At 40.3% G+C, this 69,965-nt stretch overlaps 4 protein-coding genes and 1 pseudogene across 4 annotated transcripts; 4 read left to right on the top strand and 1 right to left on the bottom strand.

The window, feature by feature from the left end:
• The first annotated feature begins 30,265 nt into the window (after window positions 1–30,265).
• On the top strand, window positions 30,266–34,723 carry LOC143635494 (tRNA wybutosine-synthesizing protein 2/3/4-like). The gene is made up of 9 exons (XM_077103317.1): window positions 30,266–31,062; window positions 31,130–31,523; window positions 31,604–32,659; window positions 32,750–32,879; window positions 32,960–33,195; window positions 33,404–33,539; window positions 33,814–33,890; window positions 34,027–34,133; window positions 34,197–34,723. Exons 1-9 carry the CDS (start codon window positions 30,327–30,329, stop codon window positions 34,301–34,303), a joined length of 2,979 nt encoding a protein of 992 aa, XP_076959432.1. The 5' UTR covers window positions 30,266–30,326; the 3' UTR covers window positions 34,304–34,723.
• Window positions 34,724–36,684: 1,961 nt separating this feature from the next.
• LOC143635495 (peroxidase 42-like) lies at window positions 36,685–39,020 on the top strand. Its single transcript, XM_077103318.1, has 4 exons — window positions 36,685–36,964; window positions 37,084–37,272; window positions 38,222–38,387; window positions 38,457–39,020. Exons 1-4 carry the CDS (start codon window positions 36,695–36,697, stop codon window positions 38,864–38,866), a joined length of 1,035 nt encoding a protein of 344 aa, XP_076959433.1. The 5' UTR covers window positions 36,685–36,694; the 3' UTR covers window positions 38,867–39,020.
• Window positions 39,021–42,279: 3,259 nt separating this feature from the next.
• Window positions 42,280–45,023, bottom strand: LOC143635436 (calcium-dependent protein kinase 33-like). The gene is made up of 8 exons (XM_077103273.1): window positions 44,347–45,023; window positions 43,607–43,750; window positions 43,360–43,512; window positions 43,149–43,264; window positions 42,898–43,065; window positions 42,672–42,799; window positions 42,504–42,603; window positions 42,280–42,354 (listed from the first exon to the last, which is right to left on the bottom strand). Exons 1-8 carry the CDS (start codon window positions 45,020–45,022, stop codon window positions 42,280–42,282), a joined length of 1,560 nt encoding a protein of 519 aa, XP_076959388.1. The 5' UTR covers window position 45,023.
• Window positions 45,024–49,603: 4,580 nt separating this feature from the next.
• On the top strand, window positions 49,604–51,817 carry LOC143635437 (uncharacterized; annotated as a pseudogene).
• A 977-nt stretch (window positions 51,818–52,794) lies between these two features.
• On the top strand, window positions 52,795–54,273 carry LOC143635496 (ATP synthase gamma chain, chloroplastic-like). The gene has a single exon (XM_077103319.1). The coding sequence runs from the start codon at window positions 52,953–52,955 to the stop codon at window positions 54,075–54,077; it is 1,125 nt and encodes a 374-aa protein (XP_076959434.1). The 5' UTR covers window positions 52,795–52,952; the 3' UTR covers window positions 54,078–54,273.
• Window positions 54,274–69,965: the final 15,692 nt, after the last annotated feature.

Below are 69,965 nucleotides of genomic sequence, written 5' to 3' on the forward strand. Positions count from 1 at the left end.
AACAATGGGGTATCAAGGAAATGTTCATGAGGGACAGTTTCAGAATGGTTTATTTCCGATGCTGTACAGATTTCTGATTCACCACATTATTCATGGAATTGCTCCAAGCAAGGGATCATGGACTCTGATGAGTCTTGATCTAGCAAATGCCACCGTTGGTACAATTTTTGATCTGCCATTTAATTTTTCCAAGATGATTTTTGATGGGCTAGTGGGGAATCTGAAGAAACCAGAAAGCAAAAGATTTTTACAGTACCCGAGATTCCTGCAAATCATATTTAATAGCACACTACATGATTTACCAACAATTGGAACCACCCACAAACTGCAAGATCCCGATGCATACAAGAGAATAAAGAATCCTGGTGTTTCTAACAATTTTGATGCAAGTATTCCATTGGAAATTCTGCCATGGTTTTTAAACCATGATTTGGCTGTTATGCCTGTACCTGAGCTGAGCTCAGAGGAGGAAGAAGGGAGTGATAATGAGAGTGCTGGAGGAGACTCTGATGATGATGAAGATGGAAATGATGGGGGAGATGGTCTGGATATGGAGATTATGGCACAAGTACAGGGGGAGCAACATGAAGAACTTGAACAACCTATCCCTACACTACCACAATCACCACCACATACTTCACCACATCAAACACCACCTCAATCTTTCAACTTAGAACAACCAGAAACCTCCACACAACACACACAATCCCCATCCATCACTGAACAACCCACTTATGAACCATTACCTACAACCCCACCTTCAAGCCAACAAGAAAACACACTTCAAAGAAATATTGAACTAATGTTGGAGAATGATGAGCTAAAGAGGAGAGTTGAGGAGGTTAGGGATGAAAATGCTGAGTTGAGTAGAAAGAATGAAGAGCTGACAAATGAAAATGAAATATTGTTGAAAAAGCTAGCTGAGGCTGAACTGATGATTCAAACCCTGGTGCAGGAGGTTGAGAAGACATCAGCTGCCCCAAAACAGGGGGAGAATATGGATCAAGAGACTGATGCTGAAAGTGCTAAAAATATTGATGGTTTGATGAGGATCATGAATGAATATGATGAAAGTGATGAATCTGTAATGAATGTGAATGATGATGTTGAGAATGTGCTGACAGAAGAGTTGACTGAGATTATTTATGAAGAACTGACTGTTGAGAATGTGAAAGTGAATGCTGCTACTGAGGAACTAGAATACACTGAGCCAATTGATGATCAAGAAGCTAGTTCCAAGAGGGTAGAGCATGACTCTGAATTGGAAGACTTATTCAAAGAGATTGATGAGTTTGAAAGTGATGAACAAGAGGATGAAGAACAGGTGATGAGAAGAAAAGAAAAGGGTAAAATGATAGCAACAGAGGATGAGCCTGCTGTATATGTTGAGAAAGATGTATCCTTTGTTGATACTGCTGCTGCTGCTGCTCTTGCTGAGAGAGAAATACTGATTAAAGAGTCAATGGAAAGGGAAGCAATTGCCCATTCCTTGACTGAAGAAGAGTTGGCACAACAGGACCTATTGATCAATGAAGCCAATGTAGAAAAAGAAATATTTCAAGATGTGGTAGATCAAGAGGTTATTGAAATACTGGTGAATATGAACAAAACTCAAGAGGTTGATGACTCTTTGAGAAAGGTGGCTAACAAGTTTCAAGAGCAATAAGAGCAGATTTCTGAACCATCAACCAATCTTCACACTGACATGATTATACCTGAAGAGATTGGGGAGTCAATTGCATCTGAAGCTGCTAAGAAATGGGTTGATCAAGTAAAAGAAGACATGAAAAAGAACCCTGCTAGTAACTGGGAAGAAAGAAGATATGAAAAGACCTATCAAAGAAGAAAGAAATATGCTGAACAGACTGTTGATGAACCAATCAGGGCAATCCCCTTGAAAACACTGAAACCAGGAGAAAAATTACCAGGGGTTCCTGATGTTGATGTCCCTGAGGTTGAGGTTCATGATATTGATATTGCTGAACCAGAGCATCCTGCCTCTAATGAACCAAAGATAGATGCCATGAATGATCTATCAGATGATGGGGAGGATGACTCTGAGGAGTCTGATGGAAAGGGTGATGATCACCCTGATCAAGGAGGTGAGAAAGTTGACACAAGCTCTAATGCTGAGACCCCTCAAGCTGAAATGACTTATATTCAAAGGGGCATAATTGAAATAAATGCAGAGGAAGTCCTAAAGAAAGTTGAGAAAAGAAAGAAAAACACTGAGCACTATAAAATCTTTTTGAAGGTTAGAGGATATCCTGAAGCTGCTTTAGAAAGATACACTGTTGATCAAATTGAAGATCTGTACAAAAGTGAGAAAGAGATAGTGTCAGAAAAATTTGTTAAAAAGGATGACAGGGTTGAGCTGGAAGAATTAAAGAAAAAGTATGATGGAATGTGTGGTTATCTAATTGAGAAAGGGATAAAGCCTGAAGTTGTGAGAAACTTAAGCAAAGAGGCAGTATTTGACCAATATTCCAAATTGAAACAGAAAGAGATGAAAAGGGTCAATACTAAGAAAATCATAAGAGACTCAAAAAATTGAAAAGACTAAAACCAATACAAACAAAATGAAATGGGTTATAACTTATAACCAAAAATAGCATAGTGACATTGCAAGAAAGAGTTTTATGCATATCAATTATTCTTTTAACATTACAATATGCTGTTGGAAATAAAAGTCAAAATTGTGAGATGGTCAACTCTAGTCAATAAAGTTCAAGTCAGCAACTCTCGTTTAAAGACCATTATTAACTTTTGGGCTGAAAGTGTTAAGTGAAGAAGAGATGAGGGACCATTACAGTAAATCTGAAAGTTTAATCTGTTAATAATAGTTAACATGATTTGGGGATTAGGGTTTCAGTATAAAAGGTCATGTATAATCAGTTAGAGTCAGTTTTTCAGTTTTCCTTTCAATCACACTTGTAAATCTTTTTATGTTAGTCAATAGAATCGTTTTTGGTTGTTGTTTCATCGGTGTTCATCATAACAATTGGTATCAGAGCCACGTTGGCTCGATTCCGGTGAAATTGTTTGTTGATTCAGTGTTCGCTGAATCAAGATGGTTACAACGAAATTCGAGTTGGAAAAGTTCGATGGACGGAATGACTTCTCGCTCTGGAGGGTGAAGATGAGGGCTCTTCTTGTTCATCAGGGCGTCTCGGATGCCCTGTTGGGTGAGCCTAACATGCCGGAGGGTTTGACGGATAAGGAGAAGAAAGACATTCTCGAGAAGGCTCATTCGGCGATCATTCTAAGCCTTGGTGACAGAGTTCTTCGAGAAGTGTCCAAAGAACTCACGGCTGCAGGAGTGTGGTCCAAGTTGGAATCCTTGTATATGACTAAGTCATTGGCTAATCGTTTGTACTTAAATAAGAGGTTGTATACCTTCAATATGAGTTCTGGAAAGTCATTGGAAGATCACACAGATGAGTTTAATAAATCATATTGGATCTTGAAAACATAGAGGTAGAACTGGAAGATGAAGATCAAGCAATAATTTTCCTTACTTCGTTGCCTTCTTCCTATGAACACTTTGTAGACACCTTGATGTTTGGTAGAGAGACACTCACCATGGAAGAAGTTCTGGTTGCACTAAATTCAAAGGAGTTGAAAAAGAGATCGGACCCTAAAGAAGAGGGTGGAGAAGGTTTGTATGTAAGAGGAAGATCTGAACACAGAGATCATAGGGGAATGAAGGGAAAATCTCGGTCAAGATCGAAATCCAAAGTTAAAAAGAGATGTTACTTTTGTAATTCTGAGAATCATTTCAAGAGGGATTGTCCAGAATTCAAGAAAAAGAAAGGCGATTCTAGTGTGTATAAAGGGCAGAATTTGTAACACCCCGACCAAAGGCGGATTATACATCGGGGCGCTACATATTGTTTCATTACTCGTGACACTATTGGGTGTCAATATTTAATAAATACATTCATTCGCGCACGCGCAGAGTAAACACAGATAACATAAATCATCATAAATCAATATATTATAAATCATAATATTCGAACAGCAAAAACTTGTCTTGATACATTTTAATCTAGGTTCAAAAAAAGAAAACTTCCTACGTGTCCACAAGCTCCAAAACAGCTACTGCAAACCTGAACATGTGTTAAAATAAACGTCAAACACTTGCGTGTTGGTGAGAAATCAAGTTTAATACAATACATAGATAACAATAATTCTGCGCGCAACACGTGTATGTCTGGTGTTTAACAAGGGTGCAATCAGATTGTGATCAAGCCTAAATAGATCATAGCTCATAGTTCATAGTTCAATCCGTGCTCCCAATTGAGCACAAAAACGAGAAAACATCTGTGCAAGTGTAAACAAAGAAAACCGTAAACGATAGGTCTCCCGTGTTCATCTAATGGATCCATGAAAACTGCGGAATAGGCCGAACAAAGCGGTTAATGATACACACATACAAATAACAGCCAAGTAAACGTCCTCAACACATGGGATACTGCGCGACTAAAGTTCATAAACAAGTTTAAGACTCTAAGTTTGTACGAACACATGAACATCCCAAAACATTAAAAATAAAAAAAGGGATTAGGTACGAGATTACTCACATGATAAACGATGCGGTGTAAGATAAAGCAAGAACCAACTTTTAAACAAGCACAAGTTAACCTATAAACAAGATTATTGTTTTAATGATTTGTTTTAAGTCTTGATTATAAGTTAGCATAATTAATAAGTAAAGTATTATATATAATATGTTACCGGAAAAGCAGGACAGAACAGGGAGGAAGACGGAGGCAGAGAGGAGGCGGCAGAGAGAGCAAGGAGCAAGAGAGAACATGAGAGATTTAGTGTTTTGTGTGTGTTAGTGTTAAAAATAACATTATTATTTATAGAGAAACCCTAGGGAACACAATCCCTAGAAAAGGGGAAAAGATCTCCAAAAGCAAAAGATTCCAAAAGCAAAAGATATCAAAAGATATGGTAGCAGGGAAAAAGAGAAAAAGGCTGACAGGGAACAGTAAAAAGGCATGGGCGGATCAGATAAAGGTACTGGTCAAAGCATGGAAAAAGCAGATTTCCAAAGATAATGTCAGTCACTTTTTCTGCCAACCAATGGGGTTGGTGCGCATGCTGCGCCAAAAGTGGCTTTTCAGACATAAAGCAGATTAGGTCAACAGCACAAAAGATAAGACAACACAAAAGCAAACGGCTAGATTAAACAGAAGAAAACTCAAAGGGTTTAGCGCGAGAAGGCTCGAGCGCGAAGGCAGACACAGAAGGTCAAGAGAGCGCGAGCGCGAAGGCAGACAGAACCAACCTTAACTCGTATTGGAAAGAACTACATTTCTAAGCGCGCCGCGGGAAGAATCACATTTCTTAGCGCGCCGCGGGAGGAACTAAAATTCCTAGCGCGCCGCGGGAAGAACTATAATTCTTCGCGCGTCGAGGGATGAACTACGATTCTTAGCGCGCTGCGAGAAGAACTACAAATCCTTAGCGCGTCGCGGGAAGAACTACCGTTCTTAGCGCGCTGCGAGAAGAATTACAATTCTTAGCGCGCTGCGAGAAGAGTTCGTCTCGCGTATCGCTGTAACAGGTGGTCTTCACGCAGGATTCCTTGTAAGGGGTCTGGCGCGTGGAGCTGCGCAGACAACCTTAGGCGGGAAGGAACAAAGGACAAGCAAAGAGTTAGAAGAAAAAGAGGGAAACAAGGCGTAAGGGCGGGACGGCGACAAGAGGGAAAAGAAGGCGGAAAGAGAGAAGGAAGAGGGACGGGACGGCGGAAAGAAAGAGAGAGAAAGAGGCGGGAAGGAAAATATATATTATTATTAAAAATAAAGTATAAGTATAAATAAATATTAAATCATAAAAGAAAGAGATCGGGTCAGAGAAACAGGTACCTGGGTCGGGTCGGATCGGGGCAGATGTCACAGTCTCCCCTACTTTAAGAAATTTCGTCCCGAAATTTATCTCGAAGTAGGTTGCGCAGAGAACAGGTGCGGGTACTTGATCTTCATTTGATCTTCCCTTTCCCATGTAAACTCGACTCCGCGCTTGGACTCCCAGCGAACTTTCACGATAGGGATACGACTGCGCTTGGTTTGCTTAACCTCGCGATCCATAATCTCAACAGGCTTCTCAACGAAATGCATAGATTCATCAACTTGAACTTCATCAAGTGGAATGTGAAGGTTCTCGTCAGCTAAACACTTCTTGAGATTGGATACATGGAACGTTGGATGCACATTACTGAGCGCGGGCGGCAGGTCAAGTCTGTAGGCAACTTTTCCTACACGCGCGAGAATCTTGAATGGACCAACATAACGAGGAGCAAGCTTACCTTTCTTCCCAAAGCGGACAACACCCTTCCAGGGCGACACTTTGAGGAGAACAAGATCACCAACTTGAAATTCGAGAGGCTTCCGCCTACGATCTGCGTAACTCTTCTGTCGGCTCCTGGCAGTCAGCAGATGATCACGGATCTTGGCGATTTTATCGGTTGTCTCTTGAACAAGTTCGGGTCCTGTGATTTGAGTTTCACCCACTTCGCTCCAACAAATCGGGGAGCGGCACTTACGACCGTAAAGTGCTTCAAATGGGGCCATACCGATACTGGAATGATAGCTGTTATTATAAGAGAACTCGATCAAAGGCAGGTGTGAATCCCAATTACCTCCAAAATCAAGAACACAAGATCGGAGCATATCCTCAAGAGTTTGAATAGTTCGCTCAGACTGTCCGTCAGTCTGAGGATGATATGCCGTACTCATGTCCAAGCGAGTTCCTAGCGCAGATTGGAGAGATTTCCAAAAGCGAGATATAAAACGGCCATCGCGATCGGATATGATGCTCAAAGGAGTACCATGGCGGCAGACAATTTCCTTGACATAAAGCTGCGCGAGTTGCTCAACACGGTAGTTTTCACGAATGGGCAGAAAGTGAGCAGACTTAGTCAAACGATCCACTATTACCCAAATGCTATCATGTTTGCTTGCTGTCAAAGGTAACTTGGTAATAAAGTCCATCGCTACACATTCCCATTTCCACGTAGGAATCTCTGGTTGTTCGAGCAAACCAGATGGGCGTTGGTGTTCAGCTTTTACCTTAGAACAAGTCAGGCATTTAGCTACGAACACAGCAATATCCTTCTTCATACCGGGCCACCAATAAGTAATGCGCAAATCCTTGTACATCTTATCGGCGCCGGGATGAATAGAATACCGAGATTTGTGCGCTTCACTCAGGATATCAGCGCGAAGATTCTCATCCAAGGGAATCCAGATGCGATTGAGATAGCAGAGAATTCCACTCAGATTAGGCACAAAATGCGCTTCCGCGCCACACGCTAACTCGGCACGAAGGTTACCATTACTGATGGATGCGCGCTGCGCGTCACAAATACGCGATTCAAGGTTGCTTTGGATCGGCGCGAAGTGAAGCTGCGTGCGCGGCAAAATACAGTTAAGCTGGCAGGGTTTTCGGCTGAGCGCATCGGCTACCACATTAGCCTTACCAGGATGATACCGGATCTCACAATCGTAATCGCTGATGAGTTCGTTCCATCGGCGTTGCCTCATGTTAAGTTCCTTCTGATCAAAGATATGCTGAAGGCTTTTATGGTCAGTGTAGAGGATACACTTAGTACCATAAAGGTAGTGTCTCCAGATCTTCAAGGCAAAAACAACCGCACCAAGTTCGAGATCGTGAGTTGTATAATTCTTTTCGTGAACCTTAAGTTGCCTTGACGCGTAAGCGATAACCTTGCCTCGTTGCATAAGAACACAACCGAGACCTTGGTTGGAGGCATCGCAGTACACGACAAAATCATCATTACCCTCAGGTAGCGCAAGAACAGGAGCTTCACACAACAAACGCTTGAGCGTTAGAAAGGCTTCTTCTTGCTTCGAGCCCCAAATATACGGTTTACCTTTGTGCGTTAGAGCTGTTAAAGGCAAAGCGATCTTCGAGAAGTTCGAAATGAAGCGCCAGTAATAACCAGCTAAGCCCAGAAAGGAACGGATCTCAGAAGGAGTGGTCGGCGTAATCCAGTTCTTGATTGCCTCAATTTTGGATGGGTCGACATGGATACCCATCTTGTTGACAACATGGCCAAGAAACTGTATTTCATCAGACCAGAATTCACACTTGGAGAGCTTGGCAAAGAGCTGCTCGGTTCGAAGCTTTTGCAACACCAACCGAAGATGTTGCTCATGCTCGGTCTTGGTCTTAGAATAAATCAGAACGTCATCGATAAACACAATCACGAATTTATCCAAGAAAGGCCTACACACCCGATTCATTAGATCCATGAAAACGGCGGGTGCGTTGGTTAAACCGAAGGACATGACCAAGAATTCAAAATGGCCATAACGAGTTCGAAAAGCAGTTTTTGGAACATCTTCATCGCGGATGCGCAACTGGTGATAGCCAGAGCGGAGATCAATCTTCGAGAAACAAGAGGCACCTTGGAGTTGATCAAAGAGGTCGTCAATACGCGGTAAGGGATACCGGTTTTTAATGGTGAGTTTGTTCAACTCGCGGTAATCAATACACATGCGAAACGATCCATCTTTCTTTTTAACGAACAACACCGGAGCACCCCAGGGCGAAGAGCTAGGGCGAATGAATCCTTTAGCAGTCAACTCTTGAAGTTGGCTTGCCAATTCTTGCATCTCAGCGGGCGCAAGACGGTAAGGAGATTTAGCTACGGGGGAAGCACCAGGGACAAGATCAATACGGAACTCGACTTCACGAGCGGGAGGGATACCAGGAAGATCATCAGGAAAAACTTCAGGAAAATCACGCACAACAGGGATATCGCGAAGCTTCTTTTCTTCAGCAGGTTTAACCACATGGGCTAAGAATGCAATACACTTCTTTCGCATGAGTCTTTGGGCTTCGGCGCAAGACATAAGTTTAAGACCGCGGGAGGGTTTTTCGCCGTAGATATGAAGATCACCATTTTCTCGAGGTATGCGAATCATCTTCTTGGCGCAAATAACTTCGGCGCGATTATGCGTAAGCCAGTCCATACCAATAATAACATCAAAGCTTCCAAGAGGCATGGGGATGAGGTCGATCAGAAAATCATTTTCGTTAAGGTTAAGCGTGCAATCTTTAATCACTGAGTTAATTAAAACAGTTTCGCCATTAGCCAATTCAACTGAAAAATTTTCTTTTAAGTCGTTGCGCGGTCGCGCAAGCTTCTGCTCAAAGGCGCGAGAGATAAAACTTCGATCGGCGCCAGTATCAAAAAGTACAGAAGCATAAAATCCGTCAAGCAAAATGTACCATTAACTACGTCATTATTCGCTTGCGCTTGGTGCGCGGTTATGTTAAAAGCTCGTCCGCGCGTCACTTGGTTTGAAATCTGGTTCACCGGATTCGCTTGCGTAATCTGAACTTGTAGCCTTGGGCACGCGTTCCGGAAATGACTGGGATCACCGCAGTTAAAGCACGATCTGGGTCGTGGGTTTTGGTAGGTTGGTTGTGGGTTCTGCGGGTAGACTGGTGGTGTTTGCGCAGTTGGGTTGGCGAGAGGGACTCTACAGTATTCGGCAGAGTGACCAACACGGCCACATCGGTTACATTGTCGACACGGGGTTCGGGTTGGGTGGTGAAGTCTACAGGTTGGGCAAAAGGGTTGATTTCCTGTGTAAGGTTTCTTAAGTGGCGGGGCAGGGAGTGCGGGATTGGTTAAGGCATAGTTATGGACTACAGTAGGTGTTGGGTAGGCTGTCAGTGGGGTAGGCGTGTAAACTGGAGGTTGGTAGATGGGTTGCTGGACAATGGGCGGGTTGGTAAGCGCATAGGCCTTGCGCCTGCGCTTGAGGTTGTTACGGTTTGAGGGTTCTGATTTGGTTTCTGTTGGTTCAGGAACAGTCTTGGTGAGTTTGGTCTTTTCTGTTCCCCGCAGGAACAGGGTTCCTGCTCTGACATGGTTGTCGCTGAGCACAGCGGCCAACTCGATGGCGTCAGAGAGGGTTACTGGGTTTCTGGCCCATACAGAATCTTGAATTTCCATGGGGAGACCCCCAAGGAATTTCTCTATGGCTCGGCGGGAAGGGGTAACAAGGTGAGGGACAAGCAAGCTTAGTTCATGGAAGCGCGTCGCGTACTCGCGCGCTTCACCACTGTATTGCTTAAGATTCCAAAATTCTTCCTCCAGGCGCTTAACTTCGTTGGGAGGGCAGAATTCTCGCGTCAGAATTTCCTTGAATTCCTCCCATGTCATGCTAGAAGCAGCTTCTGCGCCACGCGCATGAGCTACTCCATTCCACCATGTAAGCGCTCTAGATTCCAGGACACTGGAAGCATACAGGGTTCGTCTGTCTGAGGGGCATTGGGTGTGGAGGAAAGTGTTTTCTATTTTCTCAAGCCACTGGAGCATCACGGTGGCTCCTTCAAGACCTGTGAACTTTGGAGGGTTGCCCGCGTTAAAGGACTTAATGTTGTAACCAGAGGTGTTGGTATTGTTTTGGCTCAAAGCTTGGGCTATTGCGGCGGCCATTTCCTGGGAACGTTGCAGCGAACGTCTGCGCGAGGCTTCTTTCTTCTTGAGATGGCGAGCTGATAGCGGAGGCATTCTATAAAAGTTTTAATTTTAGTTAATATCTTGGTTTTAGCGCAAAGTATTACTTCGAAAAGCTTGGTTTCACGGAGTCAGTTACTGTCAAAAGTTAAAGTAAAATAAATGACCCTAAATGCAGACTTAATAAAGGTGACAAATTCGAATCAAGAATCGACAATTCATGTATCACCATGACTTTCCGAATTCCCAATTTAAAATATACGAGCAAACGAGTATTGGAGATTGACGATTCATGTATCACCATGACTTTTCAATCTTCAATATAAAATATACAAGAAAATGAGTATTCGAGGTTGACAATTCATGTATCACCATGACTTTTCAAGTCTCCAACCTCAGAACATAATCGTAAATGGAAATTGAAAATCAACTATTCATGTATCACCATGACTTTTCGGATTTTCAAATCCAACAAACGAATATGTAAGAAAAATCAATAAAATCGAAATTCAACAAAAATCGAAATATCGCGAAATAAAACATAAAATCATATACTGCGCAAGCGCGAGCATATTCATAAATAACGAGTAATTAACAATAAGCGTGCAAACATGAGATTTCTCTCATGCGCGAGAAGGGACTCTTAGGTATTCTAGGCCGTTACGTCTAACCACCTAGCCTAAAGTCAACCTGGCTCTGATACCAATCTGTAACACCCCGACCAAAGGCGGATTATACATCGGGGCGCCACATATTGTTTCATTACTCGTGACACTATTGGGTGTCAATATTTAATAAATACATTCATTCGCGCACGCGCAGAGTAAACACAGATAACATAAATCATCATAAATCAATATATTATAAATCATAATATTCGAACAGCAAAAACTTGTCTTGATACATTTTAATCTAGGTCCAAAATAAAGAAAACTTCCTACGTGTCCACAAGCTCCAAAACAGCTACTGCAAACCTGAACATGTGTTAAAATAAACGTCAAACACTTGCGTGTTGGTGAGAAATCAAGTTTAATACAATACATAGATAACAATAATTCTGCGCGCAACACGTGTATGTCTGGTGTTTAACAAGGGTGCAATCAGATTGTGATCAAGCCTAAATAGATCATAGCTCATAGTTCATAGTTCAATCCGTGCTCCCAATTGAGCACAAAAACGAGAAAACATCTGTGCAAGTGTAAACAAAGAAAACCGTAAACGATAGGTCTCCCGTGTTCATCTAATGGATCCATGAAAACTGCGGAATAGGCCGAACAAAGCGGTTAATGATACACACATACAAATAACAGCCAAGTAAACGTCCTCAACACATGGGATACTGCGCGACTAAAGTTCATAAACAAGTTTAAGACTCTAAGTTTGTACGAACACATGAACATCCCAAAACATTAAAAATAAAAAAAGGGATTAGGTACGAGATTACTCACATGATAAACGATGCGGTGTAAGATAAAGCAAGAACCAACTTTTAAACAAGCACAAGTTAACCTATAAACAAGATTATTGTTTTAATGATTTGTTTTAAGTCTTGATTATAAGTTAGCATAATTAATAAGTAAAGTATTATATATAATATGTTACCGGAAAAGCAGGACAGAACAGGGAGGAAGACGGAGGCAGAGAGGAGGCGGCAGAGAGAGCAAGGAGCAAGAGAGAACATGAGAGATTTAGTGTTTTGTGTGTGTTAGTGTTAAAAATAACATTATTATTTATAGAGAAACCCTAGGGAACACAATCCCTAGAAAAGGGGAAAAGATCTCCAAAAGCAAAAGATTCCAAAAGCAAAAGATATCAAAAGATATGGTAGCAGGGAAAAAGAGAAAAAGGCTGACAGGGAACAGTAAAAAGGCATGGGCGGATCAGATAAAGGTACTGGTCAAAGCATGGAAAAAGCAGATTTCCAAAGATAATGTCAGTCACTTTTTCTGCCAACCAATGGGGTTGGTGCGCATGCTGCGCCAAAAGTGGCTTTTCAGACATAAAGCAGATTAGGTCAATAGCACAAAAGATAAGACAACACAAAAGCAAACGGCTAGATTAAACAGAAGAAAACTCAAAGGGTTTAGCGCGAGAAGGCTCGAGCGCGAAGGCAGACACAGAAGGTCAAGAGAGCGCGAGCGCGAAGGCAGACAGAACCAACCTTAACTCGTCGCGGAAAGAACTACATTTCTAAGCGCGCCGCGGGAAGAATCACATTTCTTAGCGCGCCGCGGGAGGAACTAAAATTCCTAGCGCGCCGCGGGAAGAACTATAATTCTTCGCGCGTCGAGGGATGAACTACGATTCTTAGCGCGCTGCGAGAAGAACTACAAATCCTTAGCGCGTCGCGGGAAGAACTACCGTTCTTAGCGCGCTGCGAGAAGAATTACAATTCTTAGCGCGCTGCGAGAAGAGTTCGTCTCGCGTATCGCTGTAACAGGTGGTCTTCACGCAGGATTCCTTGTAAGGGGTCTGGCGCGTGGAGCTGCGCAGACAACCTTAGGCGGGAAGGAACAAAGGACAAGCAAAGAGTTAGAAGAAAAAGAAGGAAACAAGGCGTAAGGGCGGGACGGCGACAAGAGGGAAAAGAAGGCGGAAAGAGAGAAGGAAGAGGGACGGGACGGCGGAAAGAAAGAGAGAGAAAGAGGCGGGAAGGAAAATATATATTATTATTAAAAATAAAGTATAAGTATAAATAAATATTAAATCATAAAAGAAAGAGATCGGGTCAGAGAAACGGGTACCTGGGTCGGGTCGGATCGGGGCAGATGTCACAGAATTGTCAACAAAATAGTCATTTAGCACAAGAAGATCAGTCAGATGGTTATGATTCAGCTGATGTATATTGTGTTAGTAACCAAGAAGGAAAGGAACAATGGGTGTTGGATTCTGGTTGTTCTTTCCACATGACCCCTGTGAAAGAATTCTTCAAAGACTTGAAACTTGAAGATCTTGGTTCAGTAAAGTTGGGGGATGACAGATCTTGTCAAGTTCATGGTATGGGAACAATTGTGTTAAAGATGGATAATGGTATGGAAGTTGATCTTCATGAGGTCAGGTATATTCCCAAACCGAAAAGAAGTTTACTATCTTTGGGTACATTTGAGAAAAATGGGTATTTTGTGAATCTAAGAGAGGGGAAAGCTAGGGTGATCAGGGGGTCTATGGTGATTTTGTCAGGAACTAGTAATATACATAGAAATATACATCTTTTCAGCATCAAATAATCTCTAAAAACTGCAATTTCTATCTAATAACATAGCACAAAAGGCTACTTATCATAATAAAATATAATTTCAGGTGAAACCAAACCTCAAACGAAGAAACAAGCAAAAAGACGAAGAAAAACAGAAGAAAACACAAGAAAACAAAGAAACACGCCTCCATGTCTCAAGAAACACGCCCCCATGCTTATGGAACAAGAAAAGACAAAATCTGAGAACAAAAGCACGGGGCCGTGCTCAGCATGCACGGGGCCGTGGACGGGAATGCAGAAAAGACAAAGAAGAATTGAGCACATGTTACTAAAAAGCACGGGACCGTGTCTGCTAACCACGGGGCTGTTGCCAGCTCACACAAAAGACAAAACAAATCTGGCACATGTCATAAAAATACACGGGGCCGTGCTCATCAAGCACGGGGCCGTGCCTCACCATCCAGATTGCCTATAAATAGTGGCTCATGTTGCATTCATCAAGTGTGCCTTGAAAAGATTTCTATCCGATTCTCTCTTATAAAAACACACACTAACACTCACCTTGAAGATCTAGTGAAGAGTTTGAAGGTTTGGAGGTCATCACCACTAATCATCATCATCAACCATCATCCCCATCATTAAGAAGAAGGATTCATCTACATTTGGTTAGATTGTTCCAAGTTTAATCATGTATTTGTTATTATCAATCATCTTAATGTTCATCATAATGCTCATTATGAGCTAAACTATTTTACCATCTAAAATCTATGAAGAAGCTTTGTTTTACTTGATAATTAATCAAGACATGTGATGTAGTCTAGTTAAGTACATGGTTATATTACAATCATCTTTTGATGAGAAATGTTTCACCATCTTAAATCACTAATTCAAAGTTGGTGGTTGTCAATCTCTTTGGCAATCGTTCATGATTGATTCATGTTCTTGAAAGATAGAAATACTTTGATACATTATCGAAACATGGATCCTTATATTGTACTTAGAAATGATGAGATATAAGTTATGGTGTATTTTTCTAAACCTTGGTAATTCGAAAATGGTTTTGCTTAGGATATCAAATTAGCTAAAGAAACCATATGTTAATGGAATGTGTAATCATAACCTACTTAAATCAACCAAGGGGAGGTTGTGTGATGAATTACAATCACCCGAAGTTGTTAGAATTGGTATTCGAGAAATTGGAGTCAATCCTAATCTTTCTACTTAACGAAACTACTTGCCAACTTAAATTGACATCATTGAGATGGTATGACATTAGGAAATGGTGGACTTTAAAATGCGCATATCATCTCCTTAGTGCCAAATATGCTCACTTTGGGTTAAGGAGTTATCTATCATATATTGCTACGGTAAGTTTATCACATGTCTACATATTAATTATCAATGCAAAAATGGAGTGGATTCTTGATCTTAGATGGTAACCTTCGTATAATTGAACAACTCGTTTAGAATTTCTTATCTTGGTCACCTATATATTATATATATAACTATTTATATTTTATAAAAAGTTCAAAAATTAACCTCAAAATGATTAAAACCTCCGATTGAAGTAAAACAACGATTTATTATTAAAACCTTTGTGTACACGTGTTGGGTCAAAAGTGTGACCCAAATGAGAAGATTTGACCTAATTGAAGAATATTGAAGATTGGAATCTTCTCAACCTCCTCAGAAACTGCTAAGTATTGAATCCGGGTACACCTTGGACCTTCGAGTAAGCTTTTACTTAGCCGAGTACGAGATTTTGCCTTCCGGGCACGGTTTACTTCAAAGAATCTTCTTAAGTGGATATCCGAGCAAGGTATGCTTTTTGGTGATTTCCGAGTAACATCTATTTGGCATATCCGAGTAAGGTTCACTTTGTCAAGCAGGGTTGTTCTTCAAGACCAAGTATTTTACTCTTCCGAGTAAGGTATGGTCAACCAAGTCCAAGAAGCCAAGTAATTGGAAGACCGGGCAAGGTATTATTTAATAATTATGGTCCGAGTATACTTGATGAGTTGATGGAATATCTCTAAGTTATATCGAGTAAGGTTCTGCTCGAGTAAGGTATGTACTCCCGAGTACGCCTTATCAAATAAGTTATTCAACTAACAAAGAGCCGAACAGGATCATAGAAGAACAAGGTTGCTCGTGAGGATTTGTCGAGCAAAGTTTGATAAGTCCAAGAAGATTGAAGTCTACTCGGTGAATATTTTACTTGGTAAAATATTCTCTAAGTAAAGTCTACCCGGAAACTGATTCCGAGTACACTTCTATGTTTACCAAGTCTGAATGAAGGCCGAGTACACTGCGTACTCGGAGACTGAAGTTTAATGAAAAGCTTACCCGGAAGACTTGTTTTACACTTAGTATATTTTTGAATATGTAAATTGAGTATGTACTATCGGATAGGGTTTCTAGAAGGAATGACAGCCTGTCATAGGTTGGCAGGGCTATAAATAGAATAATTAGGGCACGCCGCCAGAGACACGAAATAGACAGAATATACGAGTGGATAAGACCGACACATTAATTAAGAGAATATTGTGTGTGTGACGGCTGTCCTAGGATTCCTCCTAAACCCTAAATCGATTATCCATTTGTATGATTAACGTTATATAAATGGAAATCTTTTGAGTGAATCCTTCGTGTGTCCTCGTATTTTGAATATTCATTGCAACCGTATGTTTGTTATTGATTCCGCCTTTAACAAACGGTCATCTTTCTAAACTTAGTAACTCGTCATTAACTCTCTTGTCAACACGATTAATTTTGTGTGAGTTATGACATGATTGATTAAGATCCGATTCTAAGCGCGACCTGACACCATGGATCGATACTTGGTTCTTACCAATACTATTCTACATATACGATAGGTACACTTGCCTATTTTGTGTGTGTTTAGTCTTTGTAGAAATCACTTTTATAAATTTAAAACACGATCTTGTGCAAAAGCTAAATGTCCAATCTATCATATTTGATACAAGCTACACAGCATGCATCAAGTTTTTGGCGCCGTTGTCGGGGACACAGTACGTTTCTAAGAACGATCCAAGTTTTAATTTAATCATTGTTTATAGTTGTACAAATTTTTAACTTCTATTTCACTTTATTTTTAAATTTTACTAAATACTAAAATATAATTTTATGGCTAGCCTACTTTTTACCTTTATTTACCTTAACTTTACTCTAGTTTAATTAAGACCTTAGTTTAGTTTAGTTAAAAATAGCGTAGCATAACTCGTAGTTTAATACTAGACTAACCTTTTAGACTAACTTTAGCTAACTTTTGCCTTAGTGTTTAATTTTGATTTAGTCCCATGTATGTCCTCTACTTTTGAGCCTGAGCTTGTTTCTCCAATTTCTGAACCGGAACGACTCTTTCGCCGACGAACTCGTAAACGGACTACAGAAACCGCAGAAGCAATCAAAGACGAATCAGTAGACGCCACCACATCAGGAGAAAATCAAACCGAAGAAATAATGGCGGCCCAGAACAATGAGCCGAACATGAGCCAGTATGCCAAGCCAACTCTTGAAGGCTACGGCAATGGAGTGGCTTCACCCGAAATCACCGAAAATTTCGAAATCAAATCAAGCACCATTCATATGGTGAAAATTCAGTTCAATTTCATGGTCTCCTCAACGAAGACCCTCTTTCTCACATATCTCGATTCTTACGAATCTGCGGAACCTTTAAATCCAAAACTGTTCAGAAGATCAAATCAAGCTTAAACTCTTTCTGTTCTCTCTAAGGGGCCAAGCCCTAGAATGGATAGAATCTCTTTCCTCTGGTTCCATTACCACTTGGGACCAGATGATTAAACAGTTTCTCCTCAAATATTTTCCGCCCGACAAAACTGCCAAATACCGAGCCAGCATTACCGGATTCCGGACCGATGATGAATCGTTACACGCAGCATGGGAAAGATACAAAAGTCTTTTAAGAAGATGCCCACATCATGGACTGAGCGTATGGTTACAAGTTCAAACTTTCTTTGACGCACAATCCAGTCAAAACAAACAGGCTATCGACTAGATCGCTGGTGGAGACCTGGGATCCAAATCACCTAACGACGCATTTGAAGTCCTGGAGAAGACCGCAAAGAAGAGTTTCGCTTACAACCCACCAAGATCTACACCTACCCATAAAGGAATACACCACGTTGATTCCAACACCTTTGTCACAGCACATCTTGAAGCTCTTTCTAAAAAATTCGAACAACTTCAAGTCGAGCTATCAAAAAACAGACTCACCTGTGACACTTGTGGAGGAAATCATAAGATGAGTGACTGTAAACAAGTCATTATGGCCATGGAAGAAGTCGATTTCATCGCTCGACAGAACAACGCTTTCAGCAATAACTACAACCCAGGTTGGAGAAACCATCCAAACTTCAGCTGGAAAGACGGAGGTAACACTCAACACCTACCAAGATTCGAAAAGAGACCGATGAATCAATCCTTCCAACCTAAAACTCAATACCAAGACCAAAGCTCGAGTAACCATCAAAACCCGAGCTACTCAAAGATCGAAGAAATGTTAATCCAATTAATGACCAAAACAAATGAAGCAGAAAAGAAAGCCGACTCAAGAGCTGTTGATATTAGCGGAGTATTATTAAAACATGAAGCCGATCTCAAAAGTCAACAAGCATCACTTCAGAACTTAGAAACCCAAATCGGACAAATTGCCCGACAATTATCCGAAAGACCACCTGGCGCCCTTCCAAGCAACACAATCACCAACCCGAATGCAACAGCTAACGCCGTTACATTACGAAGCGGTACGACCACTGTTGTCTCACCAACCTCAGAACCAGTTATGGAGAAGAAGTCACCTGATGAAACGCAGGAAAGGCTAACCCCAACAAGCATAATCCAACCTAAGGAGCCAGTCCGAACTTATGTTCCACCTATTCCATACCCTGGAAGACTGAAGCAGGAGCGATTGGAAGCCCAGTATGGGAAGTTTCTAGAACTCTTTAAACAACTCCATATCAACATCCCTTTTGTCGAAGCTATTGCTCAGATGCCAAAATATGCCAAGTTTCTCAAAGAAGTGTTAACAAACAAAAGGAAGCTGGAGGAACTCTCGCATGTCACCCTAAGTGAAGAATGTTCAGCTGTCCTCCAAAGCAAGCTACCAACAAAGATGACCGATCCAGGGAGCTTTACTATCCCTTGTCTCATAGGAAATTTATCTGTTAGCAATGCCCTGGCTGACTTAGGAGCTAGTATTAATTTAATGCCTTATGCGGTTTTTGCAAAACTAGGGATAGGAAAACCAAAGCCCACCCGCATGAGCATTCAGTTAGCTGACCGATCCGTTAAATATCCTAGGGGCATTGTTGAAAACATGCTTGTCAAAATTGACAAATTTATTTTCCCAGTAGATTTTGTGATTCTAGACATGGAGGAAGACAAAAGTGTACCTCTAATTTTAGGTAGACCCTTTTTAGCCACCGCAAAGGCTATCATTGATGTTTGCACCGGTAAACTCACTCTCAGGGTCAATGACGAGGTAATCACTTTTGACATAGGAAAATCTATGCAATATCCGCAACAACACGATGACACCTTATATTGTGTTGACATCATAGACTCCATCGTAAGTTTCTATATGCGAGATTCCTCCATTAATACTCCCATAGAAACACAAGTCTTAGACAAAACACTCAACAAACCCATTTTAGAAAACGAAAATCTCAACAACAATTACCAAGAAGAATCAGAAATAATATGCGAAATCAGTGAAAATAATGAAAAATCAAAACCATCAATTGAAGAACCACAAGCCTTAGAGTTAAAAGAACTACCAAACCATCTCGAATACGTCTTTCTAGAAAAAGACTCTCAACTCCCAGTAATTATTTCATCTCACCTTTCCAAAGAAGAGAAAGACGAACTTCTTAAGGTTCTCAAAAACCATAAGAAGGCTATCGCATGGAAGATCATGGATATCAAGGGCATCAGTCCCTCCTTTTGTACTCACAAAATCCTCATGGAAGAAGAATACAAACCCGTGGTCCAACATCAAAGACGTCTCAATCCTAACATGCAAGATGTGGTGAAGAAGGAAGTAATCAAACTGCTTGATGCCGGATTAATCTACCCAATCTCAGACTCACCTTGGGTAAGTCCCGTTCAGGTAGTACCAAGAAGGGAGGAATGACGGTCGTAATGAACGAGAAGGACGAACTAATACCCATGAGAACCATCATAGGCAAAGATCATTTTCTACTTCCTTTCATAGACCAAATGCTCGAACGATTGTCTGGAAAAATGTTCTACTGTTTTCTTGTTGGATTTTCCGGATACTTTCAGATTCCTATTGCTCCTGAAGATCAGGAGAAAACTACTTTTACATGTCCATACGGAACCTTCGCCTACCGATGAATGCCATTTGGACTATGTAATGCTCCAGCCACCTTCCAGCGTTTCATGGTGGCCATCTTTCATGAAATGATCGAAAACTCTATGGAGGTTTTCATGGACGACTTCTCAGTCTTTGGAGACTCTTTCGATCATTGCCTGAAAAACCTAGACAAAATGTTAGCTAGGTGTGAAGAAGTAAATCTAGTGCTCAACTGGGAAAAATGCCACTTTATGGTAAAGTAAGGCATCATTTTAGGACACAAGATTTCTTAAAACAGACTAGAAGTTGATAGGGCCAAAATAGAAACCATATCCAAACTTCCGCCGCCAACTTCGGTCAAAGCCATTAGAAGTTTTCTAGGTCACGCAGGTTTCTACCGCCGCTTCATAAAAGACTTCACAAAATCTCAAGACCTATGACCAAACTTCTAGAAAACAACGCACCTTTCGTCTTCTCTGAGGAGTGTGTTGAATCATTCAATACATTAAACGACAAACTTGTCAATGCAAGAAAGGAGCAGAAAATGTAGCCGCAGACCATCTTTCACGTTTAGAATGTCCAACCCCCGAAGAACTTCACAAGGAAATTATCAATGATAATTTCCCACATGAAGTCCTCATGCACATTCAAGACGTAATAAAGGAAAAACACGAAAGTCCTTGGTATGCCGACTTCGCAAATTACTTAGCTTGTAGGATTCTCAGAAAAGGACTTACCCATCAACAGCGAAAGAAATTCTTCTCCGATCTTAAGTTTTACTTCTAGGAAGATCCATACGTATTTAGGATAGGTGCGAATCAAGTCATTAGTAGGTGCGTAGCAGGCAAGAAGGCCTTAGACATTCTCAAACACTGTCATGAAGGACCAACAGGCGGACACCACGGTACCGTCACCACGGTCAGAAAAGTGTTTGATGCAGGATTTTTCTGGCCCACTATATACAAAGATACACAAACTTTGATCCAAGCATGCGATGCTTGTCAAAGAGCCGGGAACATCTCATCGAAAAATGAGATGGCTCAAAAGGGCATTCAAATTTGTGAAATCTTTGATGTATGGGGAATAGATTTCAAGGGGTCGTTTCCTAACTCATTCGGAAAAAAATACATTCTTGTAGCAGTCGATTACGTATCTAAATGGGTAGAAGCACAAGCTCTTCCCACTAACGATGCTCGAGTAGTTGTACGATTTCTAAAAAAGTTGTTCTCAAGATTCGGAACACCAAAAGCCCTCATCAGCGACAGAGGTACTCACTTCTGTAACACCCTGATGGACAAGGTCTTAGCACGATATGGGGTTCACCACCGCCTGGAAACACCATATCACCCGCAGACCAGTTGACAGGTGGAAGTCTCGAATCGAGGAATTAAGAGAATTCTGGAAAGAAGTGTGGGGATGAATCGCAAAAATTGGGCAGAAAAATTAGATGACGCATTGTGGGCCCTTAGGACGGCCTACAAAACTCCCATAGGAACGACACCCTTCAAGCTAGTTTACGGGAAGGCATGTCATCTACCAGTAGAATTGAAACACAAAGCCTACTGGGCCCTTAGAGCAGTGAACTTTGATCTAACGTCCGCCGAAGCAAACCGGGAAGATCTAATTCGTGAGCTCGAGGAACTAAGAACAATGGCCTATGAAAATTCCTGGTCCTACAAAGAAAAGACTAAACGCATACACGACGCTCATTTAAAAGGAAATAAAGAATTTAAAATCGGTGATCGTGTACTGCTATACAACGCTCGTTTACGTCTTTTCCCAGGAAAACTGAAATCCCGATGGTCAGGTCCATACGTAGTGGAAACAATTTTTGACTATGGAACCATCGAAATTTCAAATTCAAACGGCCAGAAGTTCAAAGTAAATAGACATCGATTAAAACCATATATCGACGGTCCACTCGAAGAAGTGTTGGAGGTATTAACCCTCCAAAATTCTTGATTAAGAACGTGAGGAAATAACGTCTGGCCAAGATCTTCTCAAAACTAAGCCTTGTAAATAACTAAAATAAATATTTATTTTTAGAAAACATAAAAACCACGGGGGCGTGCGCTCAAAAGCACGGTCCCGTGCCGAAAAATACGATCCGGCATCTACGCTGTAAAAATCTCAGTCAGACTGGTTTGTAACTGAATTGCCAGACTAAAAACACGGGGGCGTGCTTCCATAAGCACGGTGCCGTGCTTAGTTTCCTGTTTGGTTATAAAAGGCACCTTGTGTCATTGCATTCCTTGCACAAACCAAAAACCTCTGAAAATTCAGCACGCCAACTGAGATGAATGAAGCAATTCCCGTTTCCCGACATCCGAGAAATGATGCCCGCCATGTTTCCAAAACCGAGCTTCTTTTGAAACTTCAAGAACTCGTGAAAGAACTCACTGAAATGAATCTCCTTGCAGAGATGCGTCTCATGCAACTCACCGAATCAGTGGAAAACATGAAAATGGAACTATGAGACATCAACGAGCAACTCCAGTTTCAAGTTCTTGGTTTCACGTATTTTCCACCACCAGGACCATTCGGAGGAGGAGGGTCTTTCGGGGAACTCTAGGAAACTTAATTTTATGCTTTTATGTGTAATCAAGTGCATTAAGCACAATGTGTTAGGACTTCGGGCTTAACCCGACTATTTTCTTTTCTTTAAGAAACCCGGGCTTATCCCGAAATTGTTCTAGGATCTTTATTTAATGAAAAGTAATTTTTAGATGACCAAACTTCCAAATTATCACAATAAACGTCATTCTAAAAATTCCAGATAGTAAATCATGTTGAAAAATTAAAATGAAAAACACTGGGACAAAAAGCACGGGGCCGTGCTTTCCTAAACACGGCGTCGTGGTCACCCTAGAATCTTTAGCATGATACGCGCTGACTCCGTACAATTCTCTGACTCAGGAACATTTATTCTTCTAGCATCACGGGGCCGTGTTTCCTAATGCACGGTGTCGTGTTCAACTTTCCAGTCTCTATATAATGCATGCATAATTTCACTATTCCATTAACACCAAATAAAAATTACCTAAATGGAAGGAAAACGGGTTGAATGGAAGCCAGTGAAAAAAGGGAAACAACATGAATCTTCCTTCCTCGAGGAACAAGTCATGCGACTCCAATGCATCGTAAGAGATCAAGTTGAAAGCAATATGCAAACCGAAGCTCGAGTAGTCGAGTTGATTAACAAAGTCGATCTGCTAAGGTTCGAAAACTTCCATGTTGTGGATGGCCACCACAAGGATGTGGCTTCCAAACTTAACTTTCTCAACCGAGAAATTGTCACGCTCAACAAAAAGCTTGACGACCTTTTGGAAGCCAAACGAGCACCACCACACATCCAGGACTTGTTCGGAAGTGGTGGCCGTTGAAGTTTCTGCCTTTGTTTCTCGTTTAAGTTGTTTCCGCTAGAACTATGTGTTAGGACCCGAGAATTGTTGTTGTACTTTTCATTTCATCTATCTTTAATTATGTCTTTACTTTTATGTTCTTAATGAAATTTAGGATGTTTTTACCAAGTTTAAAATAACCAGAAAATAAAAACCCAGTTAAAAACAAACCAGCTTGACAAATAAACAAAACAGTACTGTCTGCACTATGCAGCACGGTACCGTGCTTCCTGAAGCACGGGGCCGTGTTTTTTGTGTCAGGGCAGTTAAGAGTTTTTAACTTAATAAAATAACTTTCTATCACTTCAAACCCTATTTTTCACTACGGGAACCGCCGAAACCTCAACTATTTCACGAATTTCTTCATTAAATCTTCGATTCTAAACCTAAGGTATGTTAATTTAACAATTATATTGTCCAAATTCGTCATTCTAGGTTTAGATTAACCCTAAAATTGTTCAAATCGACCAAATCGAGTCAAAACCCGAATAGGGTATGGGTTATTATGCCTGGTTATGATGAATAGTTGTTGAATGATTGATGGTTAGGTTTTAATTGAAAGAAACAAATCGGGTTTTTGGTTTTTGCAGAAATACCTGACCCACCATTAAACCCAATTGATATAACCGGTTAGAAATGAGGGTTCGAGTCTGAGTAAGTTAGAAATCGATATTAGAAACACGAACCGTGCCCAAAACAATACGAGTCGTGGTCAACCAAAAGTCAAAGGAACTGATCCAGAAGCAGCAACACGGTACTGTGCTTCTGAAAGCACGCCGCCGTGCTTTGCTTTCTGTTTCAGCAAAATGGAAATTTAAATGAGTTTCGACTAATTTAAGTGTAAATTGCAGATGGCTGAGTACGGGGAAGATTTTCATGCATTCTTGGTCTTCGGAAACCGAAAGAAAAAGGACCAAATGGCAAACGAAAGATTAGCATACCTCAACAATAGATATCCAGAAGCTCACTTCCGCGCATGTGAAAACACCCTAAGACACATAAACCAATGGGACCGCTATCGAAACATTGTAGAGGGACCTTGGGGACGGGTTTTTAACCAGACTGGGGATTCAGTTATAGAACTCACAAAAGAATTCCTAGCCTCATTCAACTTCAAGAAGAAAAAGTTTGACATGTGGGATACTAAGGCGATCGAGTTTCGTTGTGGGGGTGTTTGGCATACAACTTCTGTCACTCAGCTAGGAATTGATTTGGGTATTTACACAGCCGAAGAAACTGACACCGATATCTGGTTCGAAGCAAAATCAACATTCACAGATGAAGGTGACGATGATGAAGCCGAAGCGGGTCTCATAAGGGAAGAAGCTTGGGAACAATTAAGCTATGGAACAACAACGTACAGACCAAGCGTTTCTAAAAACACGGCACTGCGTGACCTGCTGATGAGGTACATCCACCAGTTGTTGACTCATATCGTCACAGCTCGGGGTCAAAGCGAGGGGGTTGTCAATCTAAGGGACCTTTGGGCATTGTACTGCATGAAAAATAAAATACCTTGCAATATCACAATGCTTTTCTGCAAACTTTTCATGTCAAATGCTACTGCCCGAGGGAACTCCCCGATTTTCGGTGGTCCCTGGATGTACAACCTTTACAGGGCCTATGGTGCGGACACAGAGGGAACCCTAAGCCCAGACACGATCGCTCTCAACCTTGACTACTGTGAAAGCATGAATATGGTTCAGCAAATCAGCCCGGGTGTGTGGAGGTTTTGTGACAAGAACAACCAGGTGTGGGACCCAGAAGACCAGTCATAGATGATGATTCAGGACGTGCACAAGAGACGACAGTCACCGCCCAGACAATACCGCCGCCGAACTTACCATCAGACAGGAGGCCCATCTTCATCAGGGGCCGGCCCCAGTTCATCACATGATAGCCAATACTCTTTCGAGGGTATATTTGGACTTATTGATCAATTCTCAGCTAACACTACTGCCGCGTTTAACAGGATGTCAGAACAGATGGTTGCATCGGATGCACAGCGAGCAGCCGAATATGCAGAGACGAGGCGAGAGATTGATCGCTTGGGCTATCGCATGGACAGGCACTGGGGACCGTTTGACCCGGATGCGGGTAACTGATGACTGGCGGCACTGGTAGGTCGGGCATGGGTACGGGTTGGTAGTATTTCATTAACTTTTTATGTGTTTTAAACAATTTACTTTTCATCGTACTTGTTTGTTTATTTTTATGTTGATTTGGATATTTTATGGCCATGGGTGCCAAAGACATTATGTTAGGTTCTAATTTAGCCCAATAGGGCTAGGGATGGATGATTCCATACCCAATTTTTAGCAGTTTATGCTTGGTTGTTTGTGGTTGTTTATGGTTTTATATTATACAGGTACAAAAACAGGAAAACGGACGAAAAACAGGGGATGCTTTGTCGAAATTTCGTTAACCCGTAGGGAAGTAACTCTCCATTTTAACCCATAATACTCAACTAGAATTTTTATATTTTCATGAATCTTATCACATTGAGGACAATGTGAGATTCAAGTGTGGGGAGGAGAATTACTTGACCAAATTATGTCCAACTAATTATAAAAATCTCTAAAACAAATATATTTTGCAGCAAACAAAGATTATTCTAAACCTAAAAAGAAAACCAAGAAATTTTTTTTCAAATAACCAATCATTACATAAAGGTGAAAAAGTAAGAAGAAGTTTTGTAATATTAAGAATAAGTTTATGCAAAATATGGCGTTAATACCCAATTCCTCCATTACTGTGAGATAAACCTCATGCCATATAAATATTTTTTCGGAAGCTTTGAGTAAGTCATATGTTTCGTGTGATTTAGAACTTGTCGCAATTATTCATTTCAAGACCGCACGAAGCGTTGTATAGAGAAGAAGGTAATATTTACACAAACCCATTACCAAAATCACAAAACCCAAAAATCCGATCACCTTATCCATTTTGAACCGGTAAACTACAACACTGGTCTTTTACCGGCAGACCCTAAAGAACTGGAAATGCATTCTTTCGATTTCAATTTCCTTTGCTGCATACACTTAAGTCATAAAACCTAGGTTGCCTCCAGAACTTAGGGAGATAATCTTTCTCTTTAGCAATGAGGTGAGGAAAAAGTGACGCCAAAACGAACAAAGGCCACCATTCTGTAGAATTTCCAAAAATGCAATGAAGAGAAGAGCAAAAAGATATGAACGATGCTTAGGTTGCGGAAACTGGTCCCACGAAGGAAGATGTAGAAAAAGTCAAACTCAGTCTCTGCATGAATATACCGAACTAATGAGGATGGGGGCTATTAGGCTCAAAGCCGAACGATCCATTAGAGTTGGAAGTTATATTCATAACAGGATTGAGGAAGAATTAATCCACATCCTCGATAAAACTGGTCTTGACGATCTGACCTTAAAAGAGTCATTAGGTATATAGTATTTACAAAAAAAATCGAAGAAAATGAGCTAACCATTGAAGACATCTCAAGACTCCCGAAAAACAGCGGAAGTTGTATTTACCATTAAACCTTGAACCACCACAAAATTCCAATCCCTACCACACTAAACCGGAACCTATTTTTACCTTTTGATCTATGCAACCCTTCAAAAGGTGGAGATTTGAACTTGTTACAAGCTTATTTATCACATGTTGCATTTTGGCTAAGAGTGTTCACATACCTACATCCCAGGTATGATCAGATATAAAAACCGAGTGTGAGTGAACATTGCTAGAACGTGACGTTTTGCATAAACAGAAGCTCATAAAAACAAAAGTTCTTTCTTATTTATCACTAACATAAAGATTGGTTATTTTGTTTCATTTTCTTGGAGCTCGCTTAAGGAATAGCTATAATCTAAATTTGCTGTTTTTAGAGAACATTTATAAGACGATTGCTTGAGGAAAAGCAATTTTCAAGTGTGGGGATGTTTGATGTACATAGAAATATACATCTTTTCAGCATCAAATAATCTCTAAAAATTGCAATTTCTATCTAATAACATAGCATAAAAGGCTGCTTAACATAATAAAACGTAATTTCAGGTGAAACCAAACCTCAAACGAAGAAACAAGCAAAAAGACGAAGAAAAACAGAAGAAAACACAAGAAAACAAAGAAACACGCCCCAATGTCTCAAGAAACACGCCCCCATGCTTATGGAACAAGAAAAGACAAAATCTGAGAACAAAAGCACGGGGCCGTGCTCAGCATGCACGGGGCCGTGGACGGGAATGCAGAAAAGACAAAGAAGAATTGAGCACATGTCACTAAAAAGCACAGGGCCGTGTCTGCTAACCACGGGGTCGTTGCCAGCTCACACAAAAGACAAAACAAATCTGGCACATGTCATAAAAATACACGGGGCTGTGCTCATCAAGCACGGGGCCGTGCCTCACCATCCAGATTGCCTATAAATAGTGGCTCATGTTGCATCATCAAGTGTGCCTTGAAAAGATTTCTATCAGATTCTCTCTTATAAAAACACACACTAACACTCACCTTGAAGATCTAGTGAAGAGTTTGAAGGTTTGGAGGTCATCACCACTAATCATCATCATCAACCATCATCCCTATTTTTAAGAAGAAGGATTCATCTACATTTGATTATATTGTTCCAAGTTTGATCATGTATTTGTTATTATCAATCATCTTAATGTTCATCATAATGCTCATTATGAGCTAAACTCCTTTTACCATCTAAAATCTATGAAGAAGCTTTGTTTTACTTGATAATTAATCAAGACATGTGATGTAGTCTAGTTAAGTACATGGTTATATTACAATTATCTTTTGATGAGAAATGTTTCACCATCTTAAATCACTAATTCAAAGTTGGTGGTTGTCAATCTCTTTGGCAATCGTTCATGATCGATTCATGTTCTTGAAAGATAGAAATACTTTGATACATTATCGAAACATGGATCCTTATATTGTACTTAGAAATGATGAGATATAAGTTATGGTGTATTTTTCTAAACCTTGGTAATTCGAAAATGGTTTTGCTTAGGATATCAAATTAGCTAAAGAAACCATATGTTAATGGAATGTGTAATCATAACCTACTTAAATCAACCAAGGGGAGGTTGTGTGATGAACTACAATCACCCGAAGTTGTTAGAATTGGAATTCGAGAAATTGAAGTCAATCCTAATCTTTCTACTTAACGAAACTACTTGCCAACTTAAATTGACGTCATTGAGATGATATGACATTAGGAAATGGTGGACTTTAAAATGCGCATATCATCTCCTTAGTGCCAAATATTCTCACTTTGGGTTAAGGAGTTATCTATCATATATTGCTACGGTAAGTTTATCGCATGTCTACATATTAATTATCAATGCTAAAATGGAGTGGATTCTTGATCTTAGATGGTAATCTTCATATAATTGAACAACTTGTTTAGAATTTCTTATCTTGGTCACCTATATATTATATATATAATTATTTATATTTTATAAAAAGTTCAAAAATTAACCTCAAAATGATTAAAACCTCCGATTGAAGTAAAACAACGATTTATTATTAGAAACTTTTGTGTCCACGGATCGATACTTGGTTCTTACCAATACTATTCTACATATACGATAGGTACACTTGCCTATTTTGTGTGTGTTTAGTCTTTGTAAAAATCACTTTTATAAATTTAAAACACGATCTTGTGCAAAAGATAAATGTCCAATCTATCATATTTTATACAAGCTACACAGCACGCATCAAGTTTTTGGCGCCGTTGCCGGGGACACAGTACGTTTCTAAGAACGATCCAAGTTTTAATTTAATCATTGTTTATAGTTGTACAAATTTTTAACTTCTATTTCACTTTATTTTTAATTTTTACTAAATACAAAAATATAATTTTACGGCTAGCCTACTTTTTACCTTTATTTACCTTAACTTTACTCTAGTTTAATTAAGACCTTAGTTTAGTTTAGTTAAAAATAGCGTAGCATAACTCGTAGTTTAATACTAGACTAACCTTTTAGACTAACTTTAGCTAACTTTTGCCTTAGTGTTTAATTTTGATTTAGTCCCATGTATGTCCTCTACTTTTGAGCCTGAGCTTGTTTCTCCAATTTCTGAACCGGAACGACTCTTTCGCCGACGAACTCGTAAACGGACTACAGAAACCGCAAAAGCAATCAAAGACGAATCAGTAGACGCCACCACATCAGGAGAAAATCAAACCGAAGAAAAAAAAAGTTTTTTTGCCCCAATCCTTGGGTTGTAAGTGAACCGGGCATGAACAAAAAAATTCGTTCGACAAAAAAATTTCTTTTGCCCCAATAGTGTTCGTGAACGTTTGTTAACGTCCGATAACCTTCTTCTGGTAATTTCCGTTCGGTAGGGTCTGGCTGTTAATGTGTCGGGTCCATCTGTTAATTTGTCTGGTAGTGTTCATTTGCCCATTAGTTTCTGTTAGCGTCCGTTTATAATACTAACAAAGGGACATAGACAGACTCGATTCCTTAATGAATGAACACAAATTTTCGTTCGTTAGAGTGTTCCTAAACCATTCGTTTGTCCGACAAAATCTTAACGAACGAACACGGACAATGTCTCGTTTGGATCGGTCCGGTCCGCTTACAGCCCTACCCAAAACCGCTTTATAACCCGACACAAATCTATTTAATACTTTCAAATATACGTTGTCTCGGTTTATAACCCGAACCGGTTTGGGCCCAATCTATACACCTCTAGACTTCTAGTATTAACATAAGTTTAAACTGATCAAAGCCCATACTAACAAGCCCAATTCACCTCTCAAAGCTCAAACAGTCAAACCCCTTAGTCAAACCTCAACCCACAACAGTCTCACCGGAAAACTCAACAATGGAGTTTGAAAGATGAAAGAAAGCCACCTTAGCCACCATGACTTCACCGGAGCCTGACAAATCACCTAAAGGAGACATAGACGCACCTTTAATCCCACTTCTTAAAACCCTTAATTCTCACCCATCTTACTTCACCACCAGTTCTTGCTCCGGCCGTATATCCATCCTCTCAACTCCTACCGCCGCCGCCACCGCCACCGCCACCGCCGCCACCGCCGCCGTCAAGAAAAAAGCTAAAGGTGGCAACTGGGTCTTCATTACCCATGAGCCAGCTGACCCAATTTCGGTTCAAAATCTAATCTTTACTCAAAATCAAGAAAATTGTCAAGAAAATCTTGTGTTTAGGTTTGAGCCTTTGATCATTGCTGTTGAGTGTAAAGATGTTTTGTCTGCTCAAAAGCTAGTGTCTTTAGCTATTTCCTGTGGGTTTAGAGAGTCAGGAATTACTAATGTGAGTAGTAAGAGGGTTATTGTTGCGATTCGGTGTTCGATTAGATTAGAAGTGCCTTTAGGAGAGACTAATAATGTAATGGTGTCAAAGGAGTATTTGTGTTTTCTTGTTGGGATTGCTAATGAGAAGTTTGAAGCTAATAGGAAAAGAACTGATATTTTTCATGATGCATTGTTGAAGAATGAGTTTATTACCGCGAATGGTGATTATGAGTCGTTAAACTTGAATGATCAAGATTTAGGTGATAAAGATTGCTCCTTGATTACCGATGGATTTGAAGATATTCGACTTACAAGTGAAATCAAAGACGACACAAGTAATGGTATGATTATTATTCTGTTAATATGACATAAAGTTTGAATCCTTAAATAGTTTGTCACTGTTTCTAGGAGTTCCTGAACTTATTCTTCCTATAAAACCAATGGCGATTACCGGAGAATCAGCTGAGAAGCTTCATCTTTGGGGTCATTCAGCCTGCACACTTGAAACTACAAAAAATCCCAAATCAGTGCTCGTGTTTGGTGGTTTTGGAGGCGTTGGACGACATGCAAGGAGAAACGATTCGTGGATTCTAGATTCGGTAACCGGTCAACTTCAGTTAGTTGAGCTTTCATGCACCCCATCCTCGCGTTTGGGTCACACCGCTTCTTTAGCGGGAGAGCTTATGTTTGTTGTTGGAGGTAGAGCCGATCCTGGGAACGTGCTAAACGATGTTTGGGTCCTTAATACGTTAATTAATGAATGGAAACAGGTACAATGTACCGGAGTTGAATTTCCTCACAGGTGATTTTATTTTATATTTTCTCTGTATTAATATTTTTATTTAAAACCGAATCTTTAAATCTTGATCGCTTATTGTGTAGTCATCGGCATGCGTCAGCGGTAATCGGGTCGAATCTTTACGCTTTTGGTGGGATTCAAAATGACAGCATATCTTCAGGAATGTATAAGCTTGATACCCGAAACTTAAAATGGGAAGAAGTAACTGTTCAAGGGGAAAAACCGTCGCCTCGTCATTCTCACACATTGGTAGCCTACGGTTCTCAATTGTTTATGTTTGGAGGATACGACGGGGCGAAAGCACTTGGAGATTTTTACAGTTTCGACACTCGTTCATCCACTTGGAAGAAAGAAACGATGGCAGGAAGTCCACCGTACGCACGGTTTTCTCACACGATGTTCTTGTATAAAAATTATATTGGTGTCATGGGAGGGTGTCCTATCAAACAACACTATCAAGAGTTATCGTTATTCAAAGTGGGGTCCGGTGTATGGAAGCGTATCAAGTTGAGTTCTATTGGTGAAGACCTTTTTGTTCGTTCAACAACAAGTGTTGTTGGTGATGATCTTGTTATTGTCACTGGTGGTGCTTCTTGTTATGCGTTTGGAACCAAGTTTAGCGAACCGATGAAACTACACTTGCTTATGTTAGTTTCTTTGGTTGACCCTTTTAATGAAACCAAGAATCAATCAAACCTTGAAGGCATATATGGTAAAAAGATGGTACCTTTGAGTTGGGTTCTACGAGTTGATAAAAAGCATGCGAAACCCGCGAAGGCTATATTAAAGAAATTTGGATGGTTAGATGCAGAGAGAAAAGTATACACACAAGAAAATGGAGTTCATGTTTGTTTTCCCGTCACCAAAGAGTTCGTGGCACTTTGCCAAAATATAAAACCGGATTTAAATGAAGCAGTAGACAAAGTAAATAACGTTAATTTGCAAGAAGTCTTTAAGGTTGTTTCAACTGCAAGTGCCTTGGATCTTTTGGCTGCGTTAGGTGCAACCACACATGCTGACCATGTCGTCAAAGTTAAAAAAGCTTCAAGTTCTCCTTTGAATGTAATGAAAGAAGCGGTCACTTCTTTGTTAAGTCGCCACAATCTGCCTACAACACTCTTGGAACAACTACTGACGAAGTAAGATATTTAAAATTTTTTTATTTGTGATATTTTCTTGGTAGGTTAGGTGTGAATTAAGGGGTGCTAAAATTTGGTTCTTGTTTTTAGATGGGAGCGATTAGGGGACATTGTTGTTCTTCCCATGACTTCTTTCAAGGATTCGGTTTGGGACTCGCTAGGAAACGAGCTTTGGTTGATTGTTGCTGACTCACTTGGTGTTACGCGTCTTGCTCGACAAGTAAGCCAATTTTCTAATACACGCGTTATATGTTTCACAAGTTTTAGTTGGTTAATAATTGATAAAATATGATTTCATAGGGAAGGGTTTCGCCTACTGGAACGAGAGACAGTGGGTTGGAGATTCTAGTTGGGGTCAACGGATGGGTTGACCATCGGGAAAACGGAGTTCTTTATTCGTTTGATGCTACCAAATGCATGTTTTCATGGGGTAATCTTTCAGAGAAGCGTAGAATGGGACTGCTTAACTGCAAAGAGGAAGTTATAGTTGACTTGTTCGCTGGCATTGGATACTTCACGTTACCATTTCTTGTCAAGTACGGTTTTTTTTACTCTTTTGTTATTTACGCTATGCTACTTTTGGATCTAAAGTCTGGCAAATTGCTATAACTTGCAATGCTCGTTCACAGGACTTTAAAATCGTTACTAAAAGCATTCAACTTTGAAAATTGTAATAAAATCGTTTGCCATAGTTTATTGATATTAAATTATGAATCTTTATTGTTGATAATGTTGTTTGAACAGGGCTAATGCAAAAATGGTGTATGCATGTGAATGGAATCCGCATGCTATAGAGGCTCTAAGGCGGAATCTTGAAGCAAATGGCGTGGCTGATCGTTGTGTTGTTCTTGAAGGAGATAATCGTGTCACAGCACCTAAAGTAAGGCTTCTTGTTTTTCATTTGTTTTAGTAAAAATATATATATATTTCTATTTGTATTACTAATTCTGTGCTATTAATTTTGCAAATTTTAGTTTAAAACCATCCTATGAAGTGTTGACTTGTTTGGTATCTTGATGTTAAAATTGTCTTGTATTTGTTTCTTTTACTGTGGATGGGATAAATTTCTTGTCATCATTTTGTTTGACTTCAATAGTCAAAAAGGAACTTCTTAAGAGGAAATTTATGCCATCAATTGACTTATTTTTTTCCAGGGAGTTGCCGATCGAGTCAATCTTGGTTTGCTGCCATCAAGCGAGGGTAGTTGGGCTACTGCTGTAAGGGCATTACGGTAATTTCGTTTATTTTTCTTTTTAATACACTTTTGACAATTTGAGGTCAAAATGACTTAATTTTAACTTTAAGTTTGACTTTTAGTCAGTTTGACTCTCTTTATGTGTTCTGTCTATATCGGGCCATTTTTACAGGAGCACGGGTGGGACGCTGCATGTGCATGGAAACGTGAAGGACATTGAAGAAGATACGTGGACTGAACAAGTCGCAAAATCCATTAAAGAAATTTCAAGATCCGAAGGTAAAAGACACTTTTTTTCTTGAAATTTTTGTAAAAAAAACTAACTTTTTGATGAATTTGCAGGTTATAATTGGGATGTGTCTGTTGAGCATGTAGAACGAGTAAAATGGTATGCACCCCACGTTCGCCATCTTGTAGTAGACATAAAGTGCAACCACATAGACTCATGAGATCCAGAAAACAGTTTTGTAGAAAAATGTAATAGTTAACATCATTTTGTGCAAATTTAAACCACCGAGGTTGACTTGAATTGATTAAAGCTCTATAAGTCGGTTATTTGGTCGATCGATGGTTTCGTCACTTCATGCATCAGGCCAACCAGTTTGTATTAGCTTGAGTTATTGTTTAAAAATAATATTATTATTTATTTAATTGAGGGTGCTTTTAGTTTCAGATTGATATCACTTTCATTTGAGCTTAAACTCTTTTAAGGGGTTGTTTTAATTTGCTAATTATTATGTTACACTAATAATGTCAACCTGAATATTGGAGATAATCAATCACTTGGATAATAAGTAAGTTATATAACAAGTTGGTGATACATTTGTCAGCCAGAAAATAAGACATTTGGCAGTTCCATGTGTATTGTATAAATGTGGTCTTATCCTTTCAAGGAGCCTAAATTTTGGTGTCCAATGAAAATCATGTGGAGCTGTCTGTCTTTACAATAAATCATTTACATCCCAAAATATCGTATTATTTTGTTTCTATTTGGATTTGATAGTTATCTAATCTAATAAATCAACTTGTATTAAAATAAAATATTTTAAGTGTGAAATAAAAGTTAACCTTAAGTCCTTAACTATGGAATTATTGTGTGGACATTTGAGTAAAAAGAAAGTTAGCTTAGGGTGTTTTTCATTTCTTTAATTAAAAACTTTCTTTTGTGTTTAAAATTTAATTAATTACTTTGATATTAATATAGCTTTGGTTTTCTTAATACTTTTTTTATATTGGTTAATGAAAAATGGAATGGTACCTTAATACACAGGCCTGTTAAATATTAGAGATTCAAACATAAGAACTACTCTTAAAATTGAATCGGGTTAGATGTATGTTTGCTAACAATTAACAAAACATCAAAACTTGTGACTTTTGTTTATCATGTGTTGTATGCATCTTTATAGACCTTAGACGCATTGTTATATGCGTATACATGGGTGGACCGTGGACGTATGTATTCTCGTACTTACTACAGTATATGAATTAAAATGCATACAGTTTTGGACTTAATGAAATATAATATTTTTTCTTATTTTAAAGAACAATTTATACTATTTATGGTTTTTAATTGAAAGAGATGGATGAATGTGACTCCTTATTTTTCTAACTCTACATGAATATTTAAACTACCTATATATTGAATAACTATGCATGTCTTTATCTTGGTCACTAAAACTGTCGGTGGTCTATTTACCAAACTACAAGTTACAATCCTATATATTGTGTTGTCACAAGTCACATGATTTATGTCACCAATTGTTTTATTTCTTGTTTTATGCTACCGTGACATAGTATTGTTGTCATGTCTTGCCTCTTTATGTCACCAGCCACAATGATTGTTTCGTTATATACATAACTTTCTATGGTGTTATTGAGGCTACCGAGGTTGAAAGTTCGATTCTCGTAGTGCACATTGTGGTAGATTTATGAGAATAATTAGTAAGTGTGTGAGTTATGCGTTCTAAATTTTTTTTATATCACTTGAAATTGCTATCTTTTAAGTCTACCGATTGCCATAAGATTCAAAGAGAATATGTACCATTTTTGCTTAGATACTATCTACGTTATCGATTATTTTACAGATTATATAACTATATAAGCAATGTAATTCATTTTAAATTAAGGTAGGCATCAAAGGCTCAAATCATATTAAACAGAAATAACTTTTTTAATGTGGAAATAGTCGTCACCCCATACATAATCAATGTGTATAGGTAAAGGTTAGCAATAAATGATTTGAAGAAAAGTTGAAACTTGAGGAATCTATCAGGAATTATTTTAAATGTTTCTTTGGCTTTTCTTTAGCTTTTTATTGTTAGATTAGAATCACACGTTAATTTAATCAGAATACATTTAAATAATAATGTTTATTTATTTAGAAGACTGAAACTATGATTACTTTTACTCCATGTTTAGTAACAAAATGATACATTTTAACAGAAAAGCGGTGCGTGTTCTGATCGTTAACTAGTATATCTTTTAATAATAAGGCTAATCGTTAACTAGTATGTTAAACACCGCACTTGAGGGATTAACGGGGCGTTATAGAGTTATGGGAGCGGTAATGTGATAAGTTTTGCTCTTCTTGCTAAATCTTGCCATGGAGCTCTTTAACAAAAACCAGTTATATGTTTCTCTAAATCCAAAGTACTTTTTCCACTTTTAATTGCTTTTTAATATCTTTTGTGTTGCTTTAGAACCAAAAAAAGGTCATTTTTAAAAAAAATATATATTGTAATTATCATCACTTTCAGTTATAACTTTTTTAAAGGCATTTAACTATTAACCAAAGCCTATGCAGTAATTTATCACTATATATATAACAAACTGAGTACTATATGATATCTATCTATCACTCACTCACACAGAGAGCAAACATGGCTCTCAAAGCTCTCATCTTCTTCACTCTTTTGTCTCTGTCAGCCATTATTAATGTTTCAGTTGCAGAAGACACTGAGTCAGACTCAGGTCTGATGCTTAACTTCTACAAAGATTCATGCCCACAAGCTGAAGACATCATCAAAGAACAAGTGATGCTTCTTTACAAACGCCACACGAACACTGCTTTCTCTTGGTTAAGAAACATCTTCCATGACTGTGCTGTTGAGGTACACTCTTCTTTATTTGTGTTTTTATTATTTGGATCATTTGTATATTATATACTACACCACCACCACAAGTTTTCATGCATAGTTTAATTTACACTTGTGTAACTATATTTATACAGTCATGTGATGCTTCACTGCTACTGGACTCAACAAGGAGGACACTGTCTGAGAAAGAAACAGACAGGAGCTTTGGACTTAGAAACTTTAGGTATCTTGAAACCATCAAGGAAGCTCTTGAGAGAGAGTGTCCAGGAGTTGTATCTTGTGCAGATATACTTGTACTTTCTGGAAGGGATGGGATTGTTGCAGTAAGTTCACTTTCTTTTCTTCTACTTAATACTTAACATTTTCCATTTTATCATGTGAAAAATCAATATTTATCTTTAGTGCATTAACTTTATAGTTTATACTGCCTGAAAGATATGTGGAAAAAGTTATACAGACCCGTATAAAAAAAAATAAGGTTTTTATACGAGCCTGTGTAAAGTATGATATATGGAAAATATTATATTATCCGTGAAATATGTTTATACCGCTCGTATGATATGGCTGGCGCTGAGTGATGTGACAATGGTGTATGCTGCAGAAGTCATACGCATACGGGCCTCGTATAACCTCGTATAACTTGTATGATATGTGAGTGGTGTTAAACAATTAACGTTCCACAAGTGATAATCGCAAACCCAAACAAGAACACACTCTTGTATATTCGACTTCTTGACGAACAGAAAGAACCAAACTATTTTTGTTTTATAAGCAATTGACTCACAATAAAACAAAGGAAAACATGCATACATATTAACCAAAGTCTACGTGGGTATATATACCCCACCACCAAACCTATTCAAGTTATAATAGGACTCAAATTCTAAAACAAACAGAATATTAAAAACTTAAACGACAAGCTAAATAAAATAATAAACTAACTATTATTGTTGATCTTCACCACCACCCCACAAGATCATTATCCAAACCACCCTTATTTAAAATTCAAATGTTGAATTTAATTTAATAAGTGGTATACGTATGGTAGCACCTTTATTAGTTCTTAATGGGCACATGACAATGGGACATGATCATATACTATGCATTAGTTAGTTGTACTCATACAATGAATCTCTTGCATTAATGCTTGTACTTTACACTTTGTTTTAGATGTGTTCACTTCATCTAGCTAGTACCTTGCAGTCACACCAATTTAACTTTTGTACCCCTTATGGAATATGGATGTAATTTGTTGACTTTGACTTGTGGCAGCTTGGTGGGCCCCACATACCGCTAAAAACAGGCCGAAGGGATGGTAGGAAGAGCAGAGCTGATATCTTGGAGCAATATCTTCCAGACCACAATGAGAGCATGTCTGTGGTTCTTGAACGATTCAAGAATATCGGCATTGACACCCCTGGAGTTGTCGCTTTACTCGGTACGCATAATGTATATTGTATCTTAATGCATCATGTAGGTTTAACATTGGTTGGTTTTCTTGAAATAGGTTCTCACAGTGTGGGCCGGACGCATTGCGTGAAGCTAGTGCACCGTCTATATCCACAAGTGGACCCTGTTCTTGACCCGGGCCATGTTGAGCACATGCTCCATAAGTGCCCGGACGCGATCCCTGACCCAAAGGCTGTGCAGTACGTGAGAAATGACCGTGGTACCCCTATGATACTCGACAACAATTATTACAGGAACATATTGGACAACAAGGGTTTGTTGCTTGTGGATCACCAACTGGCAACTGACAAGAGAACCAAGCCGTATGTGAAGAAAATGGCGAAAAGTCAAGATTATTTCTTTAAACATTTTGGACGAGCCATCACTATTCTTACGGAGAACAATCCACTCACTGGCACTAAAGGTGAGATTAGAAAGCAATGCAATGTTGCAAACAAGCATCATTAAAGTCATCCTGTGTTTTAGTGTGGAAAATAAAATGATGATGGTGTGAGCATCATATGCAATGTAGGACATGTTTTTCTTTTTTACTTTATATGTTTTTAGGAAAGTGAATGCTTTATGTATATGTTGGATGAATGATGATGGTGGAGTTTTAGTATGTATGATTGTATGATGCATGTGATAGAATAAAATATTTTGGGTAAATGGTCCCCTCTCCTTCTTTCTCATTTACGTCGATTATAAAAAATGCATAATACAAGACTTGTTTTACAAGATAAATATCTCACCTAACATCCTACATACAAGAAAAGATATATATAAATCATATAAGTCTATTACACCCCCGCAGTCGAAGCTGGAGGTGAACGAATGCTAAGACTGGATCGAAAATCTTCAAATAACGCACGTGGGAGACCTTTAGTGAAAATGTCTGCAATCTGATGCGAAGATGGAACGTGAAGTATACGTACTTGACCCTGTTGTACATGTTCACGGACGAAGTGTATATCGAGCTCGATATGCTTTGTCCGTTGATGCTGTATAGGATTACCCAGGAGGTAAATATCACTAACATCACAATAGACCAATGTTGCCCGGGATAATGGTCGATGAAGTTCCAACAACAGGTTCCGAAGCCAACAAACTTCAGCAACAACATTCGCAACACCCCGATATTCTGCCTCGGCACTCGATCGAGAAACCGTGGGTTGGCGTTTGGAAGACCATGAAATAAGATTGGAACCGTAGTACACGCAGTAACCTGAGGTTGAGCGTCGGGTATCCGGACAACCGGCCCAATCGGCGTCTGTGTATGCAAGAAGTGAGGGGTTTACTGATTTACCAAGAGTGATACCAAGATGCAACGTTCCTTGTATGTATCGAATGATACGCTTTAGAGCATCCCAATGTGTTGTTGTGGGTGCATGCATATGCATGCCAATATGTTGTACCGCATAGCATATGTCAGGGCGAGTAAATGTAAGATATTGTAGTGCCCCGGCCATGCTTCGATAGAGCGTTGGATCATCAAAAAGTGTGCCCGAACTGGAACTTAATTTACCATTAGTGTCAACCGGGGTAGCAACGGGTTTACATGTTTGCATCCCGGCCCGTTGGATGATTTCTCGAGCATAATTACTTTGCGAAAGAAACATTGTATCACCTGTACGTGTGACCGATATCCCAAGGAAGAAACTTGGGAATTGGTCCCACGCCAAAAGGGTCTTAAAATCTTTCACAAGAAAGCTAAAAGGGTCAAATTTAATAGAAATCCAATTATCCATAATGAGTTTGCGAACCGAAATAAGATTTTGTATTAGTTTGGGAGCGAGGAGGACATTGTTTAATTTAAGGGGAGGGTAGGGTTGGGGTAGGTATTGATTGCCATGTCCGGTTACCGGAATGGTTGTACCATTTCCAACTGTGATATTATTTAAGATGCCATTATTAAAAAGAGATTGAAAATTACCTGAATTATTGGTCATGTGAGATGTTGCTCCGGTATCCATGAGCCACTGATCCGGTGGGTTTAGCGACATGGTATACATGGCTTGTTCAATATTTGTCGGGGTGTAAGCTGCCATATGGGCCTGATTGGGCCGTGGTCCAAGCAAACCAGGTCCACTGTTTGATGAGTTGGGTCTGGATGTTGTGGGGTAGGGGCAAGGTGGGTTAGGCCACTGGTTTGGATAAAATGGTTGTTGAAATTGTTGTGTGGCCCATGGTTGGTGTTGTGACCAAACTGAATTCCCATGTTGAGCAGGAGGTGTGCCATATGAGTTTCCAAATGGCAGATAATAATTTTGTGAAGTTCCCAGACCCCTGCCATAGGCATGTCGTCCTCGACCACGACCACCTCGGTAGCGGCCACCACGACCGCGTCCCCGATCCAAAGAATCAGCTCGTTGATCAGTGTAGGGGCCCGAATTATTATCAGATTTATTAGCAGCAGTAAGGCAGTACCGGCTGTGATGGCTGCGACAGCAGTTTGAAGAGATTTCCGGGTTTCTTCACGTAGCAGTCTAGAACGGGCCGCGAAGAACGATGGTAGGGGTTCCATGTTCTGTAAAAACATACCGATTCCTTCATACTGTTCATTAAGACCGGTGATTAGTTGAATGACGAGGTCATCGTCTTCAAACGGGGAGTCAACGTTGTCAAGTTGATCGGCGAGATTTTTCAGTTCTTGACAATAAGCATTCATGTTTGGGAATTTGTTTTTGAGATGGAAGCTTTGTTGTCGGTGAAGATGTCCGCGAGGGGTTTCCATGGGCCGTTGTGTTTTTTCTTCAAGATGGTGCTAAGGAGAGATAGTACCATTGGAGGACTATGGAGTCTAGTCGTTCCCTGGAATCCGTAGAGGGTTTCGGATCTGTGGTTTCTTTTCCGGAAGAAGAGGTTTGGAGGAGGTAAGATGATCATAAACCATATAAGCTTTACAGACAGTGAATGCTAAATAATTCTGACCAGGTTGTGTATTGTGCAGATTCCATGTCCAAGGTGATGGATGTTTGTTACGGTGACCGCGGGGTGGAGTTTGTTGTCCATGGTGAGAGGAGAAGGTGAGGATCGAAGGTAGAACAGCCGACGGGAAGGGAGGCGGCTAGGGTTTTACTAGGCTATTGATACCATGATAGAATAAAATATTTTGGGTAAATGGTTCCCCTCTCCTTCTTTCTCATTTACGTCGATTATAAAAAATGCATAATACAAGACTTGTTTTACAAGATAAATATCTCACCAAACATCCTACATACAAGAAAAGATATATATAAATCATATAAGTCTATTAGCATGAGATTGTTGTTGAAAGCTATGCAATTAATCAAATGCCTTCTTTGTTTGTGTATGACCATGGAAGCCACTTGTGATGACAAACAATAGTTTTCTAAAAGAAGAAAGATTCATTAAGGCAATCTGCAGGGCCATAATGAATAACTTAATAATATATCCGGGCAATAATGTTTATTTTAACATTCAATAATGCATTTCATAAGTTTATTAGTGGAAAGACAAATTAGGTCCTACACTTGTATCACTAACTTCATGACATGGTGCCGGTGGGGGTTAAAACTTAAATAAAAAAAAACTTTTAAAGTGTATGCTATTTAAGTGCCCCACCACACCATATGCCTCCCAGTGTACCAACAAAGCCTTTTATAATTTCAAAAAAGATGATGAAGACTCTTGGTGTCAAATATGAAGCACCAAGTGGCTTACATGGTCTTGGAATCACATGCAGAATTTAAATAGTTTTGGTTTTATAGAAAAGGTTGTAATAAAAAGTACTAAGGATATGTATCAATAATGTCACTTTAAACTACCATTTAATCATTTATATCACCATATAAAGAGTAAACAATTCTCATTAATTCAAGGATAAAAGTAAAAGCCTCATCTATTTAACACTAAAAGCATCAAAAGATCTTGGTTTGATGGGCATTTCCGCTTCTCATCATGTTGCAGAACTCATCATAGTTGATTTTTCCATCCTGTTAAAACAACAAAAACATTAAACCATGTTTTCAGAAGACCATCGTACACTAAAACCTCGATAAATAAATTCTCAGGAACAGAAAAAATTATTCGTTTTGTGAGGTTTTTAACGGTTTACTTGCAATAAAAAAATGTGGTGACTTACATTATCAGTATCCACTTCAGAAATGATGTCCTTGATGGTAGCTTCATCGCCCATGCCGTATTCCTTCATGGCCGTTTCTAGTTCCTCCATGGTGATGTATCTGTAACATTACCACGGTAAGTTAGCATACATTATAATCCTCAGAAACTACTAAATATGAGAACTAACCCGCTATTATCAGTATCAAAATGGCAGAAAGCTTTGTATAGATGTTCATCTTTTTCAAGCCTGTGCCTGTGCATCGTAGCGGTTATGAACTCAATATAGTCGATTGTTCCATTTCCGTCCACATCAGCCTGAAACATTTAATAACTATTACTACTAAATCAAGAAAAAAAATATACATAATTCACAAAATCTTATGTTATTAATATAATCCATAAACAGAACTCACAGCATCCATGAGTTGCTTAACTTCAGCTTCTGACAGCTTGGAACCGAGCCTAGCAAGTCCTGTCTTTAATTCCTCATAAGTGATTGCACCGCTTTTGTCGGTGTCCATGTTCACAAACATTGCTTTCAGACCTTTAATTTCTTCTTCAGACATACTTTCTGCAATTACCTGTGGCGTTTACGTTTAGAACGTTTAATAATTTTATTTTATTTTACCGGTGCGTTTAGTTGGCAAAAAACATTAATGCTTACTTTCAAAGCGAGTTTTTTGAGCTTGTTCATCGCTCTAAATTGCTTCATTCTGGACAATACCGCACTATCTATTGGCTTGTCTAATGCTTCTCCGCCTTCTTTGAGCCATGGGTGCTCTAAATGGATAAAATTTATTTATAAAACAAAGATTAATCAACACTCAACAGTGCAGATGCATAATTGCAAGATAATAACAAAAGATAATCAGTACCAAGGATTTGGGTGGAAGTGATTCTCTGTTTAGGATCAACGGTTAGCATTTTACGGACAAGGTCTTTCGCGCTACTTGATATCGAGGGCCAAGGTTGACTTACAAAGTCAATTTCCCCTTCTAGTATAGCATCAAATATCCCCTTTTCGGTCTCTACACATATACACAAAAACGATCACTATCTCATTGAATATAAACATGAATATCACAACCGGATACATTAAAGAAAACGTTATCTTTCGTTTACCTGCCCAAAATGGCGGTACGCCACATAACAAAATATACAACATTATCCCTGCACTCCATATATCTATTTCCTTCCCGTAACTTCGCTTTAGTACTTCTGGCGCAACATAATACGCACTACCAACTATGTCACGGTGTACCTTCCCTGTAAAGCATGAAAATTTAGATCCCAAAACAAATTAGACATGAATAAGGCTTTGTTTCAACCAAATATTGCATAAAAGATTGTTTTCATCATCATCATCTAAATATTGCCTTTGAACTATCAAGAAAGATATATCTAAAGTCTAAAGGGCATCACATTCATAAACTCATCATCATCATCGTACTCAGTAAATCCCACCAATAGCAAAGCTATGGTAGGGTCTGAGAAGGGTAAGATGTAGACAGCCTTATCTCTACCCCACAGGAATAGAGAGGTTGCTTCCAGTGAAACCCCCAACTCGATAGTAGTTTTGCATCAAGCCTTGGACATAAGGCACATAACACTCAACCATCAGCCGATTAGTGCATGCACCCTTGTCTTTCAGCTATCAACACCACCACATGATGCCTAATTAACCTTCCGCCACTTTTAACGTTATTTTCACAAGATTAGTAAAATAACGTCAAAATTAGTGCATTTTCACTTTTGCCCACCCGAGGGTTCACACATATATACATCATATGCACACATTGCAAACAGGGCGTATCACATTCATAAACTAAGCATATATATAGATGAAACTATAGTTATTATACCTTCTTCGATGAAGACAGACAAGCCAAAATCGGTGGCTTTCAGCATTGCGTTACCATCCTTACTCGAAAGCAAGAAATTTTCCGGCTTAAGATCTCTATGCATGACACCCATAAAATGACAAACATGAACCACATTCACAATCTGTCTACAAATATCGGCTGCAGCTTTCTCCGTATAATGCCCATGCGCTATGATCCTATCGAAAAGCTCACCACCCGCGCACAACTCCATGACAAGATGAACCGACTGTCTATCCTCATACGTCCCTCTAAACTCAACGATATTCGGCTGGCCGCTCAAATGCTGCATAAGCTGAATCTCTCTTTTGATATCATCTTTATCACCCTTGGTTGATAACTTCCTTTTCAAGATTGATTTGCAGGCGTAGGTGTGACCGGTAGAATTCTCGGTGCAAAGATAAGTTGTACCGAATTGGCCTCTACCGAGCTCTTGACCAAGTGTGTAATGTCTTCTGATGTCTTGATATGGCTTGCCTAATATGGTGTTAGGGTCTGAATTAGCCTGAACATGAGGTCTAGGGTTTACAGGTGGCTGTGGATGAGTTACATGTGTGTTGTAATTTTGATGTTCTGAAGATCTATGAGGATTAGAATTTTTGTTACGACGACGTTGATGATGATGATGATGGTGTTTCTTGCTGAGGCAGCCGCCCATTGTGGCAAGCAGATAATAATAATAATAATAATAATAATAATAATAATAATAATAATAATAATAATAATAAAGATTGAAACTTTAGGTCATAAAGATGGATCTTATTAAGTTTGTTTGTAGGGTTTGAGAAAAAGATTTATTTAGATTGGATAGTGAAAATTGGAAGGTACGAGGAATGAATAATTTGGACCAACAGGCAACAGGTGTCTCTATCGTGCGGCTGTGTTCGTACAAGATTGATTGATGATAGATCTAGGTTTATTAATGTTTAGCTCATCAACATCAACATGAACATGCTGATTCTAAGGAAGAATAATATATAAAAAATTTAAGATGGTGTATGATAAAGGTGACCAACACCTCCCACGTATTAATACTCGCCGTCTATGATTACATATGCAAACCGAAAGTCGATAAAGTTATACGGATCATATAACTTTGGCACGCGACCTTGAATGATTTGTAAAACGGCTCGTATGAAATCTTAATTTAATTTTATCCGGGTTTGTATTATTATAAAGAATATATTAGTTATGACGTATTGTTATAGTATTACCTTATTAAAAAGATATAATTTGATTATGTTTCCTTCTTGATTAGGTCTCCGACCCTCTTTTATCTTGTGTGTTTACTTTTTTAAAAATTTATCTATCTTTCGTCCTACTCAGGAAACATTATACCTATTTATAGATTATGTTTTAAGTATTTTTATTTTTTCGTCCTCAGACCACCACGACACCACAATCGTAGCTCATACCCCCAAAGTCATAGTACTTGTCACTATATAGTTTCATTGTATCCATTGTGTTCTTAGATATGTATAACTATGGGAATTTTTTTAAAAGTGGGGCTAGTTTTAAACATTTGATTACAAGGGGTGTTGGGTATTATTTCTAATCACAAGAGGGGTTTTTGTGGTTAGTATTGACGAATAAGAGAGTAATAAAAGAATAAAAAGCTTTATGTAGAAGTTAATTGTCATAGCTAATGGCGAATAAGAGTTAATTGCCATTGGTAGTGGCGAATAAGAGTTAAATTGACATTGCTAATGACGAATAAGACTTAAATTGCAATTGCTAGTGGCAAATAAGTGATTTGCAATTTTGATCTCTCTTACATCCCTATTGTTTCCTTATTCGCCAATACTAACCCCGAAAATCCTTCTTGAGATTAAAAACCATACCCAACACCCCTTGTGATTAATTTTTTGAAACAAACACCATTTTTAAAAAAAATTATGGTCGCCTTTTGTCACAACAAAATTTCTTACTAATTTAAATATTGTGCTTTTAGTGGATGGGGGCGGGACGCGATAAAACGTAAGTCTCTATAGTGGTGTAAATGAACCAAGCTGATTTGCGAGCTACTTGAGATAGGCCATTAATATCCAGGACCTAGCTGAATCTAAATAAGCTTAAGCCTAAGCTTTAAAATGTTTTTTTTATTTAATATAGCTAACATATTATAAATAATAACACTCATTATATATAAAGTTAGGACAAAAAAAATCAAATGTATGTTAAATAACACTAATAAATGAGCCAAGCCAAACTCAAGTTTTGAAAAATTATTCAAAAGTCGTGCTTGAGTTTAAGGATGAGTTCAGAATGGTACCAGTATCAATTAAGAAATTTAAAAATATTTGGCATCGGTGGAATTGGCCAGAATAATGTTTAGTCATGCAATATAGTCCTCTTGCTGAATCACCGGATCCCGCAACCCGCCAAAACCGGTCGCGGCTTTTGAAAAAAACATTACAAATAGAGGTGCACAAAAGCTTGAACCTAGAACCGGCTTTTTAATAACTGAGCATGTATCCGACCCTACACGTATGGTACGAATAGGGTATGCATTTCAGTACCAAAAACCATACCTAGAACCGGACCAGATTTAAACTCAGTAATATATGAAAACGGAACAAGTTTTTCCAATATCCGAAACCTGTATTTTATAAAGCCTGATTTATACTCGAAATTACATGAAAAATACACCAAAAAAGTGTAACCCCTTAAAAACCCAATCTATACCCCCCCCCCCCACCCTCCTTCAACACACACACACACACACACAAATTGTAATATCCTAAAATTTTAATGTTGAATAAAGAAAGTTATGTTTAGTGATTTCGCGTTATTGATTAATTAATATCGAGTAAGGAGCGATCATGGACTTAGATTAATCGAGATGGGTTAAATGAGAATGGGCCTTAGGTCCATGGGCTTTAAGGGATATAAATATCCCCTAAACCCTAAAACATCACTCATTTCATCTTATTCTCTAACACTCCAAAACACACCCACACCACACACACCGCCGGCGGCCGAGGGAGAGGAACGAGCGTGATCCGAGAGAGAGTGAGCGATTAGTTGTGATTAAACAAGTTAAACGAGATCCAAACAAGCACAAAAAGGTATGATTCTTGATCTTTGAAGTTTAAAGATCCAAGCTTTATAGTGATACGACCGAAAACGGTTGGGGAGCGTAGTGGGTGATGTCGAACCATAACAAGGGTGTTAAAATCGCCAAAAATGCTTGATAGAAACCAAACAGCGGCTGAACTGGGCAACTTCGCCGCGAACTGGGCAACTTCGCCTTCAAAGCGATAACTTCGCCTTCAAAGCGATAACTTCGTCTGAGGCCAAGTTCGCCTAATTGATAACTTCGCTTACGGCCAAGTTCGCCTAACTGGTAACTTCGCCTGAGGCCAAGTTCGCCTAATTGATAACTTCGCTTACGGCCAAGTTCGCCTAACTGGTAACTTCGCCTGAGGCCAAGTTCGCCTAATTGATAACTTCGCTTACGGCCAAGTTCGCCTAACTGGTAACTTCGCCTGAGGCCAAGTTCGCCTAATTGATAACTTCGCTTACGGCCAAGTTCGCCTAACTGGTAACTTCGCCTGAGGCCAAGTTCGCCTAATTGATAACTTCGCTTACGGCCAAGTTCGCCTAACTGATAACTTCGCCTAAAGTCAAGTTCGATTAGGAAATAAATTAAAAACCTAATGAACAATGTGTTAAGACAGTTAATGGAAATAAAATTTTTCCAAGCTGACCTGGCAGCTCGACCCCAGCCAGGGGCTCTGCCCCTTGGACCCTGCTAGGGGCTGCCGCCCCTAGACCCCGCTGCCAGGGGCGCTGCCCCCGGACCCCCGTTCGTTGTGGGTCATATAAAGATAGAAATGCAATATGAGAAGTGATAGTTAATTGATACGTATACTTGTTATACAGTCAGCCGTGCACAACTGAAGAAAGGGATTACGATTAAACGGTGAACGTAACCGTGTTCAGGTGAGTTTCTAGCCCCATTCCTTGTTATGTTTTCGGGGCTGTGTGCATACTCGATGTGTTGTTAATACATTTATCCTAAGTGATAAGTGTATGCCATATGTGATATATGTGATATGTATGAATGATTGCTTGATGGTACGTGAACGATCTTCGGATATTGCACGTACTGTCAGGTTGTAACGCTATGTATAAGGTAAGTATGATATGTATGCTTATGTGTATGAACGTAATAAAGTTAATAAAAGAAGGAAAAGATGGTTGTATGGTTGTATGGTTACGAAAAGGGTACCGAGCCCTAATAATACTCGAGGTATGATGTATGGTTGTATGGTAACGAAGAGGGAATCGAACCCTACTAATATTCGAGAACTAGGGACCAGACCCTTATAATATCTGTGATGTTAGGGACCAGACCCTTATAATATCTGTGATGTTAGGGACCAGATCCTTATAATATCTTTGATGTTAGGGACCAGACCCTTATAATATCTGTGATGTTAGGGACCAAACCCTTATAATATCTGTGATGTTAGGGACCGGACCCTTATAATATCTGTGATGTTAGGGACCAGACCCTTATAATATCTGTGAGGTTATAGGGCGAAAGGCTCTTTAAAACGTATGATTATATATGTAAAGAAAGTACGAATGTAAAAATGAAAGTATATGCACTTAGGTGTGTACGAAAGAAAGTTAAGAGGTTAAGTATGAAATGTAAGAATGTATTGTATGATTATGTGATTAACTAGAACTCACTCAGCGTAGCTGACTTTTAGTATGCACGCAGGTGAGTAGGATAAGACAGCTCGCTTGAGGAGACACGTGGCACTGAATAAGAGGCTGGCATCGAAAGACTCAAGACGTTTAAGTTTAATGTTTCGTTTATTTTGAAAGACAAAATGATGTTTTAAGACAAGACGTGTTTTGTTATGAAATGTTTTATGAAAGTTTTTAAATTCCGCGAATGTTTTAATTAACTCTGATATTTAGAACTGCGTTTATGAGTAAATCCAACAAGAAAGTAGGGTTACCGGTGACGGGGCCTTACAAAAATAGGGTTTTTACAATACCCGATAATAAGGTATTCACATACATGGTTTTAGAATATCCGGTTCTAAACCCGACGTGAACCCGGTACATAAGGTATAATTTTTAGAGATAATACCCAGGCCAACACAGCATCAATATTTGATTTTCCAATATCCGATCTTACCCGATACCAGATATTAGAAAAACTTGATTTGTACACCTCTAAAGTGGTGGTTTTTTAGCGGGCCTTCAAATTTAGGGCTACTCTATTTATCCGGGTCGTCCCGATACAACATTCAATTTCATAACAATAAAATCATCCTCCTCTCTGCTCTTCTCTTTTTTCTGGTCGGCCTGTACAAATACAGCACAGTCCCCTGCTAAAACCCTTCATCACTTTCTGAACTTGATGCTTTTACAGTTATACTATATGCACTCATTAACCCAAACCTGATTTGGGTTTTCTTGATTCTATGTTTCTGAAGCTCTTCTCCACCAAAAGATGTAATCTTTTTACACGAACTCTTCACTTTGCTGGTAAGCATTTCAACCACCCAAATCTTGAAGATATTACTTTCAATTCAATTTCTGTTCTTTTATCCCAAAGAAAATGGAACCCCTTGGACAAAATATTATCATCATCTTCAAATGTCACACACTCGTTAGTAAATCGAGTGCTTTTCGAGTTTCGAAACTCACCCGAGCTAGTCTTAGGGTTCTACAACAGGGTTGTAGAGCAAAAAAGCTTTTCTTTTTCATTAGATAATGTGTGTGTAATGATACATGTGATGATTAGCTGCAAAAAAATATGATGATGCATTAGATTTGATGACTAAGTTAATGCAAACAATGGGTTATTCTCATTTAGAGGTGTTGGAAGGATTATGGAATAGTTATTATGATGATCAAGTTTCGTGTCCGGATGTGTTTGATGCGTTGGTTAGGGCCTGTGTGATTTTAGGCGGTGACGCTAATTATGCGTTTGAAGTGATTGTGAAGTTGCGGTTGGAGAAAGATTTTGATGTTTCGGTTCATGCTTGGAATAACTTTTTGAATCGGCTTTTGAAGTCGAATGAGGTAAATCGGTTTTGGAGAAAGTATGGAGAGATGATTGCGTACGGATATGTGGAGAATGTTTATACGATGAATTTGGTTATACACGCGTTGTGTAAAGAAATGCTTTTGGATGAAGCGATTAGCGTGTTTTACCGGATGTTAAAAGGTGGAATATATCCAAATGTGGTTACTTTTAATATGATTATTAACGGTGCTTGTAAAGTCGGAGATGTTGAGTTGGGGTTAAAGTTGTTTAGAAAGATGGGGATGTTGTCAAATGGGGTGGTTATGCCTAATTCGGTTACTTTTAACTGTCTCATTAACGGATATTGTAAGTTAGGAGATTTGAATACAGCAGAAAGCCTTAGAGATGAAATGAAGACATTAGGTATTGAACCAAATTTAAGGACGTACGGGACTTTGGTTGACGGGTATTTGAGGAAAGGTTTTACAGACGAAGCGTTTAGGTTGTGTTCTCGTATGGTGGATAATGGCTTTATTCCAAATAATGTTATTTATAATTCGATAATTCATTGGCTTTACTTTGAAGGAGATATTACCACAGCTTCTATTCTTTTGTCACATATGATAAAAACCAACGTTCATTTCGATAAATTTACTAATTCTATATTGGTTAACGGGCTATCAAGAAACGGATTCTTGAATGAAGCTCTTGGCTACCATAAATGGCTTGTCGGGACGAATCTTGTGGATAAAGATCGTTTCTTGGAGAATATTCTTGTTTATTATCTCTTTAGAAGTGGTAATGATCCTGTATCGAAGGTCAAACAGGTTCTTGATGATATGGTTGACCGTGGGGTTACTCTAGATATAGTTACGTATGGGACTATGATTGATGCGTTTAGTAAACTAGGGAGTATTTCAAGTGCGGTTCGTGTTTATGATGATATGATAAAGTCGGGAAAGAAACCGAATTTGGTGATATATAACTCCATTGTTGATGGTTTGTGTAAGAATGTATCTATAGATGTAGCCGAGATTATGGTAGATGAGTTGAGGAAGTTAAGTTTACTTGATGTTGTGACTTTAAACAGCTTATTGAACGGTTATTGTGCGAATTGGAAGGTTAACGAAGCGTTGAATTTGTTTTCTCGAATGCAAGAAGACGGGAAATTGGTGAATAGAGTCACGTACAATATACTCATCAACTTTGTTTGCAAATTTGGATCGATTCAAGAAGCGAAGGAGCTTATGGAGATGATGGTGACTCAAGGTTTGACTCCTGATGCTATTACATATACGATTCTTCTTACGAATGCTTCTAAGAAGATGAGCGCGGAGGAATTGATTGAATTGCATGACAATCTGGTGGTCAAAGGAGTGATTCCGAGTGATTCCGGATAGTCAAACATACGACGAGATTGTTGGCCCCCTGTTTCAGAGGGAAAGTTTTGACCTTTGATCCATGTTTGTGATTAGACTTAATGTATATACAACTGAAATGCATATAGGTTATATTCTGTATCATTTATTCAGACAAAAGGCAAACTATTTTACTTTCTTGATCTTGTTTTTTTTTGCTGTGTTAAGGGCAATCCTGTATCTATATTCTCATCCTTGTAACAAAAAGTTGAAGCATTAAGATAAATGGCAGAAAATATAAAGGGTAAACATAATATATAATTATATATTATTAATAACATAAGGCGCATTTCATCTTTTTTCATAATATGATTAAGAAAGGGTATATACCATGACACATATGTTGTACCTTGCACTTTGCTTGGGATTGAAGTCATTGAACTTTCTTTAGCATATTGTGCCAAATTCATACATAATGGAATAGAGGTGCATAAATCGGGTATTTTCAGGAATCGGTTTCGGGATTGTCAAGAAAAGTCAAAACTAGGTTGGATAGGAACCGGTTTCAGGTAAAGTCAGGCATTTTATTGGTTTTCGGGTTTCGGGTCGGATCGGGGTTTGACCATGTATTCCCGGTTTCGGTTCCGGCAGGTCCAGGTTGGTTCCGGTTCAGGTACGGTTCCCGAGAGAAACCCAAAATCCAGTCCGTACCCGTAGGTTGGGTCGGGTCCAGAATTCGCTTTTTTTCCACCTCTATAATGGAACAAAGCCAATTCTTTCATTGTCCAAACTGCTTTATATACTTGTACATCATGCAGCTTATACTGTACTCTGCATCAAATTTCTTCTAAACTAAAATCTAAAATCTATTTACTCTGATAAAAGCATAAATAAATTAAAAATCAAATATTAGATTTTGTGGGAACTCTCTTTAAAAAAAAGGAACACCATGCATTTCAAGGTGTACAATCACAAATAAAAATATGGCAAAAGAATGAAAAATAATAATAATAATAATAATAATAATAATAAAATCTAGTGGGGTCTCCTGATAGCCAACCCCTCATCCATACACAAACATGATCATCTTCATCCACTCAAAAATCTCATCCACCACCATACATACACATACAAGAAAATAAAAAGATAAGATTTTTATCAATCAAGAAACCAATACTACTCTTCTTCTTCATCTTCACCCACACATTACCACCATTCTTGAATTAGTAACCATCATGTCTTGCTCCAATCTAACAATGTGGGTGCCTTCAAAACCAAAACTTGATTCATCCTCACCACTTTCCTTCACATCCTTCATCACCCCATCTTCACTTATTTCAACTTCAAACAACAACCATACACCTTCAAGATCTTCTTCTGCAATCCACTGCAGCCTCCGTGAGCTTCGAACCCGTATTGATTCAGTCAAGAACACTCAAAAGATCACAGAAGCCATGAAGCTTGTTGCAGCTGCAAAAGTCAGAAGAGCCCAAGAAGCTGTGGTCAACGCAAGACCATTTTCTGAAACTCTAGTTGAAGTTCTTTACAGCATCAATGAACAGCTTCAAACTGAAGATGTTGATGTGCCTTTGACCAATGTCAGACCTGTGAAGAAGGTGGCACTGGTGGTGGTCACTGGTGACCGTGGTCTTTGTGGCGGGTTTAATAATTTTATATTGAAAAAAGCTGAAGCTAGGATTAAGGAGCTTAAGACTCTTGGTCTTGATTATGTTGTGATTAGTGTTGGTAAAAAGGGTAATTCTTATTTCCTTAGGAGACCGTATATTCCGGTTGATAAGTTTCTTGATGGAAGCAATCTTCCGACTGCGAAAGAGGCGCAGGCGATTGCAGACGATGTGTTTTCGCTTTTTGTAAGTGAAGAAGTTGATAAAGTTGAGCTTTTGTATACAAAGTTTGTGTCTTTAGTGAAATCTGATCCTGTGATTCATACTTTACTTCCATTGTCACCTAAAGGGGAAATTTGTGATGTTAATGGTGTGTGTGTTGATGCTGCTGAAGACGAGTTCTTTAGGTTGACTACTAAAGAAGGGAAATTGACCGTAGAACGCGATGTCATCAGAACAGAAACCGTTGATTTTTCACCAATCTTGCAATTCGAACAGGACCCTGTGCAGATTCTTGATGCTTTGTTGCCATTGTATTTAAACAGTCAGATATTGAGGGCGTTACAGGAGTCGTTAGCGAGTGAGCTTGCTGCGAGAATGACTGCGATGGGGAATGCTACAGATAACGCGACTGAGTTGAAGAAGAACTTGTCTCGGGTTTACAATCGGCAGCGCCAGGCAAAGATTACTGGAGAGATTTTGGAGATTGTTGCTGGTGCTGATGCATTGGCTTGATTGATCAAAATATGTTTCGGTAATCGGTTAGTTCTTGCAACTGGTTAATCAGTCATATGTGTTGAATTTGATCATAATATGTATTTATAACAGGAGAAACTGTTAAGGTTAATGTTCACTCCAAACAAATCAAATTGGTGCATTTTTATTATTACATAATAATATACACATATATGTGAATATGAGGTTTTTTTTTCATATCTAGTGGTTTGAGAGTTGTGGAATCAAATGGTTTGTATTGAATAGCAAGTTATATGTATTAAGGGTTATGCTAAACATACCACGTCATTTCATCTTTTCTAGTCATTCACTCGCATTGTATCCGCCTTTATATAGATTGTATACCTATGGTATACATTTGCTACACGTCCTATAACAAGGGGTATGACAAATATACACGGGCTAGATTTAGCGAATGCCATATACCATGTATATATATGGACTTTTAGCATTGCAATGATAGTTTAAAACATATATCAAACACCATCTCATTATCTCATGAATAAATGATATTTAGTTCATATTACTATAAGTAACAAGAAACACATGCCCAATTTAGTTTTTCCTTTCTAGGTATGATTACAAATTAAAAGATTTCTTGATTAATCATTTACTTGCTTAGCTATTTAACTCAAAAGGTAAGAAAAACTATGGGCTTTCAAGAAAAATTCTAATGACACCAAATTGTTAGGCAAAAATGGCGTCCTCGTCCTTTTTTTTTTCTTCTGCATACGTAGTACATACATAGTACATGTAGATAAATACTAAAAATGCTGAACCTCTCCCCTCTTCTCTAGCAAAGTGGTGGACCTAGAAATTTTCTAGCATGGATGCGATTGGGAGCCTTGACCAAAATTTGACAGGGGAAGATCGTAATTTTAGCGTATATAAATAACATTAATTTTATTTTCAATGGAGGGCACTTGCCCCATCCATTGGTAGTGGGTCCGCCCCTACTCTGGCAACCTGCCCTTTCCCCCGCTCCATGTTGATCAATAATCGTGTATCTTTATCGGTAAACTATATCCAAAGTATAGAGAGGGCTATCAAGAACTATATGAGAGTGCTTATTGGACTTAAATAGTTAAATGACGACCTCCCACTAAGAAGCAAGAACATATATGAGCTAGCCCCACTTTGATATATAGTTATTTAGAATAAATTTTTGTAGAGATTATGAAACGTTTTATATTAAACATATGAAACGAAAATTTCAAAATCACAATATAAGTTTGTCATAATAAACACGTTTTTTTATTAATAAAATGACTTTTTTTTTGTAAATTTAGGATGATATGTATCTCTTATCTATGATCTCATTTTCCCAAAAGCCCATCTTTTAGTTTCTTGAAGCAAGTGCTTCTTTTCTCTGTTTCTGAAGAGGTAGGTCCCAGCAGAGCCCAGTTGGACCCGCAAGACTCACCTTGAACAGGGACGTCTGCGCAACGACCAACTGCTTCCGCAGGACCCACCATGCTCAGAGAAGACCTTACGCGCAGTACGCCAGCTGTACCCGCAGGGAAAGCCTCCCAATGGTGAAGTACCCCGCTTGTTCCCGCAGTTACGGATACAAACCATCAGGGAAGGCTACCCGCACTGATAGCAAGGCTACACGCACAAGGCACTAACTCTTGCTACTTCAGTAGTCACCTGAAGGAATGAGCAAGGCGGGAATACTCCCGCCCAAATGAGCCAGTCCGTATGCTTCTGGAAGATCTTTTGTACTATACCTACCAAGGTATGGGCAAAACAGACGATCTGACCAGAACAGCCCATGAACCAATCACAGGGTGACAGCTCACCGACAACAGTACGAGGAGGAGCACCCTCTAGTACTGTTTGTCACTATTAGCCGCTGCCTACTCACCAACCCTTACTATGGGACGTGCGCAGCCTACAGTTGGTGGAACAGTGCATAGCCGGCAGTAAAGGAACAGTATACAGCCGACCTTTTCGCTGTCGGCCGCAGCCTATCCACCAACCAGCATGGCTTGTGCGTAGCCCACTGTTGGTAGAACAGGAATACTATTCAGCCGGCTGTACCTTCTAGGAAACCTACCTTCGGCTATAAATACTCCAACACCTTGGAATGGTAAGGACATCATCTGATATCTCATTATCTTATCTTCTCTAGCAATCTCTTAATATACACTTATATTCAGAGCAATCTAGTCTGATTCTCACGCCGGAGGGTGGTCACAATGAGGAACCCCCCCCTTCTCAGTGACGAGCTTACGGTGTCTGTTTTGCAGGTCACCTGAAGAACAACTTTCTTTGTTGGACCTCATCCTCGTGGGAAACATTACTTAACCCCCAGATTATCCATAATCTGCCCAGGGTCACTTAGTGTTTCTTCATTGGCGCCATCCGTGCATAAAAGCTATAACTAATTCTTAGTTTTTTCAAAATTTCTGAAGAAATGGTTAACGTTACTCCGGTCCCAAGGCCAGTAAGTGACCAAGAAACCCCGGTGACCACAACCCCAGCAACTGGGGGGAACACCGGCGGTTATACAAATTTTACGAACACTACCCCGGTTACCCAAGCCGGGACAAGTGCAGTAAACAATATTTCACTGGGGTTCACTGATGCCCAGTTAGAGAAACGGACGAGGGTCCCTCGCCAAACACTAGGTCAAGTTAAGGCGTGGGCCGAAGCACGTCAGAAAGAGTTCCAAGCTGAGTTGGATGAACGCTTGCGTTCACTACAACAGGCTGACGAATTCGGCAGTACTCGCCAACATCTCAACATGAACAGTGAGTGCGAGTACTCAGACGATGAGCGGGAAGAATCCGATACCGACGCGAACCCTCGCCATAAGGCAAAAGGGAAGCGTAAGGAAACGGACTTCCAACCGACAAGGAATTTTGGAGAAACCTTTAAACCAACGAACGCGGGGAGAAACCCGCGTGACTTCTCCAAAACCTTTAGACCAACTGCTGCAAATGCAGGAAAGTCTAAGTTTGCAAGGGACATTGCGGAAGCAATCGCCCCGAGAAGTGCCAAACAAATGTCCAACATCGGCACTTATGATGGTCTATCCGACCCAGACGACCACTTGAACAGATTCATTGCGGGGGCAACCGTCAGTAACTGGACGGAACCCACGTGGTGTTATATGTTCCAAATGACTCTGGTTGGAGCGGCCAGGGCATGGTTCGATCGTTTACCGGTCCACTACATCTATGATTGGGCGGACTTTCAGAACAAGTTCAGCCAACACTTCAGCCAACAGAGGAAATATACTGAAGAACAGTGGACGATCCTCAACTGCGTTAGAGAGGAGGATGAATCTTTACTAGACTTCATCACTCGCTTCAACTCCAAAAAGCTTAGTCTGGGCAACATAAGTGAAGATCTTGTTCGCGCCGCTTTCATCCAGGGCGCCGAATACCCAGAGCTTATCCGCACATTGACGGGTAAGGACGGCATGCCATCCACATGGGATGCCATCATGACGGCGGCCAAACGCTTTGCCGAGACGGAGAAGCAACTGGGAAGGGATCTTCCCCAGAGTACACACCTCTACACGCAAAGGACTAGAGAAAACAATGTTCGGACCGCCCGGCAGAACAAAAAGAGGAAGCTAGGTATTTGGCAGTCAAGGGTAAACTTTGACACTTCATCCAGCTCTCGCCCTCTTGTTGGCGGAAGGGATAACACACACCCTTCAAGCCGAAAACACCGGTGGACGCCACTCACCAAAAGCGTCACGGAGATATTTGCCACCGAAAAACTACCATGGCCAAAAGCTCCGATGATCCGGCAGCGACCTAATGCGGATCAAAGCAAATCCTGTGACTTCCACGGGACAAAAGGTCATAGTACGGAGGAGTGTACATACTTGAAGGATATTGTTGAAACATTCGTCAAGGATGGAAGACTTACACACCTTGTGGCATCAATCAAGAAGGGAGGAAGGAATGATAACCGGTACAGAGGCAACGGACGAAAGCCCGTTGACATCAGCATCAACATGGTTCATGGCAAGATCAGAGGAAGAAAAAGGCGAGCGACAGAACCATGCGCGTGGAAGGAAGCTGAGGTGCGCTTCCCGCGAGTGCCAGGAGGACCCAGCAAAGAAGGCCCTATCGTCATCAAAAGCCAGCTGGGGCACTACATCACTTCTCGCACTCTTGCTGACAACGGCGCCTCGTCAACGGTGATGTACAGGCAGTTCTTCGACAAGCTAGATGATGAAGATAAGGAACGCCTGGAAACGATCTACGCCTCGATGGAAGGGTTCGACGGCAGCACAAACACCCCCCTGGGTATCCTATCTTTCCCCGTCACTCTTACGGACGGGAATCACTCACGCACAGAAGACGTGGATTTTGTCGTGATGAGGAAGCCACACCACACATACGACATTCTCTTCGGAAGAGACGGGATGGCAAGATTCAACGCCGTGGTATCTTCAGTCCACGGCATGATGGGATGGCCAACAGCTGAGGGTGTAGCGATGATCACCGGCATTCCCCAGGTATGCATCGCATCTGTCTCATCTAAACCCAAACCAAAGATGGCTAAACCAACCATCACCGAACCGGAAAGATGGGCCTTCAACGGCAAGTACCCTGACCAAGCCGTTACCATTGGCCCAACAGTTGTTGATCCCACACGCACCTTACTCAAACGCTTACTACAGAAAAACGCTGACATCTTCGCGTGGACACCAGCTGACATGACTGGTGTACCCCGAAGTAAGGCAGAGCATAAGCTCAAGTGCGATCCGGCTGTTACGCCAGTCGTACAAAAGCGCAGAGTAATGGGGCCAGAACAAACTAACGCGTGTAGAACCCAAGTCAAGGAACTCCTTGACACAGGCATCGTACGCGTTAGCATATATCAAACATGGGTTGCAAATCCCGTTATGGTACCGAAGAATAACAAACAATGGCGCATGTGCATAGATTTCAAGGACTTAAACAAAGCATGCCCCAAAGATTGTTATCCGTTACCCGAAATTGATCTTAAGGTGGATTCGTTAGCACCGTTTCGCCTTAAATGCTTCCTGGATGCGTATAAGGGGTACCATCAAATCCACATGGCCGTTGATGATCAGGACAAAACTGCTTTTCGGACGCCCGATGGCACATTTTGTTACCAAATGATGCCATTTGGACTTAAGAATGCCGGTTCCACATACCTACGCCTGATGGACAACCAGTTCCATGCCCAAATTGGGAGGAACTTGGAAGTCTACATGGATGACTTGGTCATCAAAAGCCCTGACGCAGAAGCGATGTTGAAAGACATCGAAGAAACTTTCAACACGCTTAGGAAAATAAACATGAAACTCAACCCGAGCAAGTGTGCCTTTGGAATGGAAGAAGGGAAGTTCTTGGGGGTCATCGTCACTAAAGATGGCTTCAGAGCGAACCCTGAAAAGGTCGAAGCAATTATCAAAATGGAATCACCTACTACCATCAAACAGGCTCAGACACTGAATGGACGACTAGTGGCACTTAATCGCTTTTTGGCAAACCACGCGGATAAGTCGTTTCCTTTCGTGTCAACGTTGAGAAACTGTTTAAAGAAAACGCACTTCCGCTGGACACCAGAAGCGGAAGCAGCTTTTCAGGAGATTCGGTCACGCTTGATCGAACTCCCAACGCTCACAGCACCAAAAGCGGGAGAGGAGTTAATCCTATACCTTTCCGCAACAGATAGAGCAATCGGGGCAGTCCTGCTAGTAGAGCGAAAAGGCATCCAGATGCCAATCTATTATGTCAGCCGTATCCTAACAGACGTAGAAACCCGGTACTCTACCCTCGAAAAATTAGTCTTAGCACTTATACACGCTTCACGCAGGTTAAGACGATATTTCCAGGGTCACCCAATCACCATTCTCTCCAACTTCAAACTTGCAAACGTTCTACGCAAACCCGAGTTATCGGGACGCCTAGCCAAATGGGCAATTGAGTTGGGGGAATACGCGATAAAGTATAAGCCAAGACCAGCCATAAAAGGCCAGGTTTTGGCCGACTTTATTGCGGAAGTGCCTGCATCGCGGGAAAAAGAGTGCCAGGAAGAGGCTCAACCCTCTCCAGCACAGGACATCAATGATGGCTGGCGACTCTACACTGATGGAGCAGCCAGTAATGAGGGTTCAGGCGCAGGGCTGAAACTAACCAACCCAGCAGGCCAAGAATACACTTACGCTATTCGACTGGATTTTCCAAGTACGAATAACGAAGCCGAGTATGAAGCATTCTTGGCCGGGCTGAGAATTGCGCGTAAGATGGGAGTGAAACACTTGGAAGCCCACGTGGATTCCATGTTAGTAGCCAATCAAATCAACGGGACGTACACGGCCGTGAACGACACAATGGCCCTGTACCTCGCACAAGCAAAAACCCTTATGCGCGATTTCAACGATTGCAAAGTCATACACGTCAAGCGTAGTGAAAACAAATCTGCGGATGCGTTAAGCAAGCTTGCATCATTAGCCTTCACCCACTTGGGAAAGGACATCCGCATTGAACTCCTCGAGGCACCTTCGGTCCCGCACAAGGAAATTTGTGTCATCCAAACCGGCACAGAAACGTGGATGACACCAATAATAAAATACCTTGCGGCAGGTACACAACCAGAGTCAAAAACACAGGCAAAAAAACTACGCTGTAAAGCACTGAATTATCAACTCATCGATGACATCCTTTACAGACGTAACTTTCTTGGCCCACTCTTAAGATGTGTGGACAACCAAGATGCTGACTACCTCCTAAGGGAAGTACACGAAGGCATCTGTGGAGTACACACAGGTCCACGCGCTGTTGTAGCTAAGCTAAACAACGCGGGATACTTTTGGCCGGGGATGCATACGGATGCGCTGGCATACATCAGAAAATGCAGGTCTTGTCAGCTATACGCACCCAACACGCATCGCCCGAAGAATGAACTTGTTCCAGTCACCTCTTCATGGCCATTTCAGAAGTGGGCCATCGATGTGACAGGCCCATTTCCTACAGCAGCAGGAAATGTTCAGTTCCTAGTGGTAGCCATCGACTACTTTACCAAGTGGATAGAAGCAAAACCCTTAGTCCAAACAACCGCGAAACATATCAAAAAATTTATTTGGGAATTTATTATTTGTCGTTTTGGACTTCCACAGAATTTGGTGAGCGATAACGGCACCAACTTTGCTGACAAGAAGCTACAAAAGTGGCTGGAAGAACTTCAAATCACCCACACTTTTACCTCAGTGGCGCACCCGCAGGGTAATGGTGAGGTAGAAAGAGCAAATAAGAGCATTGTCGAAGGCATAAAGAAAAGACTCTTGGAACACAGATCCGGCTGGGTGGACGAGCTTCCGCACGTCCTTTGGGCAAACAGAACGCTGAAAAAGGCCAGTACGGGAGAAACCCCGTTCAGTCTCACTTATGGCACTGAAGCCATGGTCCCGGTCGAAATTGGTTTACCCTCACCAAGGGTCTTGATTCAGCCAGAAGACAATGATGCGGAAAGACGGTTAGACCTCATGCTAACCGAGGAACGCAGAGACTTAGCCGCAGTGCATGAAGAGAACTACAAGCGACAAATGCAAAAGTACTACAACACACGGGTAAAACTCTGCAACTTCAATGTAGGAGACTACATACTTCGTAAAAACGAGGCTTCGAACCAACAACGCCCAGGAAAACTGGCCCCGGTCTGGGAAGGGCCATACATTATCAAAGAAGTTCTGGGAAAGGGCGCGTACCGGCTCGAAAGGCTCGATGGCACTCCCATCCCAAGAACATGGAATGGAGCTCAATTACGCAAATGTTATATGTAGATCAATTCCAAACTTGTAAAGAAAAGGCCTAGAGCCACTTCTAATGGAAATGATTCTCCTTTCACAAAGTGTTGATAGCCTTACCTTTATACTTATGAACTTCCCACACTGATGTGCTGGTATTCACCGCATAAATATGGGAAGAAGTAAGTCGTTACGTGTGGAAGGCGGCAAAACCCGCATAAACACAAAACGGTAAAAATTTCAAAAGTTTTAAGGAAAACCTACACGCAGGTCAGATGTAGGCAAAGTTTAGCCATCCTAAGTGCAAGTGACGGTCTTACCCGCACAATCACGAACAAGGAGGCAAAACTTAAACCTATTATCTACCACGTTCAAAGGTTAACTTATTCTAAACACTTAGAAAATTTCAAAGGAAAAGATGAGGAAAACTTCCACGCAAGTCAGATATAAGTAAAGTTAAGCCATCCTACTAAGTGTAAGTGACGGTCTTACCCGCACAATCATGAAAGAGGAAGCGAAACAAACTTATAATTTGCCACGTTAAAAAGTTAACTTATCTAAGTACTAAAGAAATTGCTAAGTTAAATCAAAACATGCGAAAAATAAACAAGGCAAGGAATTAACACAATTTTTATTTCATCAAAATTCAAAAATTACAAAGATTGCTGGGTGCATACCCGCATACAAAAGAAGCTGTACAAAAACAAAAATCTACTCTAATGGTGGAAAGGGATCTTCAAGATCAAGCCTCAGGACCACTTCCACTTGGACCCGCACCATCAGTAGAATGTGGCGGTTCAAGGAAGGCTTTAAGGATAGCTAGCCCATCATCAGCAGCGGCAACTTCGTTTACCTTCTCCACCACCGGATGCGGGAAGGCGGCATACTGATTCACTGCTTGGTCATAAACAGCTTCAGTATCCACATCATACAAAGGGAAGTTGGAAGGCGGGATGCCTTTCTCAACAAACCCTAGACCAAGCAGGAAGCCGGCCTTTTCCCCATCCTCATGAGAAGCGTTGAGGGCTGCGCTCATAGCATCGTCATAAGACGTATCCGTGAAGACCCGATGCACAACCTACAAGAAAAAATACAAGTGTCAAAATCTCTTCCATGTGCAAAGAAGCGTAAAGATATTATAAAGTTAAGCTTACCTGAGACAACGCTTCTCGAAGAAGCCATTCCTTGGCAACCAGAGCTTCTTGGAGGGCGGCTTGAGCTTGGTTACGGGCGCGTTCGGCTTCACTTTTATTGAGGTTGGCAAGCAACACTTCCTTTGCAGCAGCCTCTTCAACGCCCTTTAGCTTCCGCTCAGTGTGGTCAAGCACGCCCCTCTGGTCCAGGATCTCTTGGAGCTTCTTCGCGTCTTCCATCGCCAAGGCATCATGAGCCTGTTGGAGCGCCTCTAGTTTGGCTTTAAGTTCCTCATTCTCGAGGCGTAGATGTAACGATTCCGGCAAATCCAGGTATACCCTAGCCGGAATATACTATTTACGTGTTATTTAATACTAATTATATGAGTTATAGTACGTTTATACGAGTATATATGATTCACAGTACGAATCATACTTGATTATATAGTGAATCGTATTGGAATTACAATTAACCAATGAACGATTATTGAAACCCGAATGAATCGGGAATTACATTATAGACGAAGTATATAATGTTTAGTGATGTTTACGAAGTATTAATGCTTCGGGATAAGTGAATTATAGCACGGAAAAAGGATTTCGATTTATTAGTACGTCGGCACGATAAACGAAACCTTTAACATCAAACCAAGCAAGAGACGATCGATCAAGCCGAAAAAGATGCGTAATTATTAATAATATGATGTTTTAATGTCATGGGTTAAGTTTTTAAAAGTTTTTAAGTCGGTTTTATGTAAATTTTATTTTAACCCGAAAAACAACCATTTTAGGCTCATTTTAAGCCGAATTACGAGTTTAAACGAGAAACGAACTGAACCAGATTATCCACAACATTATCCGGATTGCGTAATCCAAATGTGTGACCATGGTTTGAGATGTGGGCCCCCCCCACACCACCAATATGGCCGGCCCTTATACACACACATTACACACTTCTTTTTCTTTTTTCTAACATTAAAAACTCACAAAACTCTCTCAAACCTTCAAGTATTCATCCAAATCCATCATTTCTAACCAAGATTTGAAGGTATAAACATGTTTTTAATGCTTGATTCTTGTTTCTAATTCTATAATCTTGAGAAAAGGAGGTTTCATGTGAAAAATGGGTGAAAACCCGAGATGAAACCGATTCTCGTGTGATCAAGGGATGTATACAAGCTATACAAAGGATCTTGATCCAAGTAATTAGTTAAAAGAGTTTAGAATGAAATTTTACGGTTGAAATCTTGTAAAAATGAGTTTCCATGTGAAAGACGGGTGAAAACCCGAGATGAAACCGACTCTTGCATGATCAAGAGATGTATACAAGTTATACAAGGGATCTTGGTCCAAGAAATGAGTAAAAAGAGTCGAGAACGGATTTTTATGGTTAAAACCTTTGTTTTTATATCAAAACCGACACTATGAATGAAATGGTTTGATTGTTGGTGTAGCTTGCTTGGTATAGTGTTATTGTGCTTGTAAGTGTTGTATCTAGTGGCTAGCAAATGCTAGAAACCAAGATCCTTGCGATCTAACGCTAGAAAACACAAGATAGTTCGGTTTTCGTGTCATTTAGTGATTTTGGACAGATTGTAGTGTGCTTAGAGTTGGGTCACGAAATTTCACAGAGATGATCTACACATGAAAATATGAGATCTGTGAATTTTTGGTAATTTTTGGATAAAAGATGAATATTTGGTGAATTTAATGCTCTGTTTTGGCCAAAAATGATGAAAAATAGCTAAACTTGATGAAATATTCTGAAAAATTTAGGATAAGCTTTTTATGACATATAAAAGTCACACACAAAATTTGAGCTCAGTTGGAGAAGTCTAAAGGGGCTTTTTGGTAAAACGAGTTCTAGGGCTTTCTAGCTCGGTTTTTGTGAAAATGGCTTGAAATATGAGTTTTGGGTTCTGGAAAAATTCCAGGGAGTCATGAGAATGGCAGGGATCATCCCGGAAAAATTTGGGATTTTTCTAAAGTCTTTTGGTATTTTTGACATATTTAGTGTTTTAATAATGTTTAAAAATAGATAAATAAATGAAAATATAAAAAAATAAATCTGGAAAATTTTTGTAAAATTTATTACTGTCAAAATAAGTTTTGTGCAAAATTTCAAGACCCGAGACTAAACGGGTAATTATTTGTGCTAAAAAGAACATAAAAACAAATTTTTAAAGCATAAAACGTGTAAACCGGCAAAACTCGCATAAGCGAGCTGACTGGTATATGAAAACCCTAAAAATGGACCATTTCCATAAAACTAAGTAAATTAAGTAAAAATAAATCATCCGAAAATAATTCGGATGATTTGGGTAATTTTACCCGATTTTTACTGTTTCCGGCACCTAAATGACGGAAACGGGCCCCGCGGCCAAACGGGGTGTCCAAACCGAGCTCTAATTTCATCACTTTAACTAAATTAACAGTCAAACACCATTTTTGGGTCGGGTGTGACCAAACTCATTTTTGAAACTAAAAACGGATAACCGTGCTAGGCACGCAAATCAAGGAAATCTTAAAAATGATAATTTTGACCGTCAGACTCTAAGCAATGTCACAATCTGAGTCCTTAGAAGTGTCACGGGGTTAACATTGTCCCCGGATCGAGTACAGTACTGGGTTAACAATGTCCCCAGATGTACCGATTAACACGGATTTAATTTATGGGAATTATATAGTAACGATTAGATATTATATTACAGATCTAAGCTTATAGCAGTTCATTGTATCACGTCCCGACTCACAGAAAGGTGAGTTTTCACGAGCCCCTTTTTACTGAACTGTTTCTAAATATTTTCCCGGGGCGGAAAACATGTCTTTATTAAAGTATTTAAGTACATACCGATCGTATGGAAACACTTGTATATTTATATATATATATATGTTTGATGCACAGAATATATAAATTGTTTATCGTGTGTAATTGTTCTGGGGTAACATAGTTCCCAGAGGTTATTATTGTTCTGGGGTAACATAGTTCCCAGGGGTTATTATTGTTCTGGGGTAACGTAGTTCCCAGAGGTTATTATTGTTCTGGGGTAACGTAGTTCCCAGAGGTTATTATTGTTCTGGGGTAACATAGTTCCCAGGGGTTATTATTGTTCTGGGGTAACGTAGTTCCCAGAGGTTATTATTGTTCTGGGGTAACATAGTTCCCAGGGGTTATTATTGTTCTGGGGTAACGTAGTTCCCAGAGGTTATTATTGTTCTGGGGTAACATAGTTCCCAGGGGTTATTATTGTTCTGGGGTAACGTAGTTCCCAGAGGTTATTATTGTTCTGGGGTAACATAGTTCCCAGAGGTTATTATTGTTCTGGGGTAACATAGTTCCCAGAGGTTATTATTGTTCTGGGGTAACATAGTTCCCAGGGGTTATTATTGTTCTGGGGTAACATAGTTCCCAGAGGTTATTATTGTTCTGGGGTAACATAGTTCCCAGCATAATTTCATTGCTAATAAATGGTTATTAAAATGATCTGTCAGTGTTTATTTAAATTAGTGAAACTCACCAACTATTCGTAGTTGACCCGTTTTCTTTACATGTTTTCTAGGTATGCCCAAGTTGGAATGATTGATATGTGCTTAATGATCTGTGCTACTTGTTGGAAGCTTGCTGATCTATATTTTGTAATGAATATATTAATGTCTTATTGGTAAAACTCGTGTGTAACACCTAGACAGTAACGAATTGGCAACAATGTAATATGATATAAATTAATGTAGTGGTATTTTCTTTATAAGCAATGCTGTTGATATCAGATGTGTCTGTTGCATCCCGTGTACGTTTCCGCTGCGGTTATGGGGTGTTACAGAACTTGGTATCAGAGCCATTGGTTATAAAGAATTAGGATGTCTGAAAGAGATGCCTAAAATATAACCAGTAGCTCAAGTATTATAGGATCTGAATATCAACTAATAATTTATTGTGACGGGATCTGGATGAACTTGGATGGACAAGTGAGTTATTATGGTCCGGAACATAATAACAGACTTGTCTGCACGGGAGAATTCAGGGGAAGTCACGAGGAACTTTAAATAGGTAAAATTGGCAACATATGTGTAAATATATGATAATATTATTATGTGGTAAAGTTGTATAAATAAGTATGTATTAATTTGATTATGAATTACACTATGGAAAGAACTATATGCTTATTAACTTGTGTGCAGGTAAAAATGTCAAGCCCGCATGGCTTATCAGTAGAGGAGGATCCGGAGGAGGTTAGCCCCGGAAACTCCGGGAGCCTACACGTGTCATCCGACTCCGAGCCTAGCGAGGCGAGTCACAGGAGCTCGAGCCAGTCCTCCCCGGCCCGGATCGTCAGATCCCCTACTCCACTCGCACCGCAGGCCACCCCTGTCCCTCCGGGATTTGGTCCCCACCTTACGGCGCGGATCAGCATTCCGCGTGTCTCACCGACCTTTACCCCACCCAGATCCACTTACCATAGGGGCGAGTCCTCCCGCCCCCAGCCCGAGCCTGCGACCCTACCTGTGTGGGGTCTTCCAAGGCAGGAACGGGACTTGGCGGCCTGGCTACGTGTGCTCACCGAACAGGTGAACGAGCACTCTGCCGCCCTGGTCGTGGGGGTACAGAGGCGGACGTACCTCGGGGACTGCATACTGGACCACCAGTATGCTATTGACCAGTTAAAGAGGGAGTGCTCATACTCCCACTGGTTGATCGGCCAGATGGAAACCCGAGTTCGGGTTCTGATGGCGGTGTTAGTGGTGCTGGTGGCGATGTTGGTGGGGTTGGTTTACCACCATGTTTAGTTGTTTTGAGTTTGGGGATAGACAGGGACCATTTTTTTGATACTCTGTGTAAGTAGTTAGTGGTGATACTAACACAGAGTGAATCTTGGTTAGTTATGATACAACCACTGGCCCCTAGGGTGAGTCTCTTTTGGGGCATATCTTTATAGATACTTTTGGGTATCATTCAAGCACTGACCCTTTTACGGGTTATGTCGAGATGATACCGACATAGGGCCCTTGTATTAAAACTTAGTTGTGTAATGTTGACTGGAAAGTATGTAAACTGATGTTTGTGTAATATGTATCAATGTTTACTAATGAATGAAATATGTATTGTGTTTTATAATTTGAGATGGTATTGATTATATGTATTTCTTGATGTTGTGTAGAATGGCACCGAAACGATCAACGAAAATATCGGAAGTAGATGTGAGTCGTTTGATTGCTCAACAGTTGGAGGCGGCGATACCGGATATAGTATCGCGCATCGCCGCCAGTATTAATAACTCGACCAATCCAACCCCTCCGAGCAATCAAACGCCCATAAATACTGACGGGGAACAAAATGCTAATCCTCCAAGGAATGATAACACTATTCCGAGTAATGACGCACCGCCTAGGGTGGTCGTTACTGACAGCAATGGCCCTATACCTACGGTAGAGACAAACCGTACTGAACCAATTCGTGCATCCAGGGGATGTTCGATCAAGGATTTTATGTTGTGCAAGCCATTAGAGTTTAGCGGGTCTGAAGGACCGAATGGTTTAGTTAAATGGATAGAGAAAATAGAATCAGTGGTGAATATTAGCAACTGCCCCGAGGATTGTGTCGTTAAGTACGCCACCTGTACATTCACCGACCATGCCTTGACATGGTGGAACACCATAGTACAGACTCGAGGTCAGGCGGCGACAAACCTCATGATCTGGACGGAGCTTAAGGCTCTTGTGTTGGAACATTTCTGCCCAAAGAATGAATTGCAGAAACTGGAAAATGAGTTGTGGAATCTGGAGATGAAGGGGGCGGACCACTTGGGTTATACCAATCGGTTTAATGAACTGTCACGATTAGTACCGTGGTTGGTCACCCCGGAGACGAAGAGGGTGGAACGTTATATTTGGGGACTTACTCCAGTAGTGAGGAGTATAGTCAACGCGGGGGGACACCAGACGTATGAAAGTGCAGTGACACAGGCTGGCATTGTCACGTATGATTTCTTGCGGAGCGGATCACTAAAGGTGACAGGAGAATCCGCTGGGGGAAAACGGGGTACACATGATCATAGAATCCAGGAAAAGCAGCTAAGCAAACGAGCTAGGCCCGCTGCCCAGAGCTATGCCATGACTAGTTCGGGCGGAAGGCAAGAACCGCAGAAGGGAACGTTTCCTAAGTGCGGGAAATGTGGTTACCACCATAGTGGTGTGTGCAAAGAGGTGGTGTGCCACCGGTGTGGCAGGATTGGACACTACGCACCAAATTGTAAGACAAATCTGAACAACCTGAACCGTCAACCGCAACCTATTCGTGCGCAACCATTTAGAACTCAACCAGCCCGACAGCAGAACCCCCAAGGAAACCAGATGGTGACCACTAGCCGTGCTTGCTACGAATGCGGCAGCACGGATCACTTCAAAAGGAACTGCCCGAAACTGAACCAGGGAGGAAACGGGAGACAACTCGCGGGTCAGGCATCGTCGTCCAATCCGGCGCGAGGCCGAGCATTCGTGATGGGAGCGAACGAGGCGCGCCAGGACCCCAGCGTAGTGACAGGTACCTTCCTCGTCTCTGATCATTACGCTTCTGTATTATTTGATACAGGCGCCGATAGAAGTTTTGTCTCCGTTAGATTCCTTTCGATAGCAAACCTTCCTATTGGTGAAACCATAGAACCTTACACCGTAGAAGTCGCTAACGGTAAAACCATGATAGTTAATCGGATAGTTCGGAATTGCCCTTTTATTCTGAACGAACAATCCTTCCTGATCGACTTGTTACCGGTAGAATTGGGTAGTTTTGACGTGATAGTGGGAATGGATTGGTTGGCACGTAACAGGGTAGAAATAAACTGCGAAAAGAAAACCGTCAAGATCCGGGTGTCGGATGACGAGGAGATATTAGTGCAGGGAGAAAAATCCGGCACCATGATACCATTTATATCCCACCTCAAGGTGTTGAAATATATACGTCAGGGATGTGTGGCGTATCTAGCGAGCCTGACGGCCGCTGATTCTGAGGAAAAACGG

The sequence above is a fragment of the Bidens hawaiensis genome, unplaced genomic scaffold (genome assembly GCF_021521415.1).
Source record: "Bidens hawaiensis isolate Kalapana, Puna unplaced genomic scaffold, B.hawaiensis_p1.1 tig00007515_1, whole genome shotgun sequence".
NCBI classification, from domain to species: domain Eukaryota; kingdom Viridiplantae; phylum Streptophyta; class Magnoliopsida; order Asterales; family Asteraceae; genus Bidens; species Bidens hawaiensis.

Bases quoted from the DNA above. Each gene is read 5' to 3' on its own strand.
- LOC143635494 (XM_077103317.1), top strand. From the start codon at position 30,327: ATGACTTCACCGGAGCCTGACAAATCACCTAAAGGAGACATAGACGCA. The intron at 32,660-32,749 runs GTAAGATATTTA...TCTTGTTTTTAG, and splicing joins TTGGAACAACTACTGACGAA to ATGGGAGCGATTAGGGGACA. The intron at 33,540-33,813 runs GTAAGGCTTCTT...ATTTTTTTCCAG, and splicing joins ATCGTGTCACAGCACCTAAA to GGAGTTGCCGATCGAGTCAA.
- LOC143635495 (XM_077103318.1), top strand. From the start codon at position 36,695: ATGATATCTATCTATCACTCACTCACACAGAGAGCAAACATGGCTCTC. The intron at 37,273-38,221 runs GTAAGTTCACTT...GACTTGTGGCAG, and splicing joins GAAGGGATGGGATTGTTGCA to CTTGGTGGGCCCCACATACC. The intron at 38,388-38,456 runs GTACGCATAATG...TTCTTGAAATAG, and splicing joins TGGAGTTGTCGCTTTACTCG to GTTCTCACAGTGTGGGCCGG.
- LOC143635436 (XM_077103273.1), bottom strand. From the start codon at position 45,022: ATGGGCGGCTGCCTCAGCAAGAAACACCATCATCATCATCATCAACGT. The intron at 43,066-43,148 runs GTAAGCATTAAT...TAAACGCCACAG, and splicing joins TCAAAAAACTCGCTTTGAAA to GTAATTGCAGAAAGTATGTC. The intron at 42,355-42,503 runs GTAAGTCACCAC...TTGTTTTAACAG, and splicing joins CTGAAGTGGATACTGATAAT to GATGGAAAAATCAACTATGA.
- LOC143635496 (XM_077103319.1), top strand. From the start codon at position 52,953: ATGTCTTGCTCCAATCTAACAATGTGGGTGCCTTCAAAACCAAAACTT.